The 62,421-nt window shown below is 40.0% G+C and overlaps 1 protein-coding gene across 1 annotated transcript; it reads left to right on the forward strand.

Annotated features, from left to right (window-relative positions):
• Positions 1-17,313: 17,313 nt before the first annotated feature.
• On the forward strand, positions 17,314-57,882 carry LOC143750665 (histamine H3 receptor). Its single transcript, XM_077243864.1, has 3 exons — positions 17,314-17,556; positions 19,472-19,638; positions 57,136-57,882. Exons 1-3 carry the CDS (start codon positions 17,337-17,339, stop codon positions 57,880-57,882), a joined length of 1,134 nt encoding a protein of 377 aa, XP_077099979.1. The 5' UTR covers positions 17,314-17,336.
• The last annotated feature ends 4,539 nt before the right edge of the window (positions 57,883-62,421 follow it).

Below are 62,421 nucleotides of genomic sequence, written 5' to 3' on the forward strand. Positions count from 1 at the left end.
AAAATGGCTTTCCATTTGAGATGCCATATGAATTTGTAGGGTATGAGTTGCTTGTTTTGGTTTTATTCCCACTGGAACTGTTCGCTCATTTTATGCATGTAGAGGACCACAATGGAAATAAGCCTGTGGCTTTATTGTGTTTTTTATCCTCAACAATTGTATGGAAATGTATATGAATCGCCTCCGGCAAGTTTGTATATGTGTTTGTATCAAGTTCTATACAGGGACACTATCCGCTTTAATATCAAGCATTGCAAAACGGATTTGTTAATGAGCCACCACTCGATGTTCATTGTTAATTTACCCACATCCCTCCAACCTAACCAGTCTGTTTCCTTGTTTTCAGTTCACAAAGTTCCAAAATTTTATCTCCTGCCAATCCCCTCTTTATCATCGACAATAATGCTCCCATCTCTTTTAAAAGCATGGGTTCCAAAATGCTTTCCAAAAAGACATCATTTCAAACCTGTAACACAGACAAGCTCGTCAATTGCCCACCTGCTCTCCTCATCTACGCAATTGCAGAAATTTCCCCGTCCACCCTATATCTCCGATCAAGTGCTGCGAGCCCACCCAGCATGGGTTTCCCTTCAGGTTCTCCAGTTAAACTTTCATGTCTCACTGACGCAGCAGTGCTTTCTCCCCTCATCAAAAAACAATTATCTAACTAACGCAGTAGTGATTTCAGCTACTGGTCTAGCACCAGTTTTCAGAGTCAAATTTTTGGTCTACTAATTAGAATCTCATTTTTTTTTCAGAATTAAGTTGTAGGAAATTACTAATCATTCAATTCAATTCAATTCAAATTTATTTGTATAGCGCTTTATACAATACATATTGTTTCAAAGCAGCTTTACAGAAAGTGCATTTCAGAAATGTACATAGAAAAATACAGTTAGTTAATCATGTATTAATTTAGGGCATAACATATCGCCGGCGTTGAGTCGTCTCTTCACAGGCGTTTAGTCATTTCATCGCAGGTGTTGGGTCATCTGAAGTCTCCGTGAGAGGCTGGATACAAACTGGAGCTGATGAACGCTATTTACCTCGGGACTAGCGTCCTGAGATAACAGCAGAAGAGCAGATGGGAGATAATTAGCATTGCTGCTGTTCATAATATTAATGCATTCGATCTGATTCAACAGTAGTATAAAAGGTAAGCATTATGTGAATGCTTGGCTAAAGAGATGCGTCTTTAATCTAGTTTAAAACTGGGACAGCGAGTCTGAGCCTCGAACAATATCAGGAAGGCTATTCCAGAGTTTAGGTGCAAAATGTGAGAACGCCCTCCCTCCTTTAGTGGACTTAGATATCCTAGGAATGACCAGAAGCCTCGATTTTAATGATCTTAAAGAACGCGATGGATTGTAGGGTGATAAAAGCTCCATTAAATACACTGGAGCTAAACCATTTAGGGCTTTATAGGTCAGTAGTAATACTTTGTAAATGATACGGAACTTAATAGGTAACCATTGAGAGATGATAAAATTGGTGTTACATAATCATATTTTCTTGACCTAATAAGAACTCTAGCAGCTGCATTTTGCACTAACTGTAGCTTGTTTATTGAGGATGCAGGACAGCCAGCTAATAAAGCATTACAGTAATCTAGTCTCGAGGTCATGAATACATGAACTAACTTTTCTGTTAGGTCTACGTGTATGTTAAAATCTCCAAAAATGTTTGCTTTATCGACATTGACCAATAGATCTGAGAGAAAGTCTGCAAACTCTTTTAGGAAATCAGCATAGGGCCCTGGAGGTCTATATACAGTAGCCAAGGCTAGAGATAATAGGGATTTCTTTCTTACATCTAAGAGCGTAACATTTAGCACAAGTACTTCAAACGAGTTAAACCTTTGACCTGTTTTCTGAGTAACATTTAGAATATCTCTATAGACTGTTGCAACACCGCCGCCATGACCGATCAGACGGGGCTCATGCTTATAACAGTATCGGGGTGGAGTGCACTCATTTAGACCGAAATAATCATTTGGTTTAAGACAGGTTTCATTAAGGCAGAGTACATCAAAACTATTATCTGTGACCATTACATTTACAATAACCGCCTTAGGTGTGAGCGATCTAATGTTTAGAAGACCTAGCTTTAGAAATTGTTTTTGTTCACTGATATTGACATTTTCTGGTTTAATTACAATTAGATTTTTCCTTGATCCTACAGTAGATTTATTATTTGGCCTCACTAAACGAGGAATAGACACAGTTTCTATATAATGTTCTACACTACTTATGATATCAGTTAAGTTGGGACAGCAAAGACTGTGATTTGGACTTTGACTTACTAGTCATATGGTGTGTAACGTCTTGGAGATGTTGTCCGACAGAATAGCCGCTTTGATTCTGCTGGGGTGCAGGCCATCAGCACGGTAGAGCCTAGGTCGCTCCCAGAACAGATTCCAATTATTTACAAAGAGCAGTTTCTGTTCATTACAACATGACATTAACCATTCATTTAGTGCAAATAATCTACTGAACCTTTCTTGTCCTTTCTTGTCGGTACGTGGGAAGCGGTTCAGACACGATGATCGTTGCTTCAGGCGATGTGCTGCGTACTGTCTCGATCAGGCTCCTGTAGTCCTTCTTCAGAACCTCCGTCTGCCGCAGCCTGATGTCGTTCACTCCCGCGTGCAGCACAACAGCTCCGACGCGCTCGTCACCGTTCCGGATCTCGCGAACCTGTGCTGCGACATCTAGAACACAAGCACCAGGAAAGCAGTGAGTGTGCCCCTTACCTTTACTTGAGGTAGCGCGGACATGATGGACGATGGAACTGCCGATGATCACGGCGTTGTCACGTTCCGCCTCGCAAAGAGGGGAGAAGCGGTTCCGGGGTGGAGATCTCGAAGACCCGGGAGGGGCAGCGAGGTTCTTGCTCTGGTCCTGGCTCGTGTCTTCCGCTGTGGAAACATCCAGGGTCCATGGTGTTGTGTTGGTGCCGGAGTGAATGAAGCCATTGATGATCGCATTCTAGGTGCTTGGGTCCTGTGCAAAGAAACACACGGAGTAGACGAAGTCGGAGTCAAAAAGTTACTAACCACTGACTATCACCACGCATGCAATGCTAGCGGGCTTAAGGCTAGTAGCGGAAATTCGGAAAGTTGGATATAAGTAGCGATATTAAAGCAATCCGATTGTTTTTTATAAGGAATAGTATCGAAGATATGTTCACATGCTGAAAAAAATAGAAACTGTTTTGTTTATAAATGACTGTAAAGTAGAAAATCAAGGATTATGAATCAATTTGACGAGCTCCAAACACAACCGCGTCTAAAAAAATGTAATCATCCAATTTTATATATCAGCTATGCATTTTGTGAATTTCTCACAGATTTCTGCTTGTTCTAAATCAGATATAGATAGAGTAGCACAAAAAAATTACATTTATATGAATGCATTAGTTTGAGAGAGAGCACTTGCGTGTGAATTGCACCTGCCACTAAGAAATATGCTAGAACTTTTCAGTTTCTAAGCTAATTTAACGATAAATCACAGAACAAAGTTTATAATACATTTCTGCACTACTGAATGATTCTGTGTGCACATGATCTTCACGTGATGTGTGAGCTACTGTCTGTGTGTGTATGCGTAATGCAGCAGCAGTTTAGAACGAAGATTAACTTACCTGTACAATAAGCTGAATAAAGCTGTGTCACCTGACCAATTTTGAGCATCCAGATGGTATAATGGAAATGTCTTATCCTGTTGCGCCCTCTATAGGCCATGAATGATCAGCGACTAGTCGACGTCAAGCTTAAAGCGTCATGGCAGACCATTTAAGTTGACTAGTCTACTAGTCTGTTCAACCCCTAGTCTCTATATAATGATATCTAGGGTGAAAGAGTCTCTTTGTGTTAGGATTTATCTGACTTCTGTGTCGTGAAATACATTAGTCAGCACTAAAAAATTTGCTTTGATGTCAGGCGCTCTGGCTCCCAGCAAACATGTGACTATGGTGGCTGGTGTCTCTATTTTCACGTTCCGTGTAATAGAATCGCCAATAACTAGGGCACATTCAACAGGATTCTCAGTGGGTTTCACTGAGTGGGGAGAACTGTTACGTCACGAAACACAAGATCCAATAGCGAATCAGCTTTATGAACTATTAATAACCAATCATAACTTGTTATAATTGAATATGAATATTTGTGTCAGTTAATCGGGTTAACTTGATGTAGCTACATTAACATTACAACAAATTACTCGGTTCAACCTATGAACCCTCAATATTGGTTATTAATTAATTAATAGAAATGTACATTTCCGGGGCATGGGAAATGTATTTTCATACTAAGTACTACTAAGAGCAAGTAGTCAAGATCGATATGATTAGTGACTCCCGATATGAGCTTGAGGCACGGACAACTTTACGTGTGATATGAACAAGACTTTATTAACTAGACTAAACATTTAAACTACTCTAACATACACAAACATACATGCATACAGTTTACCAAGGGAAAGAGAGCTGAAGAAGAATACAGGAAAGCAAGAAGTTATAGCATTGTTTGAAATTCAGCAGATCAACAGCCTTGAGCAAACCATCAGTTTAGTTCTAACACGTCCTTTAAAAGGTGTAAGGATACTTAATGTATTAAATAATGAGACTAAGTTTGATACTTGCGTGTCTCGCCCATTTGAATTAAACTGTCCTGATGCAATTTGTTGAGGCTCCAGTTGATCTTTGCTGATGTTGTTTTGATGAGAGAGAACCAGTTGAAGTCAGAGGATCTTTGGTGAATGGAAAGACAAGGCCGCAGCCTGGCACAAGCTTGGGGGTCCTTAGAAAACTTGTAGTTTAGCATCATCTTCACATCAGGACTTCTCAGGAAGGACCAAGAGAAAGAGAGAACTAAGAGAAGCTAAGAGCGCGAAGAGCAAAGAGAGTCAAGAAGGTCAAGAGCGTCAAGAAAGCTAATCTTGTGTTCAGTGGATTTAAAGTGTGAAGATGTCACACCCTCTGGAGGTGTGTGAGCCAATTAGAAGTTGTCCCTTTGGAGGGAGATTTTACGACCCTTTGTGTTCGAGCAAGGTCATTTGAATCTGTAATTTCATTGGGTGTTCAAGAAAAAGAATCTTCAAGATTCTTATAATATCCATGCGTCACAAAGTTAGCAAAATGTAATGTAAATTAAAAAATGGGGCACGAAGATTGGAGTTTATAGAGACAAAACATGCAACACACGTGATTTTGGTTAACCATAGTATGCAAAGTCTGCAACATTAACCCATTAGAGTTTACAAGAAAACATAGGCCAAAACAACATCAGAAGGAAAATCATGAGATGTGAAAATTAGATACATGTTTATACATTTTTCAAGTTGTTATATATATATATATATATATATATATATATATAGAATATGTAGGATTAACAGAGTTTACTTCTTCTCAGTAAGAATTAAGTGAGTGTCACATCTCTCAGGAATTCCCTTTTTGGGGTCGTAAAAATTCTCATCAGTGTAACAGGACCCTGAGTTCTGCCAGTGGTGTTAGCTTCATTGTGATGTTAGTTTCGGGGGAAGTTACACAGATCTTTGTTGGGAGAGTGAGTTTGCCGGACTATTCATTAAATATAATGAATAATTTGTGTGTGTGTGATTGGTCCAGACGCTACAATCCAGTTGCGAAAGAAAAAGGATTTTTATTTAAGTAAACAGCAAGAGCTCAAGACAAGATAGGCTGGTGTTGATGTGTAGGTCAGTAATAGGTCCTTGGCAGCGGAGGAACTGCAGTGGGCTAAATCCAAACCCTCGTTGACAAACATCAATTGAGGATGAACAGAAACCAACTGGATAAAGATCCGATGCTCAATAACTGGAGACAGAGATAGTCCGGTGATTCTGGAACTGGATAGAGAGACACTGAACAGACAACAAGACACGATGTGAACAGTAAACAATGATCTGACAATGAACATGACAAACATGAGACTACATATAGGACACACAAATGAGCTGCACCTGCGGCTGATCTGATTGCTTGTCAGAATCAGAACAGTACACACAGACATGAACAGGCAAACCTGCGAACCGTGACAAGAACCAGTTTGATGTTGTAATTGGAACGGAAGAGCGGTGTTTTGTCCCGTGACTACAGTGTCTCACGGTCACCCAGTTGCCCTGCTGCACGGGTTCTACGGCCGGAACTGAACAATTTACACTGAGTTCACTAAACTAGTCGCATCCAAAGCAGTATCTAAAGCCCTAGCACTCTTACTATCCTCGATTAAAGTTTGAATGCGTGTCTCTAGTTCTGAAATCTTCTCTGTCAATATGTCAATATGATGGTGTCTAGTCAATATCATTACAGAGATGGCGCCGGTGTGTGTGGCAGGCCGTCTACTCTCGGTGTTACATGTCATGTTTTTATTGTTTATATAGTTTTTATTGTTTCCCCTGTCGTCTTTCTGCCACTCTCTTATTGTCTACGAACGTCAACAATTGATCGACATTTACGAACATATGCCCAAACCGTATATGACTCATTATGAGACCCTCTCTGAAATTGATAGTTTTTGTTTCTACTTACCACCGGATCCCTCTGGTCTCCCTGAGCATCGATGCTGGCAAATGTTTAACGTTTCTGGCAGACGACGCAGAAAAAGGCGCGGTAAACGGGCAGGACTGGCCATAAGAATAAAGCTGGCCCTGACAGCGGGCTGCTTCACCCATTCTGTGCTGGCTCACAACACAATCGACGCAGTACGAGATCTACGGGTTATACAGCGATCCAGGGCTTTCACTGTGTACATCCTGCCCGACATACCGGACTCTGCCTGTCGTCATCAACACAACTCCCCTCGGATTCGGCGAAGGAAGGCTGACCATCGCTATCTGCGTCCGTTCCGCAGATCGTCGCAAGTTCAGCGAGAATCTCCGAAGCTCAAGATGGCGCTAGTCAATGCTCGCTCCCTGGTCAACAAAACTTTCATTCTCAACGACTTCATCACTTCAAATGATCTGGAACTCTTCTTTGTGACTGAGTCATGGGTAAAATCAGGTGACCCAAGCCCTTTTTCTGAGCTTGTGCCTCCCAACTTTGAATTTTTTAATACTCCTCGTCCTACGGGGCGAGGAGGTGGGCTTGTGACGGTTTTTAAAAATAACTTGCAATGTAGACTACTGACCACTACCAGTCCTACTAGCTTTGAGGCCCAGTTGATTAATTTGAACTCATCGAATCCTGTACTGATTATTTTAATTTACAGACCACCGGCATCGAACAACAATTTTATTGAAGAGTTTGCTGACTTTTTGGGGGAAATCCTTACTAAGTATGATAGTATTTTAATTTTGGGCGACTTCAATATCCATGTCTGCTGTGCAGCCAATGCTTTAGCAAATGATTTTTTAGACCTAATATCTTCACTAAACTTTGTACAATGGGTAAATGGCCCGACTCACTGTCATGGTCATACATTAGATCTGATACTGACTTATGGTTTATCGGTTGCTGATGTTGTCACGAGTGATATTTCCTTTTCTGACCATAAACCGGTACTGTTCTATACTATTCTCCCTTCTTTACCTAGTACCAAGCCAGCTCAAGCATGCTGGTCTCGTACTCTGACTGCACAATCTTGTAATGCATTTTCTAATATGTATCTGAAAGAACATCAACCTCTCATCTCGGACTTGCTATTACCCCAATTGAGTGTTGATGATCAATTGCAACTGTTTTATAATAGATGTGGTAATATTGTAGATGCTATTGCACCACGAAAACTCGTTAATCGGAAGTGTAAACCCCAACCATGGCTAAACAACGAGATTCGGGAACTCAGACAGCAATGCCGTAAATGTGAACGAAAGTGGAAGAAGAACGGTCTACAGGTATCATACGAAATGCTGAAGACCTCTTTACACACTTTCCAAAAGGCTGCCAAGAATGCAAAGGAAAAATATCTATCGGACATCATAGCACAAAATTCTTACTGTTCTAGAGTTTTATTTTCAACAATAGATTCTGTTTTAAATCCTCCGACCCAGATATTTCCAGAGGTTTCATCTTTATTATGTGAAAACTTTCTTAATTATTTCTCAGATAAAGTGAAAAAGGCACGGGCTCAACCATCTACAAACTCAAATTCTATTCCAGACTGCATATTATTCACTACGCAGTGGAGTGATTTTGAATTGATCTCCTTACAGACATGTAAAGAAGTCACTCTTAAATTAAAATCTACCTTTTCACCTCAGGATGTTCTGCCTTCACGGTTTCTAAAACAAATCTTTGACACAATTGGATCTGATCTTGTAATAATAATAAACAACTGTCTCTTGACAGGGACAGTTCCAGATACTCTAAAATTAGCCTCAGTGTCACCGATCCCAAAAATACCCTCGCCTGATCCTTCAAACTATTCCAACTTTCGACCAATTTCCAACTTGCCGTTCATATCAAAAATTTTAGAAAAAATTGTATTTATGCAGCTTCAAGATTATTTGAATAGAAATGGCATTTCAGATATTTTTCAGTCTGGTTTTAAAACTTTACATAGTACAGAGACTGGTCTTCTGAAAGTTTTCAATGATATTTTAATGTCCACTGACGCTGGTAACATCGTAGCTTTAATAATGCTAGATCTCAGTTCTGCGTTTGACTTTGTTGATCATGGTGTCCTCCTGTCTCGTCTGGAGCAATGCATTGGTTTAAGAGGCACTGTACTTGATTGGTTCCGGTCCTTCTTGTCCAACAGAAAATTCTCCGTAAATATAGGGAATCACTCTTCCACCGTAGCACAGGTTATATGTGGTGTCCCTCAGGGTTCAACGTTAGCACCGTTGCTGTTCTCTCTATACATGCTACCTATAGGTTCCATATTTAGAAGATTTGGAGTGTCTTATCATTGCTATGCTGATGACACGCAGCTATACATACCATTTAAACGTGATAAGTCTGCGTTAAAGCAACTGACGGATTGCCTTCAAGAACTGAAAACATGGCTCAATAAGAACTTTCTCCACTTGAACGATGAGAAAACTCAAATAGTCCTGTTTGGGCCAACTGAGAAAAGTGACCTGAGCAATATTGACTTGGGTTCGCTCACTTTATATCGCTCACTTTCGGCAAAGAACCTGGGTTTTATATTGGATAGTGGCCTAAACTTAAACAAACAAATAAATACAGTTGTCCGTTGCAGTTTTTACCACCTCCGGAGATTAGCGAAAGTTAAACCTTTCCTAAGTAGGAACAGTTTTGAGATTATAATTCATGCCTTTATTTCATCTCGACTTGACTACTGTAACTCGCTATATCTAGGACTACCTGCGTCATCTATTCACCGACTTCAACTGGTCCAAAACGCAGCTGCCCGCTTGCTCACAGGCACTCGCAAACGGGACCACATCACGCCCACACTACGTTTACTGCACTGGTTACCAGTTCAGTATCGTATTGATTTTAAAGTCTTGCTGTTCGTGTATAAAGCACTAAGTAATCTTGCTCCTCAATACCTTACGGAGCTGGTGACGGAACACAAACCAATCAGACTGCTCAGATCACAGTCTAATCACCTGTTACGAGTACCCAGATCCAAGCTGAAATGTAGGGGTGACAGAGCCTTTGCGGTAGCTGGCCCCAGGTTATGGAACAAATTGCCATTACATATTAAAACAGCGCCCACAGTGTTCAGAAATCTTTTAAAAACCTACTTGTACTCTTGTGCGTTCAATGTCTTGTGAAAGTTGTTTTTGATTTTTGTATGGATTTAAATAGCTATATTTTGTACAGCACTTTGGTCAACCAAGGTTGTTTTAAATGTGCTTTATAAATACAATAAACTTGAAACTTGAAACTGTCAGCCTGACTATATCCCTGCATTTAGACAGAGAAGGCTATACTGTACATGTGACACGAAGTGCAAGTGACAATAACAGGAGAAGACATGACTCGCCGTGTTCGTTGACTGATCTGACTCAACACTGTTGTTTGATTGTTTGAGTGAGAGTAAAAATACGGCAAGCACGGATGGCAGGTTAACAGGCCAGCGAATGCTAGCGCTTTGTGCTAGCGATAGCGTTAATCTGCCATGGTTCTTCTTTAAAATGAGACCAAACTTAAAGCTATGCTCCAAAGCTTCAAATTTTTATGACAATTTTTTGACAGACATTTTTCTTCAGACCTCAGATGGTTTTTTTTTTTATTTAAATTATGGGTTAATGAGACTAGGTGTGATGTAACTTTGAATATACCTTCTGTGTCTAGCAGTCTAATTACAGTGTAATACTCTCATGAATGTGGAAGGGCCTTGTTGCGGCAAAAGTGCGGTTCACTGTCACGCCTCTCGTCACACAGAAATGAACGTAAGGTGAATCTGGTTTCAATCAGCGTGGCGCGCCTTGGGTTTGAAATAGTGCTTGCACTGCTTATTTCATTGTGTGCTGTGAGCAGCGTGGGTGCAGTGGAAACGTTGTGTCAAAGACTTTGATTTAAACTGCACGGGATCGCTTTGTATCTGAAGAGACTGCCGGTAAGAGGAAATGTCTATGCGTTGCGCAATCTATGCACTAACACCTGCGTGTGGTGGCTTCATGCAAATGTGCATGTAATGGACTTGGTTTACTGAGTTGTGTATTATTGTTATTTGTGATTTAAGTTAGTGTTTAAATGCTGAGTCTAAACGTGCAGTAGTGGTAACAGTCATTTAAAAAAAAGTATATTATTAAGAAATTCATAGTCAATCTGCTAAAATTAATTTTCTGTCAAATTCACTGTCTTAAAAATGTGTAATTTATTTGTTAAAATGTATCATGGTAAACATAGTTAACCCTTTCATGCATAGTGGTCACTACAGTGGACAGCTACTAAAAAATGATTTTCTTGAATTTACACAGGTTTTGATGGCATAATTGCACATCAATCTCTACAGTGGATCCTGGTGCATCATCCTATACATTGCCACCAGGTTGCAAGCCATTGTGTGTCAATTTTTGTCCCCCTCCAAAACAAGATGGCCAATGGTCAGTCAGAAATGCCAAGTTGCTCTGGAATATCCCCCCACTCCTATCCTAGGAAATTCTTGCAGGTAAAAAAACATATTGTAGCATCAAGCAATATCTAATGAGTCATATCACAGTTAAAGGTCCCATATTATGCAAAATTCACTTTTGCATGCTGTTTGGACATAAATGTGTGTTGGCAGTGTGTGTACACAACCACCCAATAGTGATAAAAATCCACTCACTCCTTTTTTATTAATCCCCATAAATCATCAGCAGTGTCTCCCAACGACCTGTTTTCAGAATGCTGTGTTAGTGACCTCACTAAATACAGGCCCCGCCCACGAGTGTTGACAGACACTGCCGTTCAAACATAGACCCGCCCTGATCGAGTTCACAGCTGCTGCACTGACGAGAATGTCTCCCAGCGTTGTAGGTGTTGTGTGGCTGGATGGTTTATCCACATAGCTCTATTTACTCCCGAAATCTGAGGCAGCCGCTGAAGACGAGGTGGAATTATTTTGTTTTTTAAAGAAAATGCTCCCTCAACTCTACAGAAATTCGTTTATGTACTTGTGCACTTCTTACTGTTTACTCAGCTCTTACGGTGAGTTTCTGAAGTAAAACTGATGCTTCATCTTTTGTGTTATGTACAATAAACTTTATTAAACTCATCAGTATATGTTTGATCATCATTCGGACCTGGTGCGAAACAGCAGACTTGTAGGCTATTAATAGTGGATACATTACAAGCAGATGACAAATACGTTATAACCGTAATTAAACTACTAAACTATACCTGTTCCATCTCTATACAGCACTCTAACTCTGTAGGCATTATTGTCCGACTCCGGGTCGAAATGAACACCGTTACTGAGAGTTTCTGATATTATTATCATCATTCTGTGAGATGAACTTGTCCTGAGACTGAGCGCGAGCTCTTGAAGCTCCGCCCTCTGTGCCGTGCTCATTTGCATTTAAAGGGTACACACTAAAACAGCGCGTTTTTCTGAGCACCAAAAAATGACAATTTAAACATGCTGGAAAAAATGATCTGTTGGGTATTTTGAGCTAAAACTTCACATACACACTCTGGGGACATCAGAGACTTATTTTACATCTTGTGAAAAGGGGCATAATATGGGACCTTTAAATTTTCCAAGTTTTGATTTTAGATTGGGAGAAAATTCTGATTAATCATCTGTCCACTATAGTGGACCTCATGCATCTATGGCTATATTTCAGCTACAATTCAAACAGTACTTATACTGTGAATGTTGTTTTTGAAAATACTTTATCTGCAGTAACTTGTTTTTTGACTGCAAATAAAGGTAACTATAATGTAAATGTAATGTAAAATGCATTACTTGGATCAAAAAGTAACATGTTTAGTAATGCATGTTGCTTGTAATGCATTCTTTGTTAGGTCAAAAAGTAATCTGATTTCGTAATGGACGTTACGTGTAATGCGTTTCTTTACTTGTAACATCAAAAAGTAATTTGATTACATAATGCATGTTACTTGTAATACATTACTTGTAACATTAAAAAAATCTGATTACATAATGCATGTTACTTGTAACGCATTACTGTACTAGTAACATCAAAAATGAATCTGATTGCATTATGCATGTTACTCTTAATGCGTTACCCCCAGCACTGCTTATTCCAGATGAGATTGAAAACACCTGATCACTAGGTTTTCTCGGAGGAGGGCTATGTTAGAAATGTGTCCATCTTGAACTTAATCAGAATTATCAGCTAATAATGGTAAATTGGCATACTCTGGTACACTGGAGGGAGCATCTGAGTGGTTTCCACAGTTGTACCTTGACAGGCTGTAGAGATTTATGATGGAATTACATCCTCATGTTCTGATATCAGAGATACACGAAGTTCAACTTGTATGAAGTTCAATTTCCTTTGCAATATTTCACATTTGTATTTTTGGTAAATATTTTATAGTTTTCACATGATTTTATGCAATTTTATTGATTGGTTTGTTAAATACACACAATATTGCTGTGTTATTATTGTATTATGTTTAATACAGTATCTCTTCAGTTTAAACCATAAACGCATGCTGTCCACTCAAGTGGAGATCTGAAAATCTCTTTGAAAAATATGTGTAAAAAAAAAAAAAAAAGTAAATTCTTGTTTTTCATGCCTAAGAGCAATAAAAACACATAGGAAGAAAAATCCTGACTGAGGTTATCATAATTCATGCATGAAAGGGTTAAATTCTCTTCTACTGAAAATACAAATCTGGTGATGAAACCTAATTATTTTAAAGCATTACTATGTAGTTTTTGCTCTCGGGGTCCCCCTACAGTTGGGAAACAGTATTGTCTTCTACTACTGTTGTGAAATCTGTCATGGTTACACCAGGGGATACACGTGCATTTGTTGACAAGCTGATACCGTCTTGAGTTCTCGCGAGTTCTCACGTCTTGGGCAGACTGCCAGCGTTGTGTGTGAAATATCTTCATCCCAGAGACATTGGCATATATTTCAGCATGTCATATGAATATCGTCGCTGTCCGATGAAAACCGCGTATGTCCATTTTGCCGATTTTGAGATTTTTCGACGGATAGATTGTCCAGGTTCATTTCCATATACAGTATGCTTCACGTTATCTAAATGACCAATGAAAAGTTGTGAAATCATGTGATCTGATTTTCACGTATCTATTTGGTGTGATAGCTGTCAATCACGCCGCGTATCTCCCACCCTGTGGAGGCATCTCGCCGGTCCCGTGAAGTTTCATCTTAAGCGTCTCTCGAAGCTCAGCATTGGATAGCCGAATAACACTGTGAGGTAAAGTATCAGCAAACGTTTGTTTTTTGACAACTGTTCACAAGTTTATTATATTATATATATTACAGTAGGACTGTGCAAACAAATTATCAGTCTAGCATTGCCATGTCAGTGTATTGATTCATTGTCCCTTCATAGTTTGCAAGAGACATTTAATAAACTGAGCGTATTTAAAGCTCCCGTCGGCAACAATTTTTTGATCATATTCAGTGAAATCGACACTATAATCCGACAGAACAACATAAATAAAGTGGTTTTAGAAAAAAGACAGAGCTTCTAACTCCACCTGGAGCGTGTTATTTGTTTTGGAAAAATCCACCCGTCCCGGATCATCGGGTCCAATCAGCGCAGGGGGGTGTGAGATCTGACTGTCAATCACAGGTCGTGCACACGCCACCCCTCGCGCACGTTACAATCACATGCACACGCCTGAAGTTCGCGCAGTAATGAAGAGTGATGGCGGAAAAGATTCCAATTCCTCGGTTAACCTCAAGAGCTAGGAGGTCAAAAACAACACAGGAACAGAGAACACCTGCTGAAAATAAAGAAGTAAAGAAAGAAAGTGCGTAAATAAACCAGGATCAACATCGGATCGGCATTTGAAAGGTGGAAAGATTTACGTGATTTAATTGGGTTCAAGCTGGATGCAGAGCTTGCAACATTTCTTCTCCACAGGTAATTGTGCTTTATCAACCAGTACCTGTATTTCTTAGTGTTATGTTAGTTATCTAAGTATGTTTGCCCTAATGTGTTGGTATGGATAGCTAACGTTAGCACTTGTTGGGCAGGTTCGTTTGTTTGCACTGAAATCCGTGTGAATGTAACGTTAGGTGGATAAACATGTCCAGATGAAGGGATAAAGTTCGGCTTTTAGGAAGAATCAATGCTACTCTATCTTTCTTACGAGAGTAAGATCAGTAGTAAAGCTACTGTTATTGTATGTGCTATCTTACTAGCTCTGATATATAAGCAGTAGAAAAAAGTACAATGAACATGTCTGCCACATACAGCAATAATAGCGTTTCAGACAGACGATGGTGTTTATTTACGTTTAATTGGTGGGTAATACATTTCGTAACAATCTACTCCAAAATGACAAAACAACAATAAAAAAATACTTCATGGTGTTGATGGATGCTGATGAGACGGGCACGTTCACAGAAAATCTGGTGCACTGGCACTGACGAGCACGAAGCCACGAACTCGGTGGGAGGGTATTCGTTGATAGTGGGGGAGGGGCTTGAGAGTTGTAAACATTCAAAATTTTGCCTAAGTCCACTCAATCTGCCAGACTTGCCGACTGGAGCTTTAATAAACTGAAACGTAGGCTTTTTAATAAACTGAGCGTATTTAATAAACTGAGACGTAGGCTTTTTAATAAACTGAGCGTATTTAATAAACTGAGACGTAGGCTATTTAATAAACCGAGCGTATTTAATAAACTGAGACGTAGGCTATTTAATAAACCGAGCGTATTTAATAAACTGAAACGTAGGCTATTTAATAAACCGAGCGTATTTAATAAACTGAAACGTAGGCTTTTTAATAAACTGAGCGTATTTAATAAACTAAGACGTAGGCTATTTAATAAACTGAGCGTAGCCTATTCATCTGTCAATATGAAACGCAACTTGGTCATTCCAATTAATGATCGGAAGAACGCGTATCTTCCGCGAACACCGTTACTGTAAAATATGCACGTATGTCCATTTAAACTCGATTTTGGTCAAATGTGGATTATATCATTAAACTGGTAAGAAAATGGTTACATTTAAAGAAATTACGGTGTTTTTTTCACTTCCTGAAAAGTAACCGTTTTGGACATACGTGAGTTTCATCGGGCAGCGACGATATAATTTCAAGTTTTTTTTTTTTTTTTTTCAAACGCTAAAAGATCACGTAGCTCACGTTTACAAGCCAGCGTCATTATAGTAGCCTATTGGCTACTGTTTTACATAATGGATATGCTAATTCAATTCAATGTTTGTGTGGTAGGTAATAGCCATATATTGTCAATATTATAATATCAAGCTACCATAGATGAATCTGCAAATTTGAAAATCGATTTGCATTATAGCCTGAGGCAAGACTCTTTCACCAGAAAAATAAATAAACAAACATGACTATCATGAAGATAAATGGAGGACCAGATAGATTCCGTAACATGGCCAGGCAGACAACAATTAAGAAAAAACAGAGATAGTATGCAAGCAATATATTTACTTGTCGAACTGCATGACGGCCAGGTCAGCATCGGTCGGGCACCCCTCCTCCTCCTCCTCCTCCTCCTCCTCCTTCTCCTTTAGCTCACGCCAGCGAGCGAACGCTGGACCAATATTGATGCTTGTCCGGCCTTTTATTTTGTCACTCTCCCTTTTTTTCTTTCTAGTCTCCTCCGACAAAATCTTTGCCTTCTTCCTTTTAGTTGCTGCTTCGGCCATGACAACAACATACAGACGGCAAACAAACGCTAGTTGGGCTCTCACGTCAGAATTTTAGGAAATGGGGGGTGGTGGGGCAAGTGATTTATGCCGTAAAGCAGTCGAATTTTGTAGTTCTTTTTGGGACTTGGGTTACTACCCGAACCCCGAAGTTACGTAGTGCCAGTAAAATCAATACAGACACTGTCAGGCTACGGCAGACGTATCATTCAACCTATTGTAAGTCGATGTACCATCTCTCATGTCTTGGAAATATATTATGAAGGTTGAAAAACTACATAGTGTTGCTTTAAAACTTATTTGCTATGGTATTAAAATAGTAAAAAGAAATAGTATTGTGCTAATACTTACCAAAGTAAACCCGTATAAACTTATGTACGGTGTGAGATTTTGGTGATTAAATGTATGTGCATTGCTGTTTACTTAAGGTTTGTTGTAAATATTTACACTGGTTTGCTGTGTGGTTTTAAAGGTTTTTCACCTACTGAAATTCTACAATAAATTGAGGGAAGGCAACTTGAGTCGCATTCTTGTGAGTGGAATTCAGTGTTTCAATCCAGAAGTAAGGATTCCCTTTCAAGTGGGGGACCTGTGCAGCTTAGAAGACTTGACAGGCCTAATGACTTGCACTGATAAAATATTAAGCATTCACATGTGGTCTTTGGACAGGTGTTTGTCAGCTGGGTCTCCATAGCTCTGTCTTGATCTCCTTTACTGGGTCATTTAACAAAAACTGCTTTGGAAATCACTGCAATCTAGAAATCTAGCTGCTTAAGTTTCAGACACATATGTTGAATATAACAATTGGAATATGAATTGATTTCATTAATCGACTTTTGAATAATAAGTTTTTTTAAATTCTTAAATTATTGATGTTCTGTACATTTTCTGTGATTTCCTAAATGGGATAACTTTATTGCGGATTATGTCATTAGATCAGAAAACCGAATAGTAAATCGCCATTGACGCGCGCCGTGGGTACCGGCAAGGGGCGTCAACTGCGCGCACACGAGACATTTACTTGACCAATTCATCCTTCATGAGACACATGAAAAAGACAAGCTCGAACTGAAGACCGTGAAGCTCTCGATGGGTAACCATCACGGCGATCCCAACATGACCCGTGAACACACGGTCAGTAACTGGACCGCCGTGAGGAGGGACTCGGGGTTCGCGGGTCCGGTGCTCGCGCTGCTCACGGTCATGATGGTCATATTGATTACTGTGATTGTATGTGGCAACGCACTGGTCATCGTCGCCTTCAAGATGGACAAGAGTTTGCGCAAACAGAGCAATTATTTCCTACTAAACCTGGCAATCTCAGACTTCCTCGTTGGTAAGTTCACAGAGAAGTTTCATGGTCAGTGATTTTTAGTCAGAATCAGAAATGTGACAGGGTTCGACAGGAATCAAGGGTGAATGCTACAATTTAACAATGTGAAGAACTGGGTAATCTGAAATATTGCTATCAGAGAATAAAATAAAATTGAATGAAAATTATTATTTAGTAAGATCAGTATCTAAATATATTAATAAACTATAACCTCTAATTTCGGATTTCATGTTGGTCGAATTTTTATTTTTTAATCATATGACATACGCTTAAATATTTTTTGATGTATTACATTTGTTCATAACAACAGATAGGCCCATATAATGTGTACATATACATTAAAATACTAAATAAATAAATACTTGTATTTCTCATTAATACTCAATAAACAAGAGTCTTATAGAAAAGAAAAGAAAAACTAGAGTTAATAGACTTCTGCTGTAAGTGCAGCACTGAATTAAAGTCAGATAAGTGTGGACAGCTATGTTCTGTTGCCCTTATTCTTTACATCATTGGGCATTTACTGTATTTGTTTGGGCAAAGAAAGAAAATATTGCATGGCTTCCAATTATTTTTACATTTTTCTCTCCCTGTATTGTCAGAATCTTACCTTGTCAAATCATGGTGGTAAAAATAATGCTCTAAACCCATTAATCACTAAACGTGATGTATTATATATGTGTCCACCGTTGTCTGTTCTAGTGATGACGAAAATGATTCTGGATGATTACTATATGCTATCACAGTAAATTAAAAATCAAGCAACTGTTGAGGAAATCAAAATCACACCAGCAAATCAGTCTTGTTCCACGTAAACATGTTTATGCTACAGATAGTTCAATGTTGGTTGGCTGCACATGACAGTCTCTATACAACGTATCTTCTCATCTTTACTGTCTTGCCTGTATTGATTTGACTGGTCACGCTCTTATTTCTCATTCGAAACCTTAACTAATTGAATGTGATTGGATATGCACTTTGAATGGGACACTTTCTTATTGTACAGTAAGGAACTTTATTGTCTTTTATTGTTTTTTTATTATATTGCTACAGTATAATACATCTCCTCCACATACAAATTAAGTAATTCTTCTCTGCCTGCATGGTGACTATATTGCTTCACATTTAATTTTGATGCAGAATAACATTTACTGTTTTTAATTTGCATTACATTAATACATTCATGTGCAGTTAATTTGAATGGATATGTTTTACTTTTATACTTTTAAGTTGCATTTGTCTGGTTCTTTTTCAATCTCAAACAATTATATTATTTCTTTATTTATTATTAAGAGGTTTGCACAAGAGTAAACTGTGCAAACATTAAACTTTGCTGAAATTAAATGTCTTGCTTTGGTCTACACTGGAGGTGTTCTATTAACTTTGCTAAATTATAATCACTAAAACTAAATATATTAAAAATTAAATAGAAATGTGTTACCAAAAAACTAAACTTAATCTAACAAACCATTAATGAAACTAACTAAAACTAAACTGAAATGTATAGGAAATTTGAAAACGATGTAAAAATAAAAATAATTAAAAAATGCAAAAACCAAAACAACCTTTTTTTTTTTTTTGCAACAGGTTCATTTTGGTCACATGAATTCGCTGTGTTGACAAACAGAAAGTTGCTTGTTCTGAAAGCAACTTCTGTGTGAACTGTGCTTCATGCATCACTACACTACTGACAATTAACCCTTTTTGATTTCATAATTTTGCTAATGTGACCTCATCTTTACTCTTGAAATTGAGAAGACTGTATAACCATAAAAAAAAAATCCACCCCTTTTTCACCCTTTACAACCAGGTTGACAGCATCAACACCAACTGAATGGACAAAATGCAACAACACAAATTCTTCAGCTTTATTTGAAGAATGACTATAGTTGTGGCTTCTGATTGGTGTTTCCCACAGGTGCCTTCTGCATACCCGTGTATATGCCCTACATCTTGACAGGGAAATGGATGCTGGGTAAAGGACTTTGCAAGCTGTGGCTTGTCGTAGACTACCTTCTCTGCACTGCTTCGGTCTTCAACATCGTACTTATCAGCTACGACCGTTATCTCTCAGTTACAAAAGCGGTGAGGCCTAATTTTATGCACATAATTTTATAATATGGAGTGAAATGTAGCATATTGTGCATTCAGTTATAGCAAACGTGTATTCATTGTGACTCAGTATTCTTAGCTCATGGCAACCAGCAGAATAAACAAAAGCAACAAGCTCTATTCATCAAACTCATTCATTTAGAAACACATACACAGTCACAGTGACTTATTTGCTTTGCTCACTAGTCAGTCTGCATCCAAGTTCGGCTTTCATGTAAGCCAATTATGGAGTACCACATAGAACTGAACAAGATTATGATACTCATGCTTCTGTATTTTTAAGAAGCTACAATTAATACTGATGTATTGAGGGGATTGATTCTCACATGAAATACTGTAGCTAGGGCTGTCGACGTTAACGTATGTGAATAATTTAAATTCCTTAACATTTTACAACAATTTAACACAAATAAAGGACTGAAGCACGTAAAATTGCGTCATTAACAAAACATCACGCAGTTAGATGATCTTAGCTGCATCTCAAACATCTCGGAATTTGGATTTTTCCCATCTCGTGTTTGGAAATAACATCTGGACCGATCAACACGAACCTCAGCAAGTCATGTCATTTGACATCACCTCCAAGATATCGGTTGTTTCCAATGAGCATAAACGTAAATACAAATCTTAACCTTAGACATTAAGTTTATGTAATAATACCTTTGATTTTGTTTTTCGTCAGCAGTTTTCAAAGCGATTTTATGTTATTTTTGCCGTAATTGACACAAAAACATGAAATGCTCTCCATGTGTCATGGCGGCATCATGTGGTCAACATGTGAACGTGACGTCTGATTGCCTGGAACTCACTGAGGTCTGAAGTGGGACATTTATTTTAGGATATTCCCACGTCCAACCTCATATGAAACGCAGCATTAGTCGGGAGTCACACTGAGCATCTACAATGGCGCAAGCACCTGTAACCCTAGAAGTTGGAAATTGTAATTCTTCTAACCGTTGAAGCCGATTTCGCTGTTTTGTTTGCCAGAAACTGCTAAACTCTGGGGAAATGTTATGTCCAATGATCCAGTGAGCGAATTCATTCAAGCTGTCCAAAAAGGCGCCAATGTAAAGAAAACAAGGCATATTACATCAGAGTTGGTTGCGTGTTCAGTTAATAATTCCAGTGTGTGTGTTCGCTTTAAAACGCGAGCTCTGTCATATTCTGTGATTGTTTATGAAGAGCACGATCCCTTACGCGTCGCGCTGTGTGAAATATATGGACTGAATTAACCGCAAAACATCCCTCTGCTGTATGGCCAGATGATACACAAGCTACGTTTCTCAGCTGGATAAAGCAAACCAGCATCTTGCTAGTAAAGTTTTGATGAATGAGGATTGCAATCAAGGTATAGACGATTGCAGTGACTTACAGGAGTCGTACAGTAAGCATGTTTGAGTCCATTGTATTGATGCACAAATAAACCGTGTATACTGTATGCTCTCGACGCACTGATCGCACATTGTATTTATGTACAGACACATTTCACTACATTCCGGTTGTTTCCACTCATATTCAGGATCATATTTTGATTTGTCATGTCTATGTTGCTGTTTTTAGTAATTCTGAATGGATCCGTGTACTGTAGTGGGTATATGCAGTCAGGTCAAGGCGGTTGGTTTAAGTTTTTTTTTTTGGCATGCAGTCCCATTCGGTATAGCAACTTGACTTGTCTAAAATGTAAAAAAGCCCTTTGCTGTTGCACTAAACACATAGCAACACTATGAAATAAGAGGTTTTTTTTCTATAATGTTTTTTTTTCTTTCCGTGTGTTTTGGTGTGCATAAATGTATGAATTATATGGTCTCCTTATATCACTTGGTTATTTTGTGTCTTTTGGAGTCTCCAGGTGTCCTTTTTTGGAAAGACATACATTTACCTTGAAATAAAAAGTAATTGCACATATTTTAGCATGTTAAAGAGCAATCCAGATGCTTGTAACCCTGTTCTATTGACACTCTTGTGGTAATATTATCCTTTGTTTAAAGAAATGCACTGTCACTAATGGCAGCAGTGCATCTGTCTACTCCATTCAACCTTTCTAAATGGTAATGCAAGTCTGTTAGTAGATTTTTGTGAGGATTCTTCCCTTCAAATCACTGTCACTCAGTCCAGTCCCAGCGGTATTGCTGGGATAAGTCTCATGATAGGAATGGGTGGCAGGACAATGGAGTCCCACTGACAGCACATAAGTCAAAGCTGATGCTGATTTTGCCTCATCATAACTGGAATTAATCCACTGCTAAATCCCACATGTCAGGCATCTTAGCATTTGTGTATTACTTTTGTTCTGTGTTGGGGTTGGCAAAACTCTTTTTCCTTGGTTTATGTTACACTGCAGAACATATTTGATGTAAAAAAAAGGCCTGAGGTGTAGTAAAGTACAATATTAACTAGCAAGCATACATTCCCTTAAAAACATTTTGCATTATTATCTGCTTTATTATTATCTTCTATACAGGTGCTGGTCATATAATTAGAATATCATCAAAAAATGGCTTTATTTCAAGAATTCAACTTAACAGGTGAAACTAATATATTATTGTAGCAATGTTCAGGGAAGGAGGCGGGAACCGGCGAACAATCAAAATAATCTTTATTTAAAATAAACAAACTAAAATACCGCCAGCAGCCCCTCGCGGACGACTGCTGGCTTACCCAAAATAAACATAACGGCCAGTAGCCCCTCGCGGACGACTGCTGGCTAAAATAAAACACAAATACAAAAACCAAAACTCAACTAAAATACAGGCCTGTTCCTCTCTCGATCATCAACGTCGTCGCTCCTCCTTTATGCTTCCGCTCCTCCGTGAGAGATGCGAGACCGGTGTGCTTCACAGGTGTTGATCATTAGCAATCGCACCACCGGCCTCGCGCCGTTCTCTCACGTCCCTCGGCCGTCCCTCGCCACAATTATATAGACTCATTACATGCAAAGTGAGATATTTCAAGCCTTTATTTGTTATAATTTTGATGATTATGGCTTACAGCTTATGAAACCAACAAAATCAAAATCCCAGAAAATTAGAATATTACATGAAATCACACAGTAATTACACAGGAATACCATGGTCATTGAACCAGGTTTTGGTTCTTTTGGCAGTGTGGGCAGGTGCAAATCCTGCTGGGAAATGAAGGAAGCATCTCCATAAAGCTTGTCTGCTGAAGGAAGCAGGAAGTGCTCTGAAAATGTCCTGGTAAACGGCTGCGTTGAGTGAACAGCACAGTGGACCAACTCCAGCCGATGACATGGCTCCCCAAACCAACACAGCCTGTGGAAACTTCACACTGGACTTCAAGCATCTTGGATTGTGTGCCTCTCCGTCTTCCTCCAGACTCTGGGACCTTGGTTTCCAAATGAGATTCAAAATATGCTATCATCAGAAAAGAGGACTTTGGTCCACTGTGCTTTATTAAATCCAGAGTCAACGCAGCCGTCTACCAGGACATTTTCAGAGCACTTCATGCTTCCTTCATTTTCCAGCAGGATTTGCACCTGCCCACACTGCCAAAAGAACCCAAACCTGATTCAATGACCATGGGATTACTGTGTACTTACTGTGTGATTTCATGTAATATTCTAATTTTCTGGGATTTTGATTTTGTGGGTTTCATAAGCTGTAAGCCATAACATTCAAAATTATAACAAATAAAGGCTTGAAATATCTCACTTTGCATGTAATGAGTCTATATATTAATTTCACCTGTTAAGTTGAGTTCTTGAAATAAATCAACTTTTTGATGATATTCTAATTATATGACGAGCACCTGTATTTTGGAAGTGTCTATACTTCTTGTATTCATCAGAATACCCTGACAACACCTATCTCATGACGCCATCAGTGTGCTGGAAACGGCTCACCCCGACGATGCTTTCAATTATCGCGGGCGACTACAATCTATGGACCGCATTGCCGAAATACTTTCAGCACGTACACATTCCCACACATGATCAGAATATGCTGGATCATGTTTACAGTAACAACTCAGATGCATACAAAGCCGCACACACCCTCATTTTGGACTTTCTGATCATACTTCTTTGTTCCTATACCTAGCCTATAGACAAAGACTTAAAGTCCTCCTGTGGTGAAAATCCAGCTTTTAATGTTGGTTATATGTCTATGTGGTGTTTTTAATGTGCTTTAAGACAAACCATGATCAAATTCATAAGTCAACAGCATTGCTGAGTATTTTCTCCTTAAAACTGCAGTGAACCAAAGACAGTCTCAAAAACACGGTTTGAAATCGCTGGTGTTTCTGACGTCACAAACTACCTTGTAACCAATCAGATAAACGTGTGATCGTTAATAAGTGGATCTCTGAGCTTCTGTGAGTGGGTGGAGGCGGGACTCATTTGCATATTCATAGAACCGCATACTAAATGAGACAAGGGTGTAGAGTTACATTCAAGCTATTTTAAGGCAAGAAGATTTTTTTGCATTTTTTTAAATATGTCATTTTGGTGATCAAAGGTGAGTTTTAAGGGATACAATTATTGACTTTAAGCAAACAAACCCAACTGTTAAACAGGTTTCACTCTGGTCTCCAGAAACAGAGTGCATAATGCAAGACTGTTTTGCTCAGACAGACTGGGAGGTGTTTGAATCTGCAGCCAAACTGGAGGATTCTTCCATCAATATATAAGTGTATGCTGAATATGTGACTGGGTACATAAGCACTGGCGTTGACAACATTGTGCCTACCATACATATCAGGAGGCTTCCAAACCAGAAGCCGTGGATGAACCGTCATGTGTGCAACATGCTGTGTGCTCGATCTCTTGCATTTGGATCATGAAACACAGAGGAGTATATTGCAGCAAAGTACAACTAAGGAAGACCATTATGGAGGCTAAAAGGCAGTATAGAGAGAAAATTGAGAGCTTTTACTCTACTGTTGATGCTAGGTGGATGTGGCAAGGCCTGCAACACATCACAGACTATAAGAGCACTTCAGATGTAAGTAGCTCCACTGTCACCCTGCCTGAACACTTCCAGCAGCTATACACAGAGGGGCCATTCACACAGCCAGATCGCACAACCCACCCTTTAACTGTCTCACTAGCTAAAGTACACAAAGCCTTAAAGGGATAGTTCACTTTGAAATTAATTTGTGTGGGTTGTGTGAGAAAACAAACAGTATTTATATCGTTTTTACCTCTTGTAACCACAGCCACGTCCAAGTGATCCGAGGGAGAGGGCGCTTCGGTCTGTGCAAGTGCCGGAAAGCACCGGAAGTGATCTCACGTGCTTGTACGTCACTCATTGTTTACACAGAGATTTCAGAAGTTTTACCTTTCACTGTGAAGATCTAAACATATTTAGATATACAGGAAATCGCAATGGAAGACGATTTCGATAACTCAACAGACAACGTTGAATTTTTTTCACAACCATATTTATTTGAACAGAATACACAGATCAAGAACTCAGAGCGATGGAGGAAGCATCCGCTGCAGCAGCACGTCTTCAAGCCTCAGAGAGACAGAGATCTCTTCAAAATTGGTGGTGTTCTTGTAGCAAGTGTTGTGAGATGCCAGCAGAAGTGGAGAGCATTTGTTGTCAAGAATGGAACATAGCAATGCCGCAACTACAAGACGACGACGAGGACATTGGCAGTATCCCATCATACACCTGCCTGACTGAAGATCCTGAGTTTTCTCTGCTGTTGAGCCACAGCGTTTTGCATGTTGTGTTTAGTTTTCCACGCATAAACTGGAGGCGACATCCAAGGCCAGAGGGACCCAATGGCACGCTGTCAATAGGGTGAGTAATGTGTTGTATTTTTATTATTATCGCAACGATTATAGGGTGCATTATAAACCAATTAATTAATTACAATACTTGCATTATATTTCAGACAGTGCAGATTGGTGGCGTATCGTGTGGTTTTGGAGTGGATGCTGAAGGGGGAATATCTGGGCAGAAGAAATAGAAAAGTTTTATCCTCTTAAGGGTGAAAGGCATCTGCGATAAATATCCATCCCCCTCCGGACGTTATGTGGGCCTCACAGAGGCAGACATTGCATTTGCAATGTTGTAGAAATTTGTATTGTACTGTTATAATTTGTCACAACGTTCTATATATTTTTTATCATTGATATATGTGCAATCAAGGACTTTCTGAAAGTGCTGCCTGTTGTCATTATAATGTAAACTTAAGTTTTCTTTGAATTTCTAAAATAAAAACAAATTGCCACCACATTTGCATTGTAATTTGCACTAATAAACAATCTGTAAATTGCCTTCATATTTATATATAGAATAAAGAGTAATGCCACTTTACATAAAAGCAAACATTGCAAGTTTAATTTTCTTTAGCTGCACATTCACAAATGAACAGTATTTTTCAGCAATAACTATAGATGCAAATCAAAGAGAAAAATAAAATAAAGGCCTAATAAATACAAAAAAAGACAACAAAAGCGATGTAATTTTCAATATATAACCTACAAAACAATACCTTGATTAAAGAATTTACCCTGTACAATTTTTGGTAAATATACCACATTCAGTCACTGAACCGACAAATTGACGCTACTGTACAAGGCAACATCAACACACACACACACACACACACACACACACACACACACACACACACACACACACACACACACACACACACACACACACACACACACACACACACACACACACACACACACACCACTAAAGAAAACCACCATGGAATGTGGAATGTATTACCATTACTTTGTAAAGATAACTTACACCGTTGTCAGTCTGTAAAAAACTAATTTGACAATCGTGACAAATGCTTTGAAACTGTCTTCCTTAGATGGTTTTGTCTGTTGTGCTATGTTCTTTGGGACAGGTTGTATTTCCAAATGTGAAGAAGAGTCCTTGTAAATAATACTGCTGTCCATGGGCCTCTGAAGTACGCGACATACGAGTTCTTCTCTGAAATTTTGAGTTGGGGACTCACAAAGCTTTCTGGCCACCCACTGTCTAGAGTGTTTTGGGAAAACTACATTGAACCTGGATGTACCTTCAAAGTGAATAAATTAATTAAAATAATGCTAAATATTTTTTTAATGCATTATGACATTATAGTTAGATATACTGTATATTGTAAGTCAAACTTACCAGTTTTGGTTCTGGCCTGCTGTCTATGAACATTCTCGTTGTGGTCAAGCACTGCCAACTGGGTGCGTGCGAGCATTGACGTGTAATGGAAGTGTATCCTTTTGGGGCAGTACTTCAGGTGCAGTGAATGGAACACTTCCTGCTTACCTTTATTAAAAAAAAAAACAATAAATAAATATTGTTGGTCTATACATGAACATACATCAGAATCAGAATCAGAATCAATTTTATTGCCAAGTAGTGTTGTGCACATTCAAGGAATTTGCTTTGGTAATAGGTGTTACCGAGGCTGCTATAATCAGCGCCAACTTGAGAGAAAATACAGCATGACATGAGGAGAGGTGAGGAGAAAAAAAGGCAACCCCCAGACTATGCTCCTGTAAGGAGTACAGTCTGGGAACAGGAAAAAACACCATCAGCAACATTAGCACATAAACAGTACACTCTACAAACAAGACATTGCAACACGGTTGGGAGTGGGGGATGGAGGTAGTCCAGCCCAGGCAAGCAGCATCCGGTCCTGCAGCCATTATGGCGCTGGTCACAGACCCGCCTGTCAGACTGGGGGTACGAAGCGGCGAAGACGTGGGATGGGGTGTGGGGCAGGTGCATATCTGTGTATGTGTAAGTTCATGTGTGTGTAGGCCTGGAGAGAGTCGCTAAGCCGGCACCATAATCTAGGAGCCTCAGTCCGCAGGATTGTCGTAGCGATACACAGCAAGTTGCCATGGAGACAACCTTGATCATGTCCCAGGCAGAGTCAACAATCACCAGGTGTCTGAGGAGTCGGGGAAGGAACGCAAGAGCGGCTCACTGCAGTGCTCTTCCGGGAGAGTTGTTGTTCCAGCAGTGGCCTTGGCCAGGCCAGTGCTGGTAGGGGGGTGCAGAAACAGATAAGATTGGGATTGTTTGGTCTTCGGGCGAGTAGCCGCATACAATTTATACAGGCTATTCTCCTGGTCCATTTTGGTCTCTGAAACGATCCATTTGCCTTTGCAAAGCTGTGAGCTTCTCCATGATGTTATCCATATTCTGGTTCATAGACCCAGTCTGAGTGCTGACAGCTCTGCCCACCGGTTCAATCATGACGGGCAGCCTTGCAGGGCTTTTAACAGCTGTCACCGTCTGTTTAGTTCCTCGATAAACCAGGGCAATGCCTAATCCAATCAGCAGAAGACCTGTTATCATGGTGCCGAACAGGTAGATATCTTCAATGTCCTCCACGGAAAGAGCCGCCAGACACACGACCCGCCACCTCTCCCACGCATCCATCGTGTAGCCAGCTGCGAACGTTCCGGCAGGGCAGTCAGGTTCCCCCGAACCCAAGCTTCTCGTCGAGAAGATGGTGTCAATTGCATTGAGAGACCAGTTGATCAAATCCATAATTTCTTGGTTTTTGGAGAGCAGTGTAGCGAGAGTTTCTCAAAGTACAAGACAGTAGACGTGACGAGAGAAGCAAAGCAGGAGAGGTAAGTGGAGGGAGAGGGAGAGAAAATGCGACCGCCTTATACATTGTACATATGTAAACTTACCAGTATTTTTGAAAAGTGCCATTTGCCTGAGGTCCTTCAGAAGACCCTTGTCTAAGACAAGGGTCTCTAAGGTAATGAATGCCCTGGAAGTTTGGTCGATCCATTTTTTTTTCTTTGCTCCTCTGAGCTAAGCTCACCTGTGCATGATTTTTTTTGGTTCTGCGTCTTCGATCCAGGAATGAACACAATTGTGGAACAGGAATGGTGCAGAATTGACTTCCACCTTTTTATCAGCTCCTGACAAATTGAATATAAATCTTTAATTGTGTTCTACAGTGTATTGTATTAAAACAAGTTACAGAAATACAATCTGGAGACGTACATCTGGGTCACCCCCACAATATGAACATGTAAACCACAGATGATTGCCAATACTCTTAATCCATGCCTGAAGTGCTCTGTTGTCTTTGTATCTGGACAGTGAAGCCAGTTTCTTGATCATTCCTATAACGAAATAAAACATTGTTCATCCTCATCCAAAATGTTTCGTTCAACATCACAGTCATTAGCTGTATCTGACTTTTTGGTACAGTTGAATGCTGCATTTTTCTATCACTAAATAACAGTATAAAAATTAACATACCAGATTGCGGTAGGCATTGATTTCAAAAACATACCTTTTGCCACATGCCATACATCAAACTCATGATGAATGTTTTGGTATTCTACTCGCATTATCTTGCGAATTGATGGGGATCTGTCTGTTGTCACCACACTTACTCCAATGTTGTCATCTAGGATTTTGTTGAGTGCTCTCCGGAAACCAGTTGACTCCGTTGCTACAGAGCTTGATGATTCTGTAACCTGTAATAAAAATAAAAACAGTGGTTTATACTTGATAAAGTAATTATAAAATAACCAAAACATATTTCACTATTGCAATGGACACATACTTGCACCAGTTCAAAGTGTTCCACTTTGTCTGTGATGTCATCCATCAAGCTGTATGTGGGGTACTTTGCTGAATATCCAGGACTGTGTTGAGATATAAAAGACATTCCAATTATAAAGATAATTGTAACAAAAAAACTGCATAACATCACATAAAAAAATTATCAGTAACATTTAAAAGAACCTGTCTGATCTCCCATATCCTGATAAATGAATTTCCTTTCTTTCTGTGCTTCTTGCTTTCAAAGTATCCAGTACGGCACTCTGTTGTTCTTTGAATACCTCATCAATTGTAGGTATGAGGTATGAAGACTATATTGCATTAAAAGTTGTTTTTTGTGGTACCTGAAGGTTAAACACAGCAGCCCATTCAGAGATGTCTGCATATGTGGACCCCGTAAACACAGTACTTGCTGAAACTAGAAGGTTGTTTGATTGCATTCCACGCACATCAGAACAAGATTTCCAGTGCCCCTTATGTCCTTATTCACATTGCCAAATAACACGGATTAGGCTCCCTACGCCGTGAGTTTGACGCAGAAGTATAAATTAGGCTTTAGGCGATGTGCCTCAGAGCTGGCTGATGTTCTCACCTCTATTTCAATCTGTCACTCTCACAGGCCACGGTCCCTTCCTGTTTTAAAACTACCACCATTATCCAAGTTCCCAAAAAGTGCACTGTGACCTGTTTGAATGACTACAGGTCAGTTGCTATCATAATGAAGTGTTTTGAGAGAGTGGTTCTGTCCCACATTCAGAGCAGTGCACTGGAAACGCTGGATTCCTTACGGTATGCCTACAGCCCGAACAGATCTACCTCGGACACTATCTCAGCAGCCCTTCAAATAACCCTCTCGCATCTCAAAAACAAAGACGCTTACACTAGGATGCTTTTCATCTACTACAGTTCCACTTATTTCAGTATATTTTTACTCATCTTAGTAGGCTATAGCAATATAGTTTGGATGTGTTCATGTAAACATAACGTTTAATAATGTAGGTGCGAGAGAGAATGAACGGCACAGACACGCGCTGTATAACTGTAGTAAACAACAGTGCGCGCGCCTGTGCCATTCATTCATCATTTAGCCTACACACAGACACGCAATTCATATTTAAACAGTCTTTTTGCGGTTTACAGTCAGACACTATTCAATATCGCGATTAGAACAAAGCACTTAAGAATAAATGACTTACTACGTCAGCTGGATCCGTTGCCCCTCGAAATGAAACTACCACTTCTGGTACATTTTCCAGGGTTATTAGATAGTATTATTCCTCACACCGAAAGGATACGCTGTGTACACAGCTGTACAAGATACTTACTAAACACAATGTGTTTTATAATCCAGCTGGTGGGCGTTGGCATGTTTGAATGGCTTGCCTTAGATCATTTGCGTTTGAATACCGCGCGCTCTCCGTGGGCGTGGCACATTAACGCGTAATGAGGTATAATGAGCTGGAAAGAAAAATCTGACATCTCTCTCTTTTCATACAGATTACATAAACTGAGAATATTTGTTTTTTATATAAATTAATTCATTTAAAAGAAGAGAGTTCAAGCTTCATTATGGAAAAACACTCGTGCCTGTATGACAAGTATTCGCGGAATTACAGTTAATTTTCGGACGCGTTTCAGAATGGACTTAACTGACAGAGAGAAGGCAGAACGCGCATCATGTTTGTTTTTCTTTATTTGGCGAAAAGCACAACACTTTGTTTTTATTGTGAGTATCCACAAAAAAAATAGACACTTATCAGGATCTAATGATGTACAACACTTAATATGTAAGATCAAAATCAACAGAGTATTTTGAGTTTCTTTTGCACTGATAAGAAAAAAAGCGAGACTATCGCGCGGGCTCAGAGGGTTAATAGTTATTCACTGATAAACTGTTACAACTTGGACTGAACTCTGCACTTTGCAATTGGCTGTTGGATTTCCCCACTGGCAGGCCACTCTCTGTCAGAAGTGGAAATATCACAACAAACAGCATTGTGATGAACACTGGTACCCCGCAAGGAGGTGTCCTTTGCCTCACACATTCAACTGCATGGACAACCATAAGGATAACATCATGCTGAAATTTACAGACGACACCACGGCTGCTGGATTTATCACTGGTGGGGACGAAACAGCATACAGGGGCGAGGTAGCGAGTCTAGTGGAATTGTGTGAAGAAAACAATGTCACTCTCAATACATACAAAACTAAGGAGATGACCGTAGACATGAGGAAGGAGAGGAGAACTCATTAGCTGCTGATCATCCATGGGCATCATTGAGAGCACCTCCACCAGCTCCATCACATTGTGGTAGATTTTTCTTTAGATTACAGGATTTACCTTTCTCAAGTATTTAGTGTAAAAACCTTGCATTGGCTCTTATAATACATGTACATTGTATTGCATATCCGAATAGAGAATCATCATCTGCTTGAAAATCTGCAGACCTTCCATTCTACAGACCTTGGGTTTTCGGATCCAAGTGTACCTGTGAAGACCTCTAAGTGGAGCACAGTAATATCGACTCTACATTTCCCACTCACAGAAGAAACGTGCTTAATTTTCATGAAGGTTTGCTTCGGCATAGACATGCTTCAATAAGCATGTAAAAAATACTGCTGTGACTGAACAAATAGACATAAATTAATTCCCTTGAAGTAGAAAGGCAGGTGGTGCTGGGGAGGAGGACTATGTCAGAGAAACTTTGATAGTGGGCTGCCTGCAGTGAACCAGTTTGCAGCGACGCTGAAATAAGTCTGTTTAAAATAGGGTTCTTCAAATCTGTCCCTCAGGGTGCACTCTCCTGCAGAGTTTAGCTCCTACCCTGTTTAAAGCGGCACTATGCAGGATTTCTGTTTTTGTCAAACAGCGATCCCTAGAGTCGCTGTAGAGTACTTGTATTTAACGTTACTGTCGTAAATACAACTCACGTAGAGTGTATCTGCACTCACGGCCTCTGCACTTCATAATAATAAAGTAGCCTACCGCGTTAGGCTTACCTGAGCCTAAATTCCAGATGACACCAATAAAGTGTATCATGTACATCGCATTATTTCGTAACAATGTCCGTTATGATGTTGTTAGATATATCATAATAGTTTGCAAATTGCGCTCATTTACACTTTTTACAACGTGTAGGCTTATTTATGTCCCGATAATTATGTGAGGTATTGACAACTGTTCTCATGATAATCGCAGGAATCAACTTTAACAATGAAAGCCTGACTGAGTGGGACTCTTGTCCGGTTCCTCGCGCTGTCAGATTCTCGTTACCTTTTTCTAGACTCTTCCGACCGCGCTTTCTTCGTTTTTTTTCGCCATTCTGAAAACGCAGGTCCGATGTTTACTCGTGTCTGACTCCTCGCTCGGTCAGTCTGCCGTTTCCTCTTTCTCTGTTCCTCCGACAATGCTTTTCTAGCTTTCTGCTTCTTATATGCCAGTTTAGCCATGATGATAGATGTTCTTATAGCTAGCCGGATCTGGATGGGGGCGTGTATGCGTGTAATGTCTGCAGTGCCGTAAAGCAATTCGTTACATCGCGAGAGCTGAAATTTTATTTTTTATTTCTTAATTTCTTAACATCTTAATTTGTAGGGCTGTAAAGATATTCAAACCAAAGCGAAAAACTGCGATACAGAACCCACGATACGAATCGCGATTCTCTCATGGCATACCGAACACGCCCCGCCCCCCGCTACCCCGTTCAGCCCTGGCTCACTGGACCTCATGTCTTATGTGTACAAAGTCAGTTTTGTAGCCTAACCACCATTAACACCATATAATAGCAAGCTCCGTGTTTTGTTACTTTCGATAATAAGCCAAGTGTAATCTTTCAAATTCTGTCTATTTGATCTCGAAATTCAAACAATAAATGACGGTTTGGCGCTCTTTGCTGTGGCGTGTCAGATCACTGTACTAGCTCATCATTTCAAGCGGCAGCGGAAGCGCGAATAAACGCGATCATCTCTTCTTCAGTTACAGAATAAACATGAATGGACACCTGAAGGTATGTTGAAAGATACAGTATAGTACTTACTGAAAGGCATCATAACCAATGTAATCGCTCGATCAGTGTTTCAGCAGCGGAAAGACGTCAATAAAACAGCTTAGTTTTTCACATAGCATTATATTTACCTCAGCAGGCAAGACATCCAAATGAACTCTTGCACTAAATAAATACACTAAATTAGCCTATATTAGGTTATATTGTACTTAACCTGTTAATGATATCTTGATTATTTAATGTATGTTTAAAATATCTTTCATGAAAATGACAGCAGCTGTGTAAATTATTATATTTCAATTACGAATTAGAGTAAAAATACAAGTTAATGCAAAAACTGCCTTATGTTCAGTTTACATGTTTTCATACAATGTTTTGGGTGTTGATTATTATATCTACAAAATAAATAGCATCTGTATTTAGGATAAAAGTCTAGGCTCTGTTGTTAACCGTAATGTTATAGTAATGTTCGGGCTCCCTATATAGTTTATAGCATTAGGAGATCTTTTTTTTTTTATCCTTGCGTTTTAATCTGAAACGTTTAATTGTAATTGAATTAATTTATATACAAAGACACATTTTTTTCATTAAACCACTGTAAAAAAAAAAAAAAAAAAAAGCAATACTAGCTTTCTAAACCCCACCGAACCGAAACCGAACCGAACCAAGAAGTCAAAACCGTGGGAAGAACCGAACCGTCAGTTTTGTTTATCGTTACACCCCTATTAATTTGTGTTCTAAAGATGAATGTAAGTTTCATCAGATTGGATATTAGATGAAGCGGGGCTGTAACATTCAGGCAGGCAAGGAGAGTTAAAGCGAGGATCTAATTCCAGTTTCCAGGGTGCGTTCATGAAAGATAATTCAAGAAAAGTCACACAGACCCAAATTCACAACAGCTGTCTATACACACCAAGAGAATAACCGACACCTAACTGAGGAAACTGAAAAGTGTAAATACACAGGAACCAAAATAGACGCGTGACAAACTTAATCAGTAACTATAAAAGCAAATGAGTACGTATTTGAAAACCTACATTGAACAAAATTATAAATGCAACACTTTTGTTTTTGCCTCCCTTTTTCATGAGCTGTACACAAAAGACCTATTTCTCTCAAATATTGTTCACAAATCTGTCTAAATCTGTGTTAGTGAGCACTTCTCCTTTGCCAAGATAATCCATCCACCTCACAGGTGTAGAGTATCAAGATGCTGATTAGACAGCATGATTATTGTACAGGTGTGCCTTAGGCTGGCCATAATAAAAGGCTGCTCTAAAATGTGCAGTTTTACTGTATTGGGGGGTCCAAAAACCAGTCAGTATCTGGTGTGACCACCATTTGCCTGGAACACGCTGTCGTATACGCCGATCCAGAGCATCCCAAATATGCTTAATGGGTGACATGTCAAGTGAGTATGCTGGCCATGAAAGAGCTAGGATGTTTCCAGCTTCCAGGAATTGTGTACAGATCCTTGCAACATGGGTCCGTGTATTATTATGCTACAACATGAGGTGATGGTCGTGGATGAATGGCACAACAAAGGGCCTCAGGATCTCGTCACGGTATCTCTGTGCATTCAAAATGCCATCAATAAAATGCACCTGTGTTCGTTGTCCATAACATACATGCCCATACTATAACCCCATCGCCACCATGGGCCACTCAATCCACAACTTTGACATCAGCAAACAGCTCACCAACACGACGCCATACACGCTGTCTGCCATCTGCCCTGTACAGTGAAAACTGGGATTAATCCGTGAAGAGAACACCTCTCCAAAGTGCCAGGCGCCATCGAATGTGTGCATTTGCCCACTCAAGTCGGTTACGGTGACGAATTGCAGTCAGGTCGAGACTCCGATGAGGACGACGAGCATGCAGACGAGCTTCCCTGAGACGGTTTCTGACTGTTTGTGCAGAAATTCTTTGATTATGCAAACCGATTGTTGCAGCAGCTGTCTGGGTGGCTGGTCTCAGACGATCTTGGAGGTGAAGATGCTGGATGTGGAGGTCCTGGGCTGGTGTGGTTACACGTGGTCTGCGGTTGTAAGGTCGGTTGGATGTACTGCCAAATTCTCTGAAACGCCTTTGGAGACGGCTTATGGTAGAGAAATGAACATTCAATTCATGGGCAACAGCTCTGATGGACATTCCTGCTGTCGGCATGCCAATTGCATGCCCCCTCAAAACTTGCGACATCTGTGGCTTTGTGCTGTATGATAAAACTGCACATTTTAGAGTGGCCTTTTATTGTGGCCAGCCTAAGGCACACCTGTGCAATAATCATGCTGTCTCATCAGCATCTTGATATGCCACACCTGTGAGGTGGATGGATTATCTCGGCAAAGGAAAAGTGCTCACTAACACAGATTTAGACAGATTTGTGAACTATATTTGAGAGAAATAGGCCTTTTGTGTACATAGAAAAAGTCTTAGATCTTTCAGCTCATGAAAAATAGGGGCAAAAACAAAAGTGTTGCGTTTATAATTTTGTTCAGTGTAGATAGCAAAGAAAACTAACTAAACACAGGAAATTAGACCACTGATTATCAGCAGATACATAAAAATCAAACCTGCTGCAATCTTAAATTGGTTTGATCAATGTTTGTTTACCTATCAGAAACTCTGAAAAGTTCTTACCAACTGCCACTACACATTACCTGCTTAAAGTCAATGTGAAACGCCGTTCACTGCACACTATGCTAATATATTAATATTCTAATATATTTTATAGAATAAAATAATATATTCAACGAGCAAACTGTAGACTTGATCTCACTCACTAGGAATTTATTGGATTGTGAAAACTGGTCTCTATGTGATAGGTGGTTGAAAATAAGAGGGCTTGGTCAGCCAAAAAGAAAAGCAATTTCAGATGTGAAGCAAGTATATTCTGATGAAATATTACCTATACTTTTTCTTTGAGATTGCATTAAAATAAGACAAAAAAAGAAAATAGGTTTGATGTTCTGTCGAGTGCTCAAGCTCTCCATCATGGACAACAAGCCAAATACCTTAATCTTAATACGCTTTATCTCACTAAAGGAGATGCGAAGGATGGGAAACTTGCCAGACCACATCTCCAAATATATGACCCACTTTTTCAGACAGTGCTGCTGAACGTCTGAAGGTTTGATGGAAATAAACCACTGGATCATCTGGTAGTTACAGCGCAGAGGTATCAAAGGTAAACAGTCTTCTGTAAGTTCTTCAGCTAAGGTGGTTCACAAATCACACCGCGATGCTCAACAACACACCTGTTCTCCCCACAAACTAAAGGAATTATTGATCTTTTATTATTTTACTACTTTTTGATCTTTGCTCAAAGCACAAAAGACCACTCTACTTAATAGAGCACAACAGTAATAGTGCTAGAGCACATTATTTGTAGGACTTGCATGCTATTGGAGTCCTTGAACAGTTGTGAAAAATACACATGTATATATTTCATTGTTATTATTATTTCTATTATTATTAGTAGCTATAAAATAATCTATAGTGATAAGTAAATTATCAGTGGTGTAAACTAGGAATATTAGGCAACAACAGGTGTGAACCTGGTTGGCTAGGATTGTATTTTTCATTTAGGCATTGTTGAGTGGAGAGGTGCATAAACCACTTTTACTGTAGATAAAAAAATAATCTGTCTAACTAAAGAAACATCCTGGGATGGCCTGGGAACACAGATATATAAAGCAGTGAATAGTGTGGAATATTTACTTCAAAGGTTCCTCTGATGTTTGGTTAGACTCGGGTCAGAAAGCGTCCTTGAAAATGTCTTGTTTTGTTTCCCGACACAAGCTCTTAACATCAGAGCAATGATACGAACATAAATCACAAAACGTAACGTGTGCCTTTAATCTGCAAGACAGCCATGTTTGATCTCACAGACTGCGGCTTCAGCTTCAATCAAAGCCAGTGAAGAAAGATTTTTTCTATCGGTGGCAGCACTATGAAGGTGCACACATACTCTGATATTGTCAGCAAAAGAAAGTGTTTGTCCTCATTCGCTACTGTGTTTTTTCTACTTTTGGTTTCTGTGTGGTGATCCTGGTTCAGTGGAGCAATGCCACAGTTTGTTGTCTTGAAATTAAATATGCTAAGAGATGATTTGTAATTAGCAGTCTGACAATGGTTTAGTAATAAATTCTAAACTCTTTATTTTTATCTCGTCTTGATCTTTGTTTGGTTGATTTATTGACTTTTCAGTTAATTTATCGATTACTATTGTTATTTTGTAACACTTTTTAATTGATTTACACATTTCTCAAAAGATTATCACATTAGTTTCACATTTGGGCCTCCATATGGGTACAGCAGCCAAATAAAAAATGGCAGCAACAAACAGGCATCTGAATTTAACAATTTGTTTTATAGTTCGAGTTGTGAATAGTGACAAAATGACAGTGAAACAACCAAATAAAGTAACAGCAAGTAGTGTGTAAAAAGGAATGAAGAGTTTTACCATGTCATCTCACAACTTGAATTGTTTATTTGCTGAAAAGGTTGGCCGCTGCTGCAGCTCTCAAACACCATGTGTCCACTTGCAAACAAATATGGTGTGCTAAAAATAATGTGGAGCACAGGAGTATGTGTTGAGATATTTAAGTGTTAAGTCCGCCTGTGGTGAAAATCCAGTTTTTAATGTTTATATGTCTATGTGGTGTTTTTAATGTGCTTTAAGACAAACCATGTGTAAATTCTTAAAGAGAATTTAAACTTAAACAACTTAAACAAATCGCTGGTGTTTCTGACGTCACAAGCTACCTTGTAACCAATCAGGTCAACGTGCCGCCGGGCTTTAGCATATAATTAACAGTGAACTAGCAGGTCTCGAGAGAAGCCAGGATATCCCGGTATATTTTGCTGTTGATATGAAAATCATGTAGATTTAGCAATATAGCCAGCCTATTATATATTACGATGTTATGATGAACTATATGCATTTCTCCACTGACGTTTCTGAGTTGTTCAAAGTGTATCTGATGACTGCTAGAAGGCAGATTATTACACCCGTGTCTAGGGAAATATAGGAAACTCTAAGAAGCATAATGAATAAAGTTGGGTTGTGGTAATGGAATCCCAGCAACTAATCACTCCGGTTGATAATCAAACAAATACGCAAATCTAAGCAGAAAAAGTAGTTTATTAAGAAATAAGTGAAATAAAGAGCATCTCTTCAGGGTGTCCCAAAGGCCAAAATAACAAACAAAACAAATATAAAAAGAAAAGAGGAGAAAATGAATAACCGAATCCAATAACAAATGAAAATACATTTAGCTTGCCTAACTCCCTGCCAAAAACAGAGCTCAAACCAATTTCAAAATAAACAAGGCAGGACACCCCTACGCTCATCACTTTTAGCACATGTTGTTAAGACATAGGGGAATGGTTTCAGATGTTACAAAAGGATACACCCTTCACTTAAACTAATTAACATCACTAATACACACAAATTTGATCATTGGCCGGAGGAGGAATTCCGGAACTCTTAACCCGAGTATGACCGAACCAACAATGAGATCCCAGACACATGCCAGCAGCGTCCTTATAAAGACCACGTCTCAACTGGACAACCAATTACTTTCGTACACCCCATCATTGGACGACCTATTAGAAATCAGTTAAAACAGAGGGGGGAAAAGAGGAACACAGAGCAATAGAAAAACAATAGGCTACATAAACAGAGGTCGTAACACAGACTGAGATGGCGAACGGGAACATAGTTTGAGTAACATTAGCAACACAATATTAGTTGTTTGATAACAGTCAAGCAAAAGACTAATCATATTAATTAACGTTATGTGTCCGACGTTGTAAAGAGCGATACCATTGTGCAGTGTTTACCTAAGTTGGACAAGTGGATCTCTGAGCTGGAGTGAGTGAGTGGAGGCGGGGCTTATTTGCATATTCATAGAACCCCATATACTAAATGAAGCAAGGGTGTAGAGTTACATTCAAGCTATTTTAAGGCATGAAGAATTTTTTTCACAGGAAAAAATGTTTATATCTCATTTTGGTGATCAAAGATGAGTTTTAAGGGATACAATTATTGACTACAGGAGGACTTTAAGTGGGATATTTAGTATTTAATCAGAGATTTTATTTATTTAGCACATAATTGAATACATAAAAAAAGCACCTGAAGTGTAAAATATGAATAGGCCAACAATTGTGTGGGATAGAGCCATATCTCCTGTTCATCTGCATCACTTATCCAAACAGAGCTGCATTTCCCAAAAGCATCATAAGCATAAGTAGATCATAAGAAACCATTGGCACCATACCCTCTTCAATCCACCCATTCTCCAAACCGCTTGTCCTCGAAGGGTCGTAGGGATGCTGGAGCCTATCCCAGCATCTCAGGCCGAAGGCAGGGAAACAACCCGGACAGATGGCCAGTACAATTAGGAGTTATTTCACAATAAACAAATGGAAACTCACTTTCATTGGCAGTCTGTTACAAAAAATAACTATATTTTTAATTCAGCAACCATTGTTTGACTAGTATTTGCAGTAACACCATGGTTATTTAAAATTAAAGTTGTACTTGTATCTTATAATACTAACATGCACATGTTACAAGGTTACTGCCCTAGTGAGAAGCTAAAGCCAGGCTCAGACTAAAGGAGTGTCAGGCCAATTTATGCCCGATTTACCCCTCCCGACATTCAGAGAAAAAAATTGCGTCCAGAGCATCCAGAGATTCTGATGTTCAGGCCAGATTATCTGGTAATGTGAGGCATTTTTCTGCTCAAATCTTAAACCTCCCATCTGCTCACGGACATAATCAGGGTCGTCCCGACAATATCAAACGTGTGATATTTAGGATTTTAAATCAGGATTATTGCGTCTATGATTATTTCAGTACTTCCACAATAGCCAATGAGAGACAAGTCTACAAGCAGACGGAAGTGAAGGAACTTTTGAAATGGCGACCGCACACAACAAGCAGCTGTGCAAATCCGGTAGACAATGGATAAAGCCAGGAATGGCTAGTTGAAATGTGGGAACAACACAAATGCCTTTATAATGTCTCTTTACATAATGTCTACAGCAAGTTGCCACGACACAGTATCCATTTTGTTTACATCCACTTGAGATCACGTTAGGTGCTATATCGTGCACGATAATCTTAAGAATATTTGAAGTTTGTGATGCGCCACAATTTACAAATCTTGTAGTGTGTGCAGGTTTTAGATTTGAAAGGAGAAATCTGTGAAGATTCTCCTTGTGTGCGTTATGCAACAATCATTTTCACAAAAGATTTCACAATCGGTTAAGATTTAAAAACTCCTGTTGTCTGAGCCTGGCTTTAAGGTGAATTTTTTTCTTATAGTGTACATGAAAACATAAGCTAATAATTTGCAGTTAATGAAGCTCTAGCATAAGTTCTGCCAGGAAGACTCAATTGTTACATCACTCATTACCTTCTCAACTGTCCAATCGTGTTCTAATACTGTGGTATATAAGATAGGTACTGACACATGTCTGAGTTCGCAGATGCTGACGCTTCCATTTACCTCCATCCTCCCCACCACCACCGAGATGGTTCTCCCGTGTCTTTCTGGTAGAACTGCTTATTGAATCTTAAAAAACATGACTTACAAATATAATGTTAAGTGGGTTTAATTAATCATTTTATCTTTAGAAGTGATGATTTAAAAGATCAGTTAAGTTTAGAAGTATTGGTATTGTCTTGGTATCGAAAACCAGTATCGCCCCCATCCCTCAAGGGTCTCTGCACACTAGACATCACTTCAGTACAGAATTTGAAAAAAGTGCTGTGTTCAGTTTGAAATCAAGTGGGACTGGATTTGGAAAAGGTCAGATTGGAGACCCCCACCACTGCACATTTTGTGTGTCTCCCTCATCTAACACATCTGATTCAGCTCATTAGTAGAGATTACAAGACATGAATTGGGTGTCTGATGAGGCAGACATCCAAAATGTGCAGTGGTGTGGGGCTCCAGGACAGATTTAAGAAAAACGTATCAGTCATGATCATGAACATGTGGATCAAAGTAATCTTGCTGAAAGACAGCTGTGCCAAACATTTCCACCCTTTGTTACCTTTGTTATAAAAGATTTATATTTCAATCAAATTCTGTTCTTTTGAACTTCACAGTTTCCACAATAAAATATTAAGCTGCACAACTGTTTTCAACATTGATGCGTATTATTGATGCATAAGACACTTATAGATACATTCAAAAATCCTACCGACCCCAAACTTTTGATCTGGACTGACTATATAAACCCCCTTTGTGCAGTATGTTCACTGTAAAATCCAACAGTCATTCTAATTAACACTTTTTAGTTAACTTTACATAATGTCTTAACTTTATTGTAAAACTCTAGTAATCTGTAATATTCACATACTATGCTTTGTTAACCTCAGAAAACCCAAGTTAAGATTAATTGATTGATCTGAGGCTAGGGAATTCTTAATGGACTGTTCACTCATTTCCTCCACTTCTGCAGTTATTGATAGGAGATAGCATTCACTCACTTCCTAAAGTCATCTTGAATGTTACATTTTCAATACAACTGAAAAATTTGAGAGAACATCACATAAGCTGACTTCATAAATTGATTGTTGATTTTCCTAAAATGTTTAGTCACCATTATGGTGATTAGTTTTCCCTTTGGTTGGGCACTTAGAACTTAATTTATACTATTGTAATTCTCTTCCCTTTTATGCAGCGATGCAACAAATCAGTTATTTAGTTTCAAAGGAAGAGAAGTAATATATATATATGTATATATTTAGTTTCATATTTATATAGATATATACACTCACCTTAAGGATTATTAGGAACACCTGTTCAATTTCTCATTAATGCAATTATCTAATCAACCAATCACATGGCAGTTGCTTCAATGCATTTAGGGTGTGGTCCTGGTCAAGACAATCTCCTGAACTCCAAACTGAATGTCAGAATGGGAAAGAAAGGTGATTTAAGCTATTTTGAGCCTGGCATGGTTGTTGGTGCCAGGAGGGCCGGTCTGAGTATTTCACAATCTGCTCAGTTACTGGGATTTTCACGCACAACCATTTCTAGGGTTTACAAAGAATGGTGTGAAAAGGGAAAAACATCCAGTATGCGGCAGTCCTGTGGGCGAAAATGCCTTGTTGATGCTAGAGGTCAGAGGAGAATGGGCCGACTGATTCAAGCTGATAGAAGAGCAACTTTGACTGAAATAACCACTCGTTACAACCAAGGTATACAGCAAAGCATTTGTGAAGCCACAACACGCACAACCTTGAGGCGGATGGGCTACAACAGCAGAAGACCCCACCGGGTACCACTCATCTCCACTACAAATAGGAAAAAGAGGCTACAATTTGCAAAAGCTCACCAAAATTGGACAGTTAAAGACTGGAAAAATGTTGCCTGGTCTGATGAATCTCGATTTCTGTTGAGACATTCAGATGGTAGAGTCAGAATTTGGCGTAAACAGAATGAGAACATGGATCCATCATGCCTTGTTACCACTGTGCAGACTGGTGATGGTGTAATGGTGTGGGGGATGTTTTCTTGGCACACTTTAGGCCCCTTAGTGCCGATTGGACATCGTTTGAATGCCACGGCCTAACTGAGCATTGTTTCTGACCATGTCCATCCCTTTATGGCCACCATGTACCCATCCTCTGATGGCTACTTCCAGCAGGATAATGCACCATGTCACAAAGCTCGAATCATTTCAAACTGGTTTCTTGGGGGGCACCAAGGCCATATGACAGGGCACAAAGGCCATTGAGTACAATTATATGGTTTTCCCATTCAGATTGATACCATAACATGGAAACAGATACAGTTGGCATACCCAAACTGAAACAGATAAAAGTATGATCTCATTTGAAAGCTGACACCTGGAAGTTTATTGTAAATGTAGATTTAATTATTGTCATAATGAAAAAAATAGTTATAAATAGATTAAAAAAAATAAAGTTATGAGAATTTTTTTAATGAAACATCTTCATGAAAATAAAATTGAAGTTGGCATTGTATCAATCTAGAAATGCACTGCAGCTAAAGCCACATGTCTCACCATGTTATAGTTAAAATCTGAAGATGATATGTCTAAAACTCTGTATTTAGGTAAATGTTTTTCAAGATCATGTCATATGACTTTATTTATTAGCTTAGCACACCATCAATACACGACAATTTATGACATTAAAACCATGTTTGTGCTCCAAACTTACTTTATAACTCAAGTCGAGTGTTCTAAATAACCTTCTGTGATCTGATTTGGCTTCAGATAAAAAAAAATCTAACAGAAAATATAATATTTTATGTATAATGCAACGATGATAAAGTCTATCGATTAGCATAACATTATATATATAATCTATTATTATGAAAATGCCTGACATGGCTCGAAGAACACAGGTAAGTCAAATATCATTGCAAAAATGTTTATTGTCTTCAAAACGACATAATCTGCATGTTACAGCGATCTGTTAGCTCTGTTTGTGGTCGGGGATTTGGGATTTCCTCCATTGTCGAACGCTCTTCTTCATGTGTTTCAAATATGGACTATAATGTTAAGTAGAGCGCCCTCAGGCTGCTGGTATGAATTGAAAACACAGCACATCAGTATACAGCGCTCATAATGATTACATCGACGCATTGGCGCTTTATACATGGAACTTGGACAGGGCCAGGGCACACAGGCCACTGTGGCCGTACATTGATTTTTTTTTCACGGGGCATGAAGGCCAAAATGTGGGCAACGGCGGCCATGGCAGCGTGGCCGCGGTATAATTCCAACCCTGCCCCCCAGTCACCAGATCTCAAACACAGTATTAGTATGGTGTTCCTAATAATCCTTTAGGTTAGTGTATATATATATATATATATATATATATATATATAATTTATGTATGTATGAATAATGTATAACATAACTATATTTCATGTCAATTCAAATTTTATAATTTTTTATAAAATTATATAATTCCTCTATGTTTGTGACAATCTTGTAATTGATTATGCTTGAGTCACACAGACTTCAACATTCAGCATGCAAAACACAACAATGGTAACAATTATATTTTATTTAAAGTAAATTATCAAGTTCTCTCTACAGTTCCTTTTTTTAGTTACTAGAACTCTTGTTTAAGTATACTATACAAACTAAGCATTTGTCAGTACAAAATTCAATTCTGTTTCTCGTTACTTGTTTTTTTAAGGCAATCAGTTTTCATACTTTTTTAAGTAAGCCTAACTAATTAGATTTTACAGTGTTTAGTCATTCATTCATTCATTCATTCATTCATCACAGAGTCATTTGCAGTTTTTTTCTATTGGACACAATATATTTTATTTTTAAGCAACATATAGAACAGCTCACCCTATGTGACTATAGTTCATCCCGGTCTGCTGCCAAACCCTCTTCAACTGAGGGGCCATGTACTAAGGGCGTGTTTTAACGGGGGCCTGGGCGACCCTCGACTACACGGGTATTCGTGCCTTGAGTTGTTAGACATTGCGACCGTTGCACAAGTTTCCCTTGCATGTCACAACTCACCCGTCACCTCCTCCTTGGAGTCAGAAGCTTCTGGGGACGCTTTGTTCCACTCTTCCCGCTCTACTCAATCATGCCGCCAACGAGCCTCACGACAGTTATAGCCAGGGCAAGTGGAGACTCCATCCCCTGGGTCCAGCTGGGTCATGACCATTCCGGGGCCGCACAGTTGCCTCTCCGGTTTCGTCTTCCTGCTAGTGTTTTTGTCTGAGCGGACTACCCTTGGACAGACACTGGCTCTCAGCTGCACCGGGGGCCCGCAGAAATGCGTTTCCCTAGTGAGCCTCCTGAAAGCGACTGCGACTCATGGTCGCCTTGCACCTGCTAAAGTCAGTGAATTCATCACACTTCATGTTGAGCAGAAATGCTCCTGAAACTCAGTGAAGTTCATCGCACTCAGTTGTTGAGCAGCAATGCTCCTGTAGCTCAGTAAATTCATCACACTCAGTTGTTGAGCAGTAGTGCTCCTGAAGCTCAGTGAATCCTTTTCGCACCCTTATTGGCCCAACCAGACCTGGTTCCCATCGACAGCCTTCCTGACTTCCCCTGAACACTTTTTCAGGGACGGGGCACGATGGCACCCGCATTCTACCCCTGGAGATTCCGGGCGGTCTTACGTTTGAACGCGGAGGTGCAGGTGGCTATCACAGGAACATGTGATAGTTACCATCACTTCTGCGAGCACCCCCTAGAAATGGGTAGCATGCTTAAGCCTTTAGAAGTGGAACCTAGTCATTGAGTGTGTCTTCCCTCCAGAGGAGATCCTGAAGGCTTTCAATCATTTCAGTGCTCTCTTTCCTGCAAGATGTGTTGGAATAGGCTGTTTTCCTTCACCCTCAAAATGATGTTCAAAAAATGAATGTTTAAACGACACTCATCGTGATGCAGAAGTATGGAGAAGCATGTCCTGATCGTCAGGTTCCTGAGGAGCAAGGTAATGTAAATCCTTGCATCCCTCTTTATCCTCTTGGGCCTTATCTCTGGAGAGCACTGCAGAGACCGCCCCTGAGCCACTGCAGGCAGTGAGTTAAAAAGGAGAACTCTGTTATATCAGTTCTCCTGCTCGCATGGTCTCTACTAGAGGGTAGGGACTTGTTCGCTTTCGGTCAACGTATTGTGCCTGGAGTTCGGGCCGGCTAACTCTCACAAGCTGAGACCCCGGGATGGATTGTGCCCAAGGTTCCTACCTCTCCCGTATGAGGAGCAGGTGGTGAGCCTGCAAGCGCTGCCCCGGAGGAGGCAGATCCAGCCCTGGCTTTCTCTGGCCATTCGCTTATAGCTTAAATTCCAAGATGCAACATGTCCATTAGGTGTTGAGCTCCTCTATGATGAGTGTAAGGTGCTCCGCCTGGGCATTGACGATATGCTTTGCTAAACAGATTCAAGAGTTGGGGGTTGAATGACACCTAGTTGAACCGTTGCTTCCCGTGGGCTCCCTTCTCATGAAGCCAGTTTCACCGTGAGCCCGGTTCAAGTGTCGGCTTGCTGCGCCATTCCCCTCCTATGGACTGGATACGTGCGCCTTTCTACTCCAGTTGAGTTCCCTTAAATTTGAACCCTGTTGAGTTCCCTCCGACGTCGGACGTGCGGAACGTCTGGTGTAAGGCCTACCACTTGTAAGCAGTGTGGAACCTGTGTTAGGCTGGGTCCATATGTTGTGGTCCTTACGGCGACCCCATATGTGTATTTTTCCAGTCTCTCTGCCGTCACTGTCCGGTGAGTCTCCCCCCGTCTTAGGCTGTAGCCACCCCAGTGGCATTCCATATGTTGTACTGCCAGTCATCCGTCCAGTTCATATGTGTATTCTCCACGTTACCTCCCTTCGGGTAGGATTTGGCTTCCACAGCGTCCCTTCCTTCCAATGTACGGGAACGATTTCCCAGTGGTCCTGTAGGAACAGCAGTGACTTCACTGGCCTAAGCCCTGTCCTTCCCCGCCTTAAAAATTGCGGGGGCATCAGTAGGCTTTTGTCTAGGCACTGGAAGGTGGCAGCTTTAGTGGCGTTTTCAAAGGTTATCCCCATTCAGTCGACGTCGACTACGTCCAAAGTTATCGACTGAAAGGGAACGTCCTGGTTGCGTATGCAACCCACCGTTCCCTGAAGGAGGGAACGGAGGACGTAGACCCCTTGCCACTACCGCTGGACTACCACTGACTCCGGGTTACGTTCTGCTCCTCAGCGAAAAAAGCAACTAGTGCGTGCATCCAAATCCGTATTTATACGGATAAAGGGGGCGGAGTGTGTGATGCGAATCACGTACGCCAATTACATTGGCTCGTTCAATAGTACTCGAAGATGATAGGCTCCCTGGTGTGATCACCATTCAGTCGACTACGTCCTCCGTTCCCTCCTTCAGGGAACAGTGGCTTGCATACGCAACCAGGACGTTCGTCGATGACTTGACTTGAAAATGACTTGTTCGTCGACAAAAGGGTTAAAGAAAACGTAGCCTATTTAGTTTCATATTTATGTGCAAATATTAGCCTATAATATTATCTTTAATTTCATCTATGTTGATTATGAAAAGTTGACAGCATATGGTTACATTAAAAGATGCGAAATATGTCGGGAGAATGTGTGTCAGACATGATTTTGACCACTTCATTAAGATTTGTCTTGTAGGAAGCTTTTCTTTAAAGTGAATTTTGTTTGTATAAATTGTATCTTAATTTATATCAACCTTTCAGCATCCAATTGCCTGGATCTAATAAGAAGCAAACCAAGAACGGCGTGTCTGGGCTGGATTGAAGTGCGTAATAATCGACCACACTATCATGTTTTGATTAAATTTCTTGAATACATCTTTTAATTACAGTAGGCCTATAGATAGTTATGATATTTGTGGCTTTAAAGCAATAGGCTATGCTATATTGTATAAGGTGGTATAAATAAACATTACGTGACTTGACTGGAGTGCTGAATTGCAGAGCTGGTGCAAACATATCCATATCGATATGATCAGATCAGACGCTTTCTTACTGTTTTATCACCGCTGTCATATTTGTTGTGTGTTTTTTTTACTGAGAGAAAAGCTTGCAGCACATATTGACATTTTCATCTAAACAGCACTCTCAGCAGTGTGGACGGTGTCAGGATGTTCATTAACAGTATAATGCTGTGAAGGTATTTCAAAGGTATTTGGTTTACCCCAAACCAAAGTACGAACAACAACTTGGCCGTGTGTGTGTTGGAGAGAGAAAACTGTTCAATTTAATATAAGAAACTTTAGTTGGTCTAAATTAAGTAGGCTAGGCACACACATTTGCTTATATAGGGTTCCATTCCAGATACAAGCGCAGTGTATGTGTTTGTGTGTGCTTCATAACTGTGCAGCCCAGGGGGCCCGTCATAATAGCCTGCACTGGAGCCCGTCATTACTAAGTTACCCACTGATCTGGGCACGGCATCCCATCACATTGACACCCCTGCAGTGCACTAACCTGTCTTGTTAAGAAACATTTTTATTGACACACATTTTCAGTCAGTCTTGCTTTCAGTGTAACTGTACTTCTAACTTAATGTAGTAATGTGTAGTGGTCAGACAGGTCAATTTAGCTCAAAAGGAAGTATTAATTAATTTATAGGGAATCTTAAAAGAATCACTTAAACGGCCGAGCAAATGACTCGTCCAGCGTTCATTTGAACGGCCCATAACTATCAGCTCTAAAACGGATATAAATATCCAAACTATAGTGAAACACTATATACAAGCAAGGTAACTTTGATCAGCAGTTTAAGACATTAAATTCGTAAGCAGAAAACACAATAACAATTATCTTTAGAATACAAACAAGACTTTATTATTGATTATTACTTGATTATTCTAACATATAAAACTACTATCTAACACAATCAGACGCACACACATTCATACAAGTTGCAGAAAGAAAGAGAGTGAGGAAAGAATGAGTTTTAAGAGTGAGATGATGAAATCCCAAGTTTCTATATGCACTTATACAACATGACCTGACCATCAATCATTAATTTAACCCTTCTATCATTTCTTAGGCGGGGTTATTAAATGTTATATCAAAGCACCAGTCTTTGAAATTGGAAAGCGGGCTTTGCAGTCGAAACGTTTAAACGAAACTTTGCAGCAAAACTTAACTTAGAACCGAGACTCTCAACGGAAAAGAAAAGAAAACTAAAAAAAAGAAAGAAAAGTGAGACGAGAGTAGTTAGATGGCTTGAATGAAGCTGTTTAACCCATGTTCTTCTGATCTTGATCTGGGTTCTTTTGTCTGCTCGTCTACATGGTTACTCGTCTGTCCGGTTACTCGTCATGGCTTCTCCATGACTTCTGTAAATCTGCTCTAGCAAACAAATTCAACTCCCGAAAACCTCCATTCAACTCGGTTCCACCCAACCACACCCTGGCTTTGTTCGGGTCCTAAGATTTTAAACTCAAATGTTTGTCCAGCCTCCTGGATGAGTTCTGACCAATTAGGCACTGTCTTTATTTGAGAGGTGGCATTTTCTTCACCTCTCATCATAAATCAGGCTCATCATAAATTAGCTGTGATCTCTTTACTCTCCAGCTCTAGCAGAGAGTTCAGAGGGTACAGTTTAGACATTTTTCCTATTATAAGAACACAAAACATTTTTACACAGATTTCAATCAAGCCATCTTCTGAATTAAGAATTATGATCGTACTGATAGGAATCAAGACACACTTGCATTCAAACATCCAATAGTTATAACAATTACATGACTCGTATGTGATCTAAGCATAATAGACGCATACAGAGGTTGTAGATACAATATAGGATTATGTAGTTGAACAATGTTTTATTGGAAGTCTGTCAATAATTGTTTTGTGATGATTTTATGTATTTTATATGTAAAGTCTCAGTCTCTGTGGTTTTAAGAGATTTCAACCCTGGGGTCGTTCCAATGTCCTTAAAAAGGACGATGTCTGTTTTAAATATTTGTCATGGGTTCAAACAACCTCTGCCGTTATCTTGGTGGGTTCCGAGCCGAAGCCATCTCTGAACCAATCAGTCTTTTCCAAACTATCTAACGTTGACAAAATTCTCCTTTAGTTGGGCACATCTCTTTGAAGCTTTCATGGTCAAAAAGTTTTTAGCTGGGACTGGCTTGAGCCCACTCCATTTATGGCCCTAGATTAGACTGGTGATTTGGGGGTCTGGAGTGTTGGGTTCTGTGTGCAATTATGTTTGAACGAATCACCTGGAAGATTCATTTGTGTTTGGTTTGTTCTCAAATCCTACATTAACCCTCTGGGGTCCAAAAACGCGCCGGCGCGTTTTGCTGTTTGTTTTCCACATAGCAGCAACATAGACTTAAAATACTCCGTCATTTTTGGTTATATAAATAAAATCAATACATGATTATGAACTATAGAGGGTCTTCTTTTTTTGTGTTCACTCACATTAACATCAAAACCGTGTGCTTTTGTAAAATGAAGAAAATAAACAGGGTGTGCTTTCTGCCTCTCTGTCTCCGTTAACTTTTTTTCTGGAGCACGTCTCTAAACTTAAACAAAGCTCAGCGAATACTGTTCACACAAATATCTAATTCAAAACTAAAATAAATATTTTCTGTTTATGTAATCTATAAAAAAAGAAAGAGGTGTCAGCCGATCTCATTATCGTTCCTTCAGCTCATTATTCTGCTAATGTGACACGCCCACGGAGAGCGCGCGCTATTCAAACGCAAATGATCTGAAGCTACACATGCAAAGTGTCAACGTCCCTCATAAACGCGATAACACAACAAATGTAATCATCAGATTAATGTACTATTTCTTCTTGCGAGGCTGTGTGAGGAATAATCCTGGGACATTTACCTCAGAACATGTGCTGGTTTATTTTCATTTCGAGGAGCAACAGATCCATCTGAGAAGTAGGCTACGTTTTTTTTAATTATTGTTCTAATCGCGATATCATAGTGTATGTAAACCGCAAAAAGGCTGTTTAAATATGAATCGCGTCTGTGTGTGTGTGAATGAATGAACTGAACAGTTTTTACCAAACCCTGTTGCTATACTGAGATGAGTGAAAATCGACTGAAATATGTTGAAATAACGTTAAAATGTCTTTGTATTAGCAATGTATTAACCTGCAAATTAATATTTATATGCCCTAATATAGGCTCATAAAAACAACAAACGATATGCCTGCCCACACACAGACACAGCCCGCCACAGTACAGGGCTAGCACGAATAAAATCGACTCATATCGATTGTGCATTAGTAGTGAATGTGCCCACGATACAGTGCCCACAAACACTACACGAAGCATGTCCCATGGTTTCTGTAAAACGAAACCAGCACACATTCAGTCAGCTCAGGCCGACGGTGTTCTCAGTGCAGTGAGTGTGCCCGCTGTCCCGCGCCCACATTCCCTCACAGACATGCTAAACCCCACGGGGTTAGTCCCGCTCGCCCTCTCTCCACAAACTGTCATAGAGAAGTCGAGCGCGGCCAGGCTGCCCGCTGTGATTAGCGCGCCCCCTGACTCGTACACTGCAAACACAGTGTTTATTTTTCAGCACACCGGAGCTCTCCGGCCGCCGCTATGCCGCGGCCAGAGCCCGGATTTCATTCTACCTCTAGCTATTCATGCAGATGCGCGGGCAAAGCTTCTCGGGGTATCAGAATGGGTGCTGAACACTATAAAAAGAGGCTATTCGCTGCAGTTCGCTCGACATTCCCCGCCGTTACATGGCGCGAGTCGAAACTATGGTAAACAACAAAGTATCTCATCTACTTTGAACCGAAATAGCGAAACTACTGAGCAAAGGGGCCATAGAACCTTTATCTCAGAGTGAAGGGGGGCTATACAGCAGATATTTTCTGGTACCGAAAAAAGACGGGGGTCTCAGACCCATTCTAGATCTGCGACAGTTGAACAGAGTGCTTGTGAAGCGCCAGTTCAGAATGCTGAAAACCAGGAAAATCCTTGCGCAAGTTCGCCAGGAAGACTGGTTTATGTCAATAGATCTGAAAGACGCCTATTTCCAAATAGAAATAGCGTCACGTCACAGGCGATTCTTGAGATTCGCCTTAAGGGCCAGGCATATCAATACACAGTCCTACCGTTCGGGCCTGTCCCTAGCACCCCGTACATTTACGAAGTGCATGGACGCGGCTCTCGCACCCCTGAGACTTCAGGGCATGCGAGTTTTGAACTACTTGGACGATTGGCTGATTCTAGCGCGATCACACTCAGAGCTCATAGATCACAGAACCACATTACTCGAGCATCTCGAGAATCTGGGTCTCACAGTCAACTGGGCGAAGAGTTCGCTGTTTCCCCGCCAGAAAATTTATTTTATGGGAACAGTGCGGGACTCGCTGTCTATGACAGCACGTCTGTCGCTAGAGTGAGAACTGGACATTCAGCGCGCCGCGAAATCCTTCCGCCGCGGCTCTATAGTCCCGCTCAAAAGGTTTTAGAAAATGCTGGGCCTCATGGCCTCAGCATCTTCGGTACTTCGCATGCGCCCACTGCAGTTATGGCTGAAAGGGCGAGTTCCACCCCGGGCATGGACCTCTGGTCTGTTTCGTCTCAGGGTCGACATTAAATGCGTTTCGGCTCTGGAACCTTGGAAAATAGCCGACTGGTATCAGTCAGGAGTGAGTCTGGGGACTCCCTCAAGTGTGATGGTGGTGTCCACGGATGCCTCCACCTCGGGATGGGGAGTGCTGCTCGAGGGCAGACCGTTCTTTGGCCAGTGGTCAGAACGGGAAAAGCTTCTACACATAAACTGTCTGGAAATGTTGGCAGTCGACAATGCGCTATGAAGCTTTTGTCCCCAGATAAAAGGCCACCATGTCTTGGTCCGGTCGGACAACATGTCAGTGGTGGCATACATAAATCGCCAGGGCGGCATTAGGTCCTGAAACCTTTACAGGCTGACGGAACACCTCCTGGTCTGGGCTCAGCACAACCTGCTTTCGCTGAAAGCAGCGCATCTGCCTGGTCGCCTGAATCTGGGACCAGACAGACTGTCCAGAAACAATGTCCCAGCCGGGGAATGGTCGCTGCACCCGCAGACGATCCAACTGCTGTGGGAGACATTCGGCAGAGCGCAGGTGGACCTGTACGCGTCCCAAGAAAACGCTCACTGTCCGAACTTTTCTCCAAGAGCAGGGATGCGCGGGCCCACGTATGGCCCCGCTGCCCCCTCTATGCTTTTCCCCTCGTCTCGCTCCTGCCTCAAGGGTTGGAACGAATCAGGGAAAACGGATGCCCAGTGCTGCTAGTGGCTCCGCTCTGGACGAACCAGATTTGGTTTCCAATCCTGATGCGGCTGACCAGCACTGCCCCCTGGCTTATACCGGTGAGGAGAGACCTCCTCTCTCAGGCAAAGGTCTCGATTTGGCATCCTCGGCCCGATTTATGGTCCCTACATGCATGGGCCATCAACGGGTACCCACTAACCTCCCGGAGGGAGTGTTAAACACGATTACGCAAGCTAAAGCCCCGTCTACTAGACGTCTGGCCAGTCACTGGGGAAAAACGACCTGGTCATGTGATTCCTCAGGGGAGCTCGGAGGCTAAATCCTCCCAGACCCCCCTCAGTCCCTGTGTGGGACCTTTCTACGGTTTTGGAGGCCATGAAAGGTGCCCCATTCGAGCCAATCCATTTGTCAGACATGAAACATCTGTCTTTCAAAACGGTGTTTCTTATTGAGATTGAGGAGTCACGTGCCGATGTGGGCGGGGTCTGAGCCGGTCCGCCATGATGGTAGGAGACGCTATCGGTTGCACGGGGGAACGCCATCAGAACTTCACAGAAGCGCGACTGAACATTCAAGAGCTCTTTCATTTTTTCGCATCTATTATTTTCGCGCATTTATTATTTCGGCGGGACAGAGACGGATCTACGAATACGAGAAAAAAAGGAAGAAAGTAAAGAAATGCAAAAAGATAAGGCGAAAGAAAAGGGACCTTACAGGAACAAGCTCACACCAAGCGCAAAACAGCGGTATTTGGAGAAGCAGCATCAAGATATTTGTTCTTTTGCACTTAGAACAGTATTGTTATTTTATTATTATTACTTATGTTGTCCATGAAACTTATGTTGTCCGAAAAAAATACATATATATTCAGTTCTCGATAAATATTGTTAAGCCATATCAAGTTGTTTCAAGCATTTATTTCAAGAAATAAAAAAGTAATGAACAAGGCACTCAAACAACACTTTTGCACATGTTCGTTAAGACACAGCAAACAGTGTCAACTTATCAAAGGCATCAGCCAACCAAGCAATCCGGCGTCTCCTCGTCAGGTCAGAGACTTGCTCTCCCTGATGCTGTGTCCATTTCGTTAACCTAAAAAACTGTATTCCATTCTTCCTATGTTTTCCAAATGTATCGTGTGAGGTACTGGATTAGTTTTTAAACGTAGCAGTGACTTCCAGGCATGGTAAAACAGTGTGGAATTGCGAGAACCTCCTCTACTACCGAGTTAACAACACACGTAAACAATCTTGTTTTGCCGCCGGAATCCTGCCAACATGGCGGAGAGGGTGAGAATCCCGCGAGATCCCGTGATATCGAGGGGAGGGGCTCTGTACCATGACGACAACTCCTCACTCTCAATAGCTCTCGCTTCAGTGAAGCGCATAGGGGACTTACAAGCGCTTTCAGTAAGCGCGTCATGTATGGAGTTTGGGCCTAATGACTCAAAAGTCATACTCAAACCAAGGCACGGGTACGTGCCCAAATCCCTCAACACACCGTTCAGGGCCCAGGTTATTTCCCTGTGCGCCCTCCCAGTTCAAGTGACATTGGTTCATTGGACATTGGACATTGGATGCGAGTCTACTCTGCCCTGTCAGGGCACTCAGAGCTTATGTATCCCGCTCGTCTGTCTTCAGACAGACCGAGCAGCTCTTTGTTTTGTTTGGCGGACGCTCCAAGGGACTGGCCGCATCAAAACAGAGCCTATCCAGATGGATAGTCGATAGTCGAGCTCTAAGCGCGTGCGAGACTGCTGCAAGTATGCGCTATTAATGTCGTGGAAAATACATAGAGGACACTGACAACGCGCTGACAGACAGGACCAAGAAGGTAACATTTGATAAAGTCTCAACTTTCAAATTTGGTCAGTCAAAGAAAATTAAACCATAAATAGGCCTACTATTTTGTGGCTCTTTAAAGTGTCCTGACAGATTGCACTTTTTTCAGTAAGCTAGGCCTATGTGTTTTCAAGGTCTTCAAGGTTTTATTGAATGCTACCTCTGACTAAGAATGCATTACTTTGCACTTGTATAGTCTTTTATTTTGGAATTTAAAGAGCAATAAACATATATTGCAATGTTAAGGAATTCATGTTTTTTTTTCATTCAGATATGTAAATCAACATGTATAAATTGCTATTAGTTAGTTAATGGGGAGATAATCGAATCGAATCGGACTGGAAAAATGAATCGTTAGATTAATTGATGCAGCGAAAAAAATAATCGCTAGATTAATCGTTTAAAAATAATCGTTTATCCCAGCCCTATTATAAACGCAACACTTCTGTTTTTGCCCCCATTTTTCATGAGCTACTTTTTCTATGTACACAAAAGGCATATTTCTCTCAAATATTGTTCACAAATCTGTCTAAATCTGTCTCAGTGAGCACTTCTCCTTTGCCGAGTGTGGCGAGCAGGACGAGGCCGAGGGCGGTGGCGTGATTACTAATGAGTGCCACCTGCGCGAGGCACCGGTCTCATATCTCGTATTGGGAGAAACCAGGCTCAGTCTGGGGGCCAATTCTCCTCTGGCCAACCAACGAACAGTGTATGATTATGATTCAGGCGGCATTACAGGTCAGAAGTCAGATTAGATCGGAACATTCAGAATATTCATCCAGTTCCATCTGGTTGAAGTTTGGAGTCACGCCGGTATGGAGACAGGTTTGTTGAGGATCAGTGCCCAGATCCGGCTGACTACAGTAAATCTCGGAATAAACAGAAAGACTAACGTTAGCGTAGATAATGGTGTCATCCTGGTTTTGAGAAAGGTTGCCCTTGACATGGCGATCAATGAAGCAAGCAATGTCAACAACCTTATTGACTTTCTCAGAGTAGTAATGGTGTTGCAGATCATCCATCATTACCTTTTTTATTTGTTTTGTAAGGGCATCATCTTCCTCCTTTTTATTCAGTATGGCAGTGAGGTGCTCAATAACAGGCTTCAAAGATAGCAGGGTGGTCTGTGTTTCAGAACACAATAGATCTGTGAAGTCATTTAGAGGCCCCAGAAGTTCACAGACCGTCTCCAAAATGTGCTCATCACTGTCTTTTGGCATTAGATGCCATGAGCTTCTGTCTGCTGCGAGCACTGCACTGCTGTTCCAGAAATATCTCAATCATTTTGAAAGTGTACCCCCGATCTCGTCACTACATGATGAATGAGTGATTTTTCAGGAATGTTCAGGATTGCCTGATTTTTCTTAAATTCTCTTTCTTTTCCAGCTGCGAGAGATTCCCTGTATATCATGCCTGCACACTCTTACAGCTGAGTCAACACTTTGAATTTTGAGCACTTTGGCTATTGCTAGATTTTAGTTATTTTTAAGATTTAAGCCAAAACAGCCAAACCAAACACAGAGTAACGTGGGCGGTTGCTTGCATGGTCTGGTGTGATACTAGACAAACGCTTTTTCATGATTCTTCATTCCTGCAGCATGTTTACAGATAAATGTAAGATGTTGTCAGCTGTGTGGTCCTCTGGGGGAAAAACAGCTTAGGGGCAGAAGGACTTCAATCTGGAGAGAGGAAATGCACTGTAAAGCTGATGTTTGGTTCTCCACTACCACCATTCCTGGTCCAAACATCGGTAGTTGCTGAAAACCATACGCCTTCTGCCAGTTGTTTCTGCACCTGAGCCTCGGTAGAAAGCCATTAGTATTTATTTCACCAGTGCTAAACATGCTAGCTCTCTTAGTTGTTCGCCATGTTCATTTCAAAACAGTGTTACCATTAACACATCGCCTCCTCTAGTAGCCACTCTTCTTAAGACGTCTCACAAGTTGGATGTCCTTCCTCCTCCAAGCGAGCCAGCTCGGGCTTTAGGAGCAATTAAACGGAAGATGGATGCACGTTTTCTCAGCCCTGTTAACAAAGCTCATGTACCATTTAAAAAGCATGTTTAAATGCATGTCAATTCCTTTGTTTTCCCCTCAAGAAATTGTTATTTTTAAAGAAATGGCTGGTTATATGTTCAAATAATTGATACTTTTGATATTTGATATATTTAGGCAAGGTGTATTTGAATAAAAAACACAAAGCCATTTTTTCATTTTTAAGAAGACCAAATACAAATTATAATTTTTTTGCATTGTATGATTGTATAAATGATGGACAAAACAAAACTGATAAAAACAATGGTTTAACTTTATTCAATATAATTTCCCTGTTTTCAGGTGTCTTATCGTGCCAAGCAAGGAATGACCCACTTCGCTGTGGTGAAGATAGCAGCGGTTTGGATTCTGGCCTTCCTCCTGTACGGACCGGCCATCTTATTCTGGGAGCCGCTGACCGGCAGGAGTCGCGTGCCGGACAACGAGTGCTTCGCCGAGTTCTACTACACCTGGTACTTTCTGCTTTCTGCTTCAGTGGTTGAGTTCTTCTCGCCTTTTTTATCCGTGGCTTTCTTCAACATCAGCATCTACCTCAGCATCCGTCGGAGGAGACTCGGCAGTAAAAGAGAATCTCGTTCTCCAAAGCGCCAGGATGCCTCGGCTCTGTACGGGAAGAGGACAGGCGTGAGCGTGCGGATCTACTGGAACTCACTGACACTCAAAAAGACTGAAGACAGCGAGAAGAAGTGCTCAGAGAGCGACGGTCTGTCCATGCGGTGCGTTCAGCGCTCGCGTCTGAGGCAGGACAAGAAGATTGCGAAATCTTTGGCGATAATCGTGTGTGTTTTCGCAGTGTGCTGGGCGCCGTACACTCTTCTGATGATCGTGCGAGCGGCGTGCAGAGGAGACTGTGTGTCGCATCACTGGTACGAGGTGACGTTCTGGCTGCTTTGGTTAAACTCAGCGATCAACCCGTTCCTTTACCCACTGTGCCACAGCAGCTTCCGTAGGGCCTTCGTCAAGATCCTGTGCCCTCGGCAGAGGACCACCATACCCCTGACGGACCGCCCATCCAGCACACACAGATAGAGTCTGAATCATCAGCACACATGTACTGGAAACAGTGTTTTAAAAAAGAGGATTTAAGTGCCTATACATTGTTCCTGGTTCAAAACAAGTCAGTTGACAGTATTTGTGAAACATAATTTTTTTTTTTATTCTCTTGCAAATTGCACGTTTACATCTCGCAATTGTGAGAAAAAAAAGTGAGAATTGTGAGATAAAAAGTCGCAATTATATTTTAAATTGTTTTATTCCGTGGCAGAAATAGGCTTCCATAAATAAACTTTATAAGACACAGTAAAAAACATTAAAAAAAGGCCACTAGACTTTAGCATGAAATGTGTTAACATTAGGTTGGTGTCATAATATCACCTATTAACTCTCTTTTTTTTAGAAAGCTTATTTACCTCAAATTCTACAACTACCAGAAATACACTATAAAAAAAATCGTAATCACTATTTTTGTCCAGTAAAAATGTGCTTAAAACAAGATAAATGTAAAATTATTTTTCAAAATTTAAATTATGCTTCTTCTTGAACTTTCAAAGGCACTACAAGTGCATTACATTTTCTCCAAAACAAACATATTTGCTGAAGCAACCATGGTATTTTAGCTTGCTTAAGTCTTTGAGCTCTGTTGTCGTGACTCGTGTTTCACGTGAAGTGCAAGTGCAATGCTGTACCAGGCAGGGCTTTCGTTATTTTATTTATATATATATATATATATATATATATATATATTACCATAGCTACGGCCCTGGTACCAGGCGAGCTGTTCACAACGCTTTAGAAAAGCCGTACATGTGCTGCAACCCAGACAGCAACATGGATTCCTCACATACCAGATGTGGGCCGGATTTGGGCCAACACCATGTTGCTGTCTGGGAAATGTCTAAATGTATTAGTTGCACAATGGTATAAGTGTTTTGAGATCATAACAGTATTTCGCAAGGATTGGCGTGAAAATAAGTCTTTATTATTCAGCAATCTGCCCCTGTTATTGTAATTTGTTGAAAGAAATAGTTGTTGCTGTTTTACTGCCACTAGTGTTCATTTCAGCGCACTGCAGTCAATTGGATGTATAGTTTTGCTAAAATATAGTTAGTCATGTTTTTCAAATGAGGTTTTTACCATGTGACATGGATTAAATCAACATGAGGCACAGCATAAACGGTTTAGGTTAGTTACGGTCTGTACTTGTTGAAAAACGTGTCTGATGTTTTATACACCCTTAATTGCATCAAGCTGTGAGCTCTTCAATAAGCGGCTCACTCATTTCATCATTTTGATTGATATGTGATTGACAGTGTGTCAGTGTCTGAGTGTGTTCGTTGTTTTCTTTGTAATTAGCCACTCCATTTCCTGCAGTACGAGCCGCTCAGGATTCGTGCCGTGATTGCGAGCGTGAGAAGTGGGCTGTGGGCATTCACACATTGACAAGGCAATCAGCCAATCAGAGTGATTGAGACTTTCAGCTGTATCTCGATGGTCTACCGTTACATTGGCATCACGCTATAGGAGCACAAGGGCCTGATAGGGGGAGTAAAGTCACATGGAGGCGTAATCTGGCACAGTTGTCTGAAAAAAACCTAGAACATCCCTAAATTACAATTAAAAAATGAAAAAAAAAAAAAACATAAATGCTGACATTGTCTTCCATTATGTGCAACATACACATCTCAGAAATATGTTTTAGTATTTCATAATTCTTTAAAGCTTGTACAGCACACTATGTATTATTACAAACTACACTGGTGCCATCAATTCTTCAAAGTATCTGTAAAATAGACACATTTGTATGATTATGACCCTTGGGTGTTACAGTAAGCAGAAGAGTTATTTACTGATTAAGCTTAATAAACTGTACTTCAGGTACTGTAGATCTTTATGTGCATTTTGTGCAAATCTGTGTTTTTATATTCAGTATTATACTGTCTGCTAATTGTTATTTAGTGGAAATTTGGTATTTTACCTTCAACATTATTACATTTAACATTAATTATTCTGTTTTTACAGGATTAGCATTTGTATGTTGCAGTATTTGTATATTATAAGCGAATGTATTTTACATTATGAGCTCTGTGTAATGTTTTTCTTAATCTATGATTTACATTATTAATAGAGCTATTGTTCTGCTAGGAAGAATTCAGAAATGAATCCATATTTGATGGATTTCTGAGGGATGATAAAAGCCTGTAAAATATGAACAAACTTGTATAGTAATGTTGATTTTGTGGTTAAGATTAAACTGTGCACAGTACCTGTCAGAAATTGGACATTCATAAATATTTACTTGGCTATAACTATTTCCACATTTAAAAATAATACTAAAGTCATCCAACTATTAAATATGAGCTGTGATGCACAAATGGGAAATATGTGGTGAAAAATGTATTAGACCCTTTGCCTTTTTACAGCTCTTGAGTTCTCATGTGTGGCCACTTTTCCTTCAGTATCCGTTCCAACTTTTGACTGGTAGTGTATATTTAGGCTGAAGTTAAAACATTAATTAATTTAAAGTGTGTGATACTACTAAATGTCATATAGTCACTGCTCTCAATGTCATACTCGTGCAATAACACCATATTACCTAGAGACCGATATAATCTCACTTCCTGTCAAAGTATTTCAAAATAAGTAAATGAAACACATTTATGAGTGTCTGTTTTAATCCTGTATACAGGCAGACAGATGTTCTGTTGGGCTTGTTGTGCTGACTGAGTTTGTCCTTTAGATGTCACTGTTGATCTTTCTCTTAAACACATTTAATCTGATTGTAATTTTGGGGTTTAACAGCATAACTCCAGAGCAAAACTCCAAACTCATATTTGAATCCATATGTTTTCGTATTTCTGCACAATGATTTAATTAGGATATAGTTTACTTCGGTAAAACATCTGCTGATCTATATGAAATAATAAATTATGGTCAGACATAAGAATATTCAAGGACGTCTCTGACATCACAGCGAAATCTATTCCTCTGAGAATCAACATTTAACAACAAAGATATTCATTTAGTAAGGATTTACTTTAATCTCTGAATGTTAAGTTTTGAATTCAAAACAATCCGACTTATTCCAAGTCTACAGGTTACGTGTAGCACTTGATAGATTTATTAAATTAAATTAGTAAAGTCTTTCTATAATATGATATGCTTCCAATGTCACTTGACAATATGAGTTGCTTCCATAACCCATAATCCAAGTCCAATGAAAAGGTTTGTGAATTGAAATACATTTTAAATCCTTTGTAATGCAGTGGCTGTACAAATACATTTGCAATATGAATAGGAAAGACATAAAAATCATGCCAATGTGAAAAAGGAAATAAAAATATATTATACAACAAATGAAAATTGTGATTATAAAGGCAGAATTTTTAGTTTAGCTTCTTAACAATCTGATGTAATTAAAATCATTTAAAAAGATGGTATAGTAATTTAAGAATCTTGCATCCGAATCCACACTACATAGAAATGCTGTGGAATTATCCTCTGTGTTTCTACTGAAGTGGGCTATGGATGTTTGAATGTATGAATTTGTTTTTAATTCACGTTGGTACTGGTACTGTTTTCAGAAGTTATGTGTACATTTTCAAAACTCCTCAAAATTGATCACACTTGTAAGACCGTTAGTCGTTCTTTCAAATCCTGATCTCTTGCTTTCATTTGGTTTAAACACCAAAACACAACAGTATATACATATATTTGTATCAATTTAGTCATTTTATCAATCAGTTACCAACAATGCAAGACACATGTTTCAAATCACCCTTGTTGCTAAATTAGATGTCATTGTAGTGCATGCTAGAGTTGACAGATTATAAAATAGACTTACATAAATTATGTAACTGACTAGCTTCTATAATGTATGTAATGGTATTATCTATACATTGCTAACAGTCTCCCTCCTAATAAAACTGATGTCTGCACAGTCATTGATTGTGTCTCTCTTGTGTGCTCTTTGTTAAAAAATTAAAGTCTGAACTAGAAGGAAATGAAAAGTGTGATTGTAAAAGCATTATGAAAGGCAGTTACTGGGAATTAAATACTTATTGTGTAATAAAAAGTGCACTTTTGCTGATCTGTTATCAGATTAGTATGAAGAGTTAGTACTATGAATTTACCACTTGCTTGTAAAAAGTACCAAAGCAATAATAAAAATCCCTGTGATGTGGATACAGTTTTTCACTGTAATCTTCAAGTCTTCTCTAATGCCATTCCTTCAGTGAGTCCCTGAGGAACGTCACAGCGAGAAGTGATAATGACATGGAACAGAGAAAAATGTGACATGCTTACATAACATTCTCCATCAATATCCCACACAAGACATTATTCTGTTGCTCTTTAATGCTCATCTCCATTTTAATGGCATGAGAGTTTAGAAAGATGCTGCTCCATTTGTTCAATATTTAATTACGTTTCACTTTCTTTCTTCAAAGAAAAGCAGAATAAAAGACAAATATCAAAGATAATAACAAAGAGAATGGAGTGGTTGATCAGGAGTGCTGTTTGTCATGAACAATACGCTGTTTTAACAATAAGCTGTTTATCATTGACTATACT

This window comes from Siphateles boraxobius, unplaced genomic scaffold (genome assembly GCF_051911475.1).
Source record: "Siphateles boraxobius isolate OS27281-9 unplaced genomic scaffold, OSU_SipBor_1 25, whole genome shotgun sequence".
Lineage (NCBI taxonomy): Eukaryota > Metazoa > Chordata > Actinopteri > Cypriniformes > Leuciscidae > Siphateles > Siphateles boraxobius.

What these genes read in the sequence shown, in the direction of transcription:
- LOC143750665 (XM_077243864.1), top strand. Translation starts at nt 17,337, where the DNA reads ATGACCCGTGAACACACGGTCAGTAACTGGACCGCCGTGAGGAGGGAC. An exon ending in AATCTCAGACTTCCTCGTTG is followed by an intron (nt 17,557 to 19,471) that starts GTAAGTTCACAG and finishes TGTTTCCCACAG; the next exon opens with GTGCCTTCTGCATACCCGTG. An exon ending in ATCTCTCAGTTACAAAAGCG is followed by an intron (nt 19,639 to 57,135) that starts GTGAGGCCTAAT and finishes CCCTGTTTTCAG; the next exon opens with GTGTCTTATCGTGCCAAGCA.